The sequence below is a fragment of the Notolepis coatsorum genome (assembly GCF_963971535.1).
Source record: "Notolepis coatsorum genome assembly, chromosome: 2".
In the NCBI taxonomy this organism is placed as follows: domain Eukaryota; kingdom Metazoa; phylum Chordata; class Actinopteri; order Aulopiformes; family Paralepididae; genus Notolepis; species Notolepis coatsorum.
Genome location: NC_140166.1, coordinates 220,817,833 through 220,882,733, shown reverse-complemented (window position 1 = coordinate 220,882,733; position 64,901 = coordinate 220,817,833). Strand labels below are relative to the sequence as shown.

The 64,901-nt window shown below is 44.8% G+C and overlaps 3 protein-coding genes across 3 annotated transcripts; 2 read left to right on the top strand and 1 right to left on the bottom strand.

Moving 5' to 3' along the window:
* Positions 1–4,483: 4,483 nt before the first annotated feature.
* LOC311223784 (uncharacterized protein) lies at positions 4,484–31,716 on the top strand (the record flags this gene model as incomplete). The annotated part of the gene is made up of 3 exons (XM_084308551.1): positions 4,484–4,676; positions 6,904–7,089; positions 29,193–31,716. The coding sequence occupies 3 exons, from the start codon at positions 4,484–4,486 to the stop codon at positions 30,362–30,364; spliced, it is 1,551 nt and encodes a 516-aa protein (XP_084164677.1). The 3' UTR covers positions 30,365–31,716.
* Positions 31,717–32,114: 398 nt separating this feature from the next.
* Positions 32,115–37,339, bottom strand: LOC311223783 (centrosomal protein of 55 kDa-like; the record flags this gene model as incomplete). The annotated part of the gene is made up of 3 exons (XM_084308550.1): positions 32,115–32,258; positions 34,191–34,480; positions 37,267–37,339. The coding sequence occupies 3 exons, from the start codon at positions 37,337–37,339 to the stop codon at positions 32,115–32,117; spliced, it is 507 nt and encodes a 168-aa protein (XP_084164676.1).
* Positions 37,340–37,465: 126 nt separating this feature from the next.
* Positions 37,466–53,797, top strand: LOC311223782 (uncharacterized protein; the record flags this gene model as incomplete). Its single annotated transcript, XM_084308549.1, has 3 exons — positions 37,466–37,655; positions 42,927–43,112; positions 52,626–53,797. 3 exons carry the CDS (start codon positions 37,466–37,468, stop codon positions 53,795–53,797), a joined length of 1,548 nt encoding a protein of 515 aa, XP_084164675.1.
* Between the last annotated feature and the right edge of the window lie 11,104 nt (positions 53,798–64,901).

Below are 64,901 nucleotides of genomic sequence, written 5' to 3'. Positions count from 1 at the left end.
CTCCCCTTCTCTCCGCTTCTCTCTCCCCTTATCTCCCCCTATCTCCCTTTCTCTCCCCTTCTCTCCCCTTCTCTCTCTCCCCTTCTCTCCCCCTCTCTCCCCTTCTCTCCCCCTCTCACCCATTCTCTCTCCCCCTCTCACCCATTCTCTCTCCTTCTCTCCCCTCCTCTCCCCTTCTCTCCCCCTCTCTCCCCTTCTCTCTCTCCCCTTCTCTCTCTCCCCTCCTCTCCCCTTCTCTCCCCTTCTCGCCCCTACTCTCCCCTTCTCTCATCTTCTCGCCCCTACTCTCCCCTACTCTCCCCTACTCTCCCCTACTCTCCCCTTCTCTCCCCTTCTCTCCCTTCTCTCCCCTTCTCTCCCCTTCTCTCCCCTTCTCTCCCCTTCTCTCCCCTTCTATCCCCTTCGCTCCCCTTCTCTCCCCTTCTCTCCCCTTCTCTTTTCTCTCTCCCCTTCTCCCCCCCTCTCTCCCCTTCTCTCCTCCTCTATCCCCTTCTCTCCCCCTCTCTCCCCTTCTCTCCCCTCTCTCCCTTCGCTCCCCTTCTCTCCCCTTCTCTTTTCTTCTATCCCCCTCTCTCCCCTTCGCTCCCCTTCTCTCCCCTTCTCTTTTCTTCTATCCCCCTCTCTCCCCTTCGCTCCCCTTCTCTCCCCTTCTCTTTTCTTCTCTCCCCTTCTCTCCCCCTCTCTCCCCTTCTCTCCTCCTCTCTCCCCTTCTCTCTCCCCTTCTCTCCCCCTCTCTCCCCTTCTCTCCCCTCTCTCTCCTTCGCTCCCCTTCTCTCCCCTTCTCTTTTCTTCTATCCCCCTCTCTCCCCTTCTCTCCCCCCCTCTCCCCCTCTCTCCCCTCCAGCTGCAGAGACACACCAGGCTTGGGTAGAGTGTTCTGTTCAGCAACGGGCCGGGCTGGCCGCTCGCCTGAGTTCTTTATCGCCTGGGGGGGGGGGGGGGGGGGGGGGGGGGGGGGGCTGTAGTCTCGGATCAATACTTCCAATCTAGGAGGTTATTCAGCCTGACGAAGGGATGGGATGAAGTCAGGTGCTTACAGAAGGGATGGGATGAGAATAATCAAATCAAATTTATTTGTAAGGCCCGACAACACACGTTAATGTCCCCCATGGGGCCGGACACGTCTTCTTTAAACAAGTCAAGAAGAAACATCACAATAAGTCAAGAACAAAACAAGAACACCATAAACTCCAATTTTCTTTTTAATAAATGCTAAATGAATGCAACACTCCCAGACGTACCCCACGTGAAGGTTAGGAATAACTCACTAAAACCTAGCAATAGGAAGAAATGCACCACAGGCAGTGTGGAGGAGAGAAACCTTAGAAGGGCCGTTCAAGGGGGATCTCCCTTCTTAGATGTCGGTGACAGTAGTGTTGCAGTAAAACAGGCGAACAGGTGCTTACATGATGGGATGAAGATAGGTGCTTACAGAAGGGATGAGGATGAAGATAGGTGTTTACAGAAGGGATGGGATGAAGATAGGTGTTTACAGAAGGGATGAGGATGAAGATAGGTGTTTACAGAAGGGATGGGATGAAGATAGGTGTTTACAGAAGGGATGAGGATGAAGATAGGTGTTTACAGAAGGGATGAGGATGAAGATAGGTGCTTACAGAAGGGATGAAGATGAAGATAGGTGTTTACAGAAGGGATGAAGATAGGTGCTTACAGAAGGTATGGGATGAAGATAGGTGTTTACAGGAGGGGTGAGGATGAAGATAGGTGTTTACAGGAGGGGTGAGGATGAAGATAGGTGTTTACAGGAGGGGTGAGGATGAAGATAGGTGTTTACAGAAGGGATGAGGATGAAGATAGGTGCTTACAGAAGGGATGAGGATGAAGATAGGTGCTTACAGAAGGGATGAGGATGAAGATAGGTGTTTACAGAAGGGATGAAGATGAAGATAGGTGCTTACAGAAGGGATGGGGATGAAGATAGGTGTTTACAGGAGGGGTGAGGGTGAAGATAGGTGCTTACAGAAGGGATGAAGATAGGTGTTTACAGAAGGGATGAAGATAGGTGTTTACAGAAGGGATGAGGATGAAGATAGGTGTTTACAGAAGGGATGAGGATGAAGATAGGTGCTTACAGAAGGTATGGGGTGAGGATAGGTGCTTACAGAAGGGATGAGGGTGAAGATAGGTGTTTACAGAAGGGATGGGGATGAAGATAGGTGCTTACAGAAGGGATGAAGATAGGTGCTTACAGAAGGGATGAGGGTGAAGATAGGTGTTTACAGAAGGGATGGGGATGAAGATAGGTGTTTACAGAAGGGATGAGGATGAAGATAGGTGTTTACAGAAGGGATGAAGATAGGTGCTTACAGAAGGGATGAGGGTGAAGATAGGTGTTTACAGGAGGGGTGAGGATGAAGATAGGTGCTTACAGAAGGGATGAGGATGAAGATAGGTGTTTACAGAAGGGATGAAGATGAAGATAGGTGCTTACAGAAGGGATGGGGATGAAGATAGGTGTTTACAGGAGGGGTGAGGGTGAAGATAGGTGCTTACAGAAGGGATGAAGATAGGTGTTTACAGAAGGGATGAAGATAGGTGTTTACAGAAGGGATGAGGATGAAGATAGGTGTTTACAGAAGGGATGAAGATAGGTGCTTACAGAAGGGATGAGGGTGAAGATAGGTGTTTACAGGAGGGGTGAGGGTGAAGATAGGTGTTTACAGAAGGGGTGAGGATGAAGATAGGTGCTTACAGAAGGGGTGAGGATGAAGATAGGTGTTTACAGAAGGGATGAGGATGAAGATAGGTGTTTACAGAAGGGATGAGGATGAAGATAGGTGCTTACAGAAGGGATGAAGATAGGTGCTTACAGAAGGGATGAGGATGAAGATAGGTGTTTACAGAAGGGATGAAGATAGGTGCTTACAGAAGGGATGATGATGAAGATAGGTGCTTACAGAAGGGGTGAGGGTGAAGATAGGTGCTTACAGAAGGGGTGAGGATGAAGATAGGTGCTTACAGAAGGGGTGAGGATGAAGATAGGTGCTTACAGAAGGAGTTTAGGCTTCACATAGGGCCCCGGCACCTCGTTCAGTTAACCTTTAACCTCTTTAGCTTGAGCGGTCCGAGGTTTTAGAGCAATTAGGATTATCAATAAGGTAGGATATCTGGAACACACAAACACACTGTTATTAAAATCACATGCCATGAAACTCAGGGACCGGGCTGAGTTTAAGAATGCACAAATCATGTTTAGAGCACGAATCAATTCACCCCCGGGTAACATCCAAAGATTTTTTATGTGATAGAGAGGGGGGTTACAATTTAAGAGAGTCTAACTTCAAGAAACAGGCTGTTCATTCAACAATGAAGAGTATGTGTACGTAGTTCAGTTTGTGGAGTGAATCTGTGGAATGGTTTTGAGTGTGGAATTAAAACAAGGCACAAATATTAAAAAAATAAATTAAAACATATAAAAGGATTATATCTCAGAGGTGTATGTATGAGGAGGCGTTGTGTTGGCCGCTTGAGCCCTGGCGTCCCTGTCCGGGGGCTATAGTGCTCAGCGGGATTATCATTAGTATTATTACTGATATTTTCTTTTCATAATATCTTCTTTTCATAGTGTGGAAATGTGTTATAGGTGGTTGCTATCATTAATATGAGTTGCATAATATAATAGAGTGTGTGAAGGGGGTAGGAATACATACGTTTACACTTCATCCTACTCCTTTTTCGAACATTACTGTTTTGCCTTTTTTTTTTTTTTTATCTGTTTATTACTTTATTGTTTTATTATATATATATTTTTTATACATTTTAATTTAAATAAATAAACTTGTTCATTAATTCATTCATTATATAATCCTCCTTGCCTATATTACTACCTACTACAGTATGCTGCTAATATGTCTTCTATACGACTATGCACTCAAGACTATAGCACCCAAGTTCACACTGTTTGACGAACAATGTATAATTAATAACACATGGTTCAGGTTTTCAAGAAAGAAATTGAGCCAGACATTAATACAATAACTTCAACAACAAACTAAAAAGCTATGAAGACTGTGGAACTATGCTCCCAATTTAATGTTTTCATATAATCTATTTTCGTTTTATCTTGACTCCTGGCATGTTTGTGTTTCTTTTTTCTTTTATGTGTAGATTTCTTTGTATACATTTTTTTACTGTTACTGTATTGTCCTGTTAAAATAATAATACAAAAAAAGTTTTTGAATTACTAACTGAATGCACAACATTTTTTCTGTATCCATGTTGGTGCTTTTATTTAGTTGGTCATCTAAACGGTTAGTGTTTTACTCCAGACCAGCAGGCGGCGAGAGCGGCTCCTTCGACACACAGACCCACAGACCAGCACGTGACCAGAGACCATCTTTGACTTGGCTCTCGTTGGTTCGACAACAAAGAGGCTTGACGAGTTCAAGCAAAGGAACCGTCGTGTGGCTAAACTACAGTCAACAATCATTCATGTGATATATATTATATACATGAACTGATCATGTCTAAAACTCGGCTCGCGTTATTGACGACACTTGTCACAGAGCGACTCTCCGCGGCTGTAGAGCTCATTTTAACTTCTGCAGAAAGAACCACGTTAGACTTCAACAACAGGGACGTTTCCCCCAAGGAGCCCAAAGTGCAGACTGCCGTCGAACGGAGACCGCTGAACACGCTGCAGTCTGGCGGAGCAGGTGAGGCATTTACATGTGTTTTAGTTTTATTACACTTCTTTTGTAGATATTACAGCCCGTGAAGCGGGAGTATGATGCCAAACAACCCAGCCAGGGCCATTACCTACAATTACACTTTATGTTAGCAACGTAGGCCTAGCTCATCTTTTGCTCGACATTACATTAGATTCAAATGTATTGTCATCATACAGCACAAGTACAGTAGCATACCTGTACAGTACATAATAATCCTTTTACATATCTGTAGATATTAGTATGCCTGGTTGCTATGTGTTACCAATGCCATAAGGCCTAATACATTTGGTTGATTATATGCGTTACCTAATGCCATAAGGCCTAACAAAATAAATTGTTTGGTTCCTGTTGGTTGTCAGTTATGGGTAGGTAGGGAATTTATTTAATTTTTTATTTTATTTTTTCCCACGGCGACTATGTATAGGGAATTCTTTATTTAATTAAAATGTTCACGACAACATGGATGCATGTACTCTGCCAGCATGTTTAATATCCATAATACTAAAGGTTTGACTAAGATTTTTATGAAACTTTATTGTAAAAAAGGGAAAGAATAAAATTAAATAAATTCCCTACCTACCCATGGCCTTAACCCTTTTTCCGCCAATAACGTCATACGACGGGTTTCAAGTTCATGCTAATTCTGCCAATAACGGTGTACGACGTGTTTCAAGTTCATATTTCATATTTTCGCCATGGTATTCATATTTCACCCACGGAGTCTTGGCTTAAGGACTCAGCACAACTCTGCAACACTTCAATACTGCCACCTGGTGGCTGATCGGCAAGTTGCCAAACCGGAAATGCCCGTTGCAGCTCGGTCCGTCCCCTAATTCCGTCCGGCCACTCGTTTATCGTCCCGGGACTCAAGACACACACTGTGGATATAGATTGTTGCCATAACTCAATAATCCACATCATTTGGGCGTATATTAGTATTATACAAACCGGAACTGGATCGCCTCGATCCACATCACATAACTGGGATCTGTTTGCTCCACTCTCATCGCCCAACGCTACGAGGAAGCTGCCGTGAGTTTCAGCGGTTTTGTTTATCATTTTCGATACAAACTGTTCTGATCTATATATCACCCATACTACATAAATCATTTAACGTCGGTCACGGAATTATAAACGACCCCCCCCCCCCCCCCCTCGTTCACCCGTGCATGATCAGTCATAACGTTTAGGACCATGTACAGTTGAAATTTTTAATATAGCGTTGATCGGTATCAAACGCCATTTGATAATCTAATAATATGCATTTATGTCTATATCTCACGTTCTAGGAAATACTGCAGAAAACGATAAACATATTTATACTCTAGACGGTATTTTCGTATGAATGTGTGAATGAAAAAGTAAAACGTTCCTACATCCTGAACGATAGATAATCGATGTTGAATGAGCCATAGTAATGTCAATTTAGCAATACAATTTAAAAAGTTATAGCCCTGCAAAGAAGGTGAACATCTCCATAGACTTACAGTACTGGCAGAGAATGGTATAAGATGATCAAAGTGGTGGCAGGGAATGGGTTAACTAACAACCAACAGGAAACAAACAATATTTTCTTTTATGCCCTAGTGCCATAAGGCCTAATGCCTATACATGTGGTTGCTATTTGTTACCTAGTGCCATAAGGCCTAATGCCTATACGTTTGGTTGCTATTTGTTACCTAGTGCCATAAGGCCTAATGCCTATACGTTTGGTTGCTATTTGTTACCTAGTGCCATAAGGCCTAATGCCTATACGTTTGGTTGCTATTTGTTACCTAGTGCCATAAGGCCTAATGCCTATACGTTTGGTTGCTATTTGTTACCTAGTGCCATAAGGCCTAATGTCTATACGTTTGGTTGCTATTTGTTACCTAGTGCCATAAGGCCTAATGCCTATACGTTTGGTTGCTATTTGTTACCTAGTGCCATAAGGCCTAATGCCTATACGTTTGGTTGCTATTTGTTACCTAGTGCCATAAGGCCTAATATGCCTGGCTCTGTTCCATCGCTGTGAGTCTCCAGAGCACATCCAGCAAGAGTCATTCTTAGGCAGGCCCAAAATGTTTTACAACAGGGACGGGTTTATTACGGCTTCTATGGGTGATTTAATGTAAAAGGCTTAATGAAAAAATGCAACACTCAATAATCGGACCGCTATCCTGAATAAAGTATAATGTGCTAATGATTTCAATGACAACGTTCCTTTTTCCAGAAGTGCCGCTGCAGAGGGCGGTGGTGACGGAGCAGCTGAGGGCGGCGGCGGAGGAGATCATGGTGCTGGTGGAGAGAGTGATGGCAGAGGTCCAGGAGGAAGCCGTACGGTCAAAGCAGGAGGTCGACCGCCAGCGCAAGCTGCTGGATATCATTCTGCAACCACAGATCAAGTTACACAGAGCAGGTATGTGAATCGGAAGGTTATAGTATGCACCTAGCGGATAGTGGGGCGTAAAGATAAAAGTAAAAATGAGTAAAATAATAGCAAGGGTAAAATGAGCAGACATATAAAATCACAGTTTTTCACATTAGGATCCAGCATCCCAACAGGCCACTGCCGCTTTTATTCATTTGAATTGTGAACGAGAACCTGCATGCTCAGATTTTCCAAAATAGTCTGGCAGTTTTTAATGCATTCAAATAAATATTTGATAGAATTAGAAACTTTGACCCAGATCCTTGGTGTCTTTGGGCTTCTGCCTGAAATGGGAACACCCAGGGAGATGTGAACTGTAGTGTCTTCTCCTCACTCCTAGCTAGATGTTTAATATTGAACTGTAGGGTCTTCTCCTCACTCTTAGCTAGATGTTTAATATTGAACTGTAGTGTCTTCTCCTCACTCTTAGCTAGATGTTTAATATTGAACTCTAGTGGCTTCTCTTCACTCCTAGCAGGCATTAAAGCGTTCCGTCTTGACTCGAGACGGATTTCCGTCAATTTGATTCGGAGTTCCGTCAATTTGATTCGGAGTCGTGACGGATTTTCCGTCAATTGGCTACCTGGTATAATATGATTTGTAGATGCATACAGATTGAAACTAAATTGGGCCAATCAGAGGCGTAAATATCATGAAAAAGGGCACTCAAAGCGCTTATGGGCGGAGCTCAGCCCAAAATAGCTTGAAATGTTGAAGTGGAAAAATGCTGCCTTACAGTACTTGATTTGAAATACAAAACAATGATTTTTTTTTTTTTACTTTACAGATGTGTTCTATAGACTCACAGGAATTGTGTAAAGTTGCCCAAATAGTGAAAGGAATAGCAAGACATGTCCCCTTTAAGGTCCTTCTCCTTACATACAAAGCTCTAAATGGACAGGGACCTAGCTACATCGCCAACACTCTAATAAATTACAGGCCAGCAAGAACACTGCGATCATCAGCTGCTGGACTACTAGAGGCTCCCAGAAACAGTCAAAAGAGGATTGGTAATGCAGCCTTTATCAACTATGCCCCAAAACTATGGAACAAACTACCCCAAAACATCAGGGAAGCCAACTCGCTAGACATCTTCAAAAGACAGCTTAAAGGGGACCTGCATTGCTATTCCTAGCACTATTTGGGCAACTTTACACAATTCCTGTGAGTCTATGGAAGACACCTGTAAGGTTTATTTAAAAGAAAATCATTGTTTTATATTTCTAATGGAGTACTCAAAAGCATCATTTTCCAGCCTCAAGATTTCAGCCTGTTATTGGCTTGGCTCCGCCCATACTAGCAGAATGCTTTGAGTGACAACCACCCACCAAATAGTTCTGGCCATACTACTCTACTAACACCAAAGTGAACCTAATACACAAACAAATAGGGCTCAAGCATACGTTTTCGATACAATACAATCCACAAAGGGATGACACCGAAGCAGGTACCCATGCCATACGATTTGGGGAAAACAAATGCCTGGAAGAATAAGATTGCTCTCCCAATCTGTCTAACACACACACACACACACACACACACACACACACACACACACACACACACAGCACTTGTACTAACGACGTTAGCTAGGAACATAATCATTCATTCACACTACACACAAGTAGGTCTACATATATACAACGAAGCGCAGAGCTAAGAACGTTAGCTAAGCTAGCTTGCTCACTCAGTCCATCTAACAAACACACACACACGGCACTTGTACTAACGACGTTAGTTAGGAACATAGTCATTCATTCGCAATACACACAAGTAGGTCTACATATATACAACGAAGCACAGAGCTAAGAACGTTAGCTAAGCTAGCTTGCTCTCTCAGTCCGTCTAACAATCACACACACACGCGCGCACACACACACACACCGTGCTTGCACTAACGTTAGACTGTCTTGGCGTACACACATGGAAGAGTACCGTAATACACAAACGGATGAATGAACGAGGTCCTACTGCTAATTAACTAACTCCGGATCCCCCCCGAAAGGATGGGTGAGCCGCGGCCGGGGAAGACCGGCGAGCCCGACTTAACGAGAACCATAAAACCTGAGCGCGGTGTGGCTCCAGCCCCTTGCGCGCCGCCGCGGTTCCCAACTCCCCTCTCCCTTGGGGAGAGGCGGGGGGGATTCGAAGTCTCCCCTCTGGTCGTGCGCCGTTCACTCGGTGTCGCGGGCAGGGGTGGTAGCGCCCGGCGGTTACCCCCCCCCACCCTTTCTTCTTATTATTATTATAAAAACAGCAGTGATGCGGTATTCAGCTTAACTCTGCGGTGGGCGTGATGTAACAGCGATACCGCGGTAACCGCGGCAGCTCTATGCTGGACACTGAAAAAAGACATTTATAATGCATGTCACCTTTAAAACCTTAAAACCTCTTTGCTCAGGCATTTCAATGAAACATCAGGGATATCCTGACACAAATTGTACTTCACCTACACTAATCTTACTGTTCTGAAGGGCCAGATTAACTCTGAGAATCTACGTTTATTATTTTGTATAACTTGTATATTGTTTATATATATAAGCTATATACCTTTAAGCTTCCGTTTGAATCATAGTATTATTCGCTCGCCCCATTGGGCACCGCCCTTGACATTGGAGGCGCCAGCAGACACGCCCCTCAGACAAGTTCAAAGACGTGTCCGGGCAAGTTCAGACATGCCCTTAGCGGGCGCATTGATTCCGGACAAGTAATTCGGTTGCGTTCTAGAAATCACTCTGAGTATATATATTGTAGAAGGCGCAAGCAGCCGCAGGTGAATTGTGAAGTGAAAGCAGAGAAACGAGAAGTAACCTAACCTAACAGCAGAACGAGTGAACATGTGAGCAGTGGAAGCCTACCCGCGGTGTATCGTTACGGATAGCTAGTAGCTACTTAGATACGACCCTAATATTGTAGAGCCATTATTGACGCAGTATAGTGCCTTGTGTAAGCGAAGTAACATGGAGAAGCGTATAGTTAAGACCATCTGCGTTTGGATCTAACTACTCCCTGAAGACCGTCATCGGGCTAGCTTCTAGTACAAACGAAGCTAGCTAGCTACCATCACTGCCATCGGGCTTTGGATTAAGAGCTATTAACCCTGCCATCGGGCACTTCAAGTTCTTTAATAGTTGTCATACAGAAGTACAGAATACTTTCATACAAAATGCTTCTTACTGTTACGCTCCAGAGACTGTGCTAGACAAGATAGTATCAAATAACATAATAACATAATATAGCATGAATTTAGAAGAAGAAAATGAGGTCACAGTGTTCGGTATAGACATATGTACAATGTTCTGAGTTACCATATAATATACAATACACAATACTATGCAGTGTACTAATGTACAGTACTATCTAGTGCAAAGCAGAAATGGGATGAGGTACAATTTTAGGTACAATTTACAGTAAGGTGTACGAGTTGTAGTGCAATCCTTCATCCATAAATATAAAGTGTGGGGAGTGGGTGCTACAGTGTGTTTGTTTAAAGTGGGTGTGTGCTATAAGTGTGTGGAGTGGGTGCTACAGTGTGTTTGTTTAAAGTGAGTGTGTGCGTGTGGATGTGTGTGCTATGTGCGTTTGGTGGTTGTTGTTGTGTAGTGTTCATTCATTGTTCGTTTAGCAGCCTGATGGCCTGGGGATAGAAGCTTCTTCTGAGTCTTTCTGTGCTCGCCTTGAGACTCCTGTATCGCTTGCCTGACGGCAGCAGTTCAAAGAGGCAGTTGTTCGGGTGACTGGAGTCTTTAATGATTCTCTTAGCCTTGCCCTTGCAACGCTTGTAGTAAATGTTCTGGAGGGTGGGGAGCCCCCCTCCAATTGTGCGTTCGGCTGAACGTGTCACTCTTTGTAGTCTGCTTTGGTCTTGTGCAGTGCTATTCCCAAACCAGGAGGTGATGTTGCCGGTCAAGATGCTCTCTATTGTACATGAGTAGAAGTTCTTAAGGATCTTCTGGCTGACTTGGAACTTCCTTAGGCGCCTGAGGAAGTAGAGGCGTTGTCGTGCCTTCTTCACAACACTGTTAATGTGTGTGGTCCATGTCAAGTCCTCGGATATGTAGGCTCCGAGGTACTTAAAGCTGTTGACTCTCTCAACCGGTGCCCCGTCGATGCTGAGGGGGCTGTAGTCCTTGACCCCCGACCTCCTGAAGTCCACAATCATCTCCTTTGTTTTGCTGACGTTCAGGGAGAGGCTGTTTTCCTGGCACCATCCCGCCAGGACCTTGACCTCTTCCAGGTAGGCCCTCTCGTCGTTGGCAGAGATCAGGCCCACCACCACTGTGTCGTCAGCAAATTTGACGATTGTATTGCTACTCCGCTGAGCCACACAGTCGTGTGTGTACAGGGAGTAGAGGAGGGGACTCAGAACACAGCCCTGGGGGGCCCCTATGTTGAGGGTGATGGATGAGGAGGTGCAGTTGCCTGCTCTCACCACCTGGGGTCTGCCAGTCAGGAAGTCCAAGACCCACTGGCAGAGGTCATAGCCCAAGCCCAGGTCCCTGAGCTTGGCTATGAGTATGGAGGGGACTATGGTATTGAATGCCGAGCTGTAGTCGATGAATAGCATTCTCACATAGTTCCCCTGCCTCTTGTCCAGGTGTGATGCTGCTGTGTGCAGCACATGGGATATGGCGTCCTCCGTGGACCTGTTGGGGCGGTATGCAAATTGCAGGGGGTCCATGTTGATGGGGAGGGAGGAGCAGATGTAGCCCTTTACTAGCTTCTCGAAGCACTTCATGGCTATGGAGGTGAGAGCTACAGGGCGGTAGTCGTTGAGGCAAGCAGGCTTGGATTTTTTGGGTACAGGGATAATAGTGGACTTCTTCAGGCAGGTGGGGATGACAGCCTGTTCTAAGGACAGGTTAAATATGTCAGTGAATACTGGGGCCAGTTGGTCGGCACAGACTTTTAGGACGCGGCCGGGGATGCCGTCTGGACCTGCTGCCTTCCTGATATTCACTTTTTTAAAGGTCCGCCTCACCTCATGCTCTGTTACCCTGAACACTGCGCCTCCATCAGCAGCCGACCCCCCCCCCCCCCCCCATTGCCGAGGCTTGTGAGCTGGTGTTGTTATTACCAGCATCAAACCTCGCATAGAAGGTATTGAGGTCATTTGCTAAGGAGATGTCACTGTTCAGTTTGAGGGAGGCGCCTTTGTAGTCTGTCATCGTTTTGAGCCCCTGCCACATAGCTCTAGAGTCAGCTTGTTCAAACTGGAGTTCAATTTTATCCCTGTAGCGTCGTTTGGCCTCTGACACAGTCCTCCTTACGTTGTATCGCGCCACCTTGTGGTCATTCATGTTGCCTGCCTCTAGGCCGTCGTTGTATGCTTTGGTGCGCTCTCTCAGAGCTTCACGGACGGATTTGTCTACCCAGGGTTTTTGATTTGGGTAAACTTTCATTTTGGTAGTGGGGATTGTTTCTTTCACCCTAGTACAAACATAGTCCAGCACTGTCTCCGTGTAGGCATTAATGTTATCTGTGTCGCGGAACACATTCCAGTCTGTGTTGTGAAACACTGACCGGATCGTATCCTCTGACGTCACATCCCATTTCTGCACCTCTCGCGAGACTACGGGAAAAGTACGAGAGTACTTTTAATTTTCTGTCTGTACTTCGGTGTAAGAAAAATTGATGCGTGATTGGATTACAAGGACTTACAAGGATTACAAGGACTGGATCCGTACGAGACCCCCTTTTCTTCAGTGACCGCAGGAGTATCCGACTATTCTTCAATTCCTCTTGAGCTTACAACTCCATGGGGGAAATCATCGTCTCCAGCTATCCCCCTCGCTTTGCCCTGTATCGCCTTCTCCCACTCCATGCAGAGCTCCGGTCGAGTATTCTTAACCTAGGAATTATTCATTCCCCTTGACTTTGATACTCTGACATTCTACTATCATTCTACTATTAAAGAGCAACGTAATAATTCAGTTGTATATTGATATTACTATTAAAATACTGTAAACTTGATATCCTTGTCCCCGTGCCGTCAATTGAGTGTCTGCCATATTTACCTAACTGTACTGTCTGGCAAGTAATAATATTTAGTAGTGGTTTAATCTAAACAATCTTTAATACAGTCCGGGTTTTGTAGCCCCTCAGCTACAATTGGTCCTTCGAGCCGGAGGGTATCAGTAATAATAATAATATGGCCAGCGGCGGACACTATCCAATCGGCTCTCCCCCACTAGAGCGCCCTAGGCGCCAGCGTCAGCCCCCTCCACACTTGGAGAACTACGCTGTAGATCTACTTCCTAGCTTATCTAAAAAGACGTTAAGCAAGGATAAAATTAGTAGCTTAAGTATGCCCAACCTTATCGACCCGTCAGCCCCACCGGTAGAGACCCAAGCTGGTTTAAGTGAAACTGACTTAGCTCACGGGGGGGGGACAATCGGGACATGACTTGACTATGCCCATAGACCACCGCGCCCCCGAGATGGACCTCGGAGCGCAAGAAGATAAAGACTGCGCCTCCGAGATGGACCTCGGCGCGCAAGAAGGTACAGAACGCGCCCCCGAGATGGACCTCGGAGCGCAAGAGGATAAAGAATGCGCCCCCGAGATGGACCTCGGCGCGCACCGGAGAAAAGAGCACCGCGCCCCCGAGATGGACCTCGGAGCGCGGGAGAAGATAAAGTACAGCACCCCCGAGATGGACCTCGGAGCGCGTAAAGAGACCAGGTCACTGCCAAGCCCTGCCAACTCCAGATCACCATCATCAGCGTCATCCCCAAGCGAGGCCGACCAGAGGCTAGCGCAAGTCCTGATCGCCACGCTGACAGCTTCAACCGAAAGAGACCGCCTCCAGGGTGAGCGTGACCGCCTCCAGGCGCAACAAGAAAGTGAACGTGAACACTCCAGAGTGGAAGAGAGACGTCTCCAGGCGCAACGAGAGAGTGAGCGCGAACATCTCAGACTGGAAGAGAGGCGCCTCCAGGCTCAAGAAACCATGGAGCGAGACCGCGCCAATGCACAGCGTGACGCAGCCAATGCACAGCGCGAGGCGGAACGAGACCATCTACAAGCACAAATGATGGAGCAAGCGCTCCAGAGGGTGACTCCCCACTCCTCCACCGGAGCTCCCGGAGATCATCACGACACGGGTCGAGGGCACCTTCCCCTCCCCGACCAAGCTACACGGGACCCAGCCTACGGGAATAACCTGCTTACGTTGCAGAGCAGCTAACCGAGCGACTACAAAGCCTAGCGGAGGACGAAGGAGGACAGAAAGCCCACCCGCACGCACCCATCTCAGACCAGGAGGAACAGTGCAGCCCCGGTCTCAGTCCCGACGCGCGGCGTTATGAACCCCCAACACGTCCCAGTGGGGAGTTCGAGCAACAGACGGCACCGAGGAATAGTGCCTGGGGGCCCAATCTCTGGTTCCCGCCCAGCACGAACCAACGACCCCACGTACGGGGAGACTCGCCAAGGAGGCCTCTCCCCCTACGCGCATCAGTGTCACAGCCATCCATGGCATCCTACATTGGGACACCCACATTCCCAGACTTCACAAGAGAAGACAGAGCGCAGTATACCGAACTGCGCATGTACCTAGAGACAATTATGTCCGGAGTACAGGACGAGTGCTACAAGTATGCCATCCTCCTTAAGCACCTCAAGGTAACCAGAGCGCACAACATAGCGCTGGCATACTCCAATTCACAGACCCCCTATTCTGATGCCCTGGTGGCCCTCGACGCACGTTACGGCCGTACATGGGACTATGTCATTCAGGAGATACGTTAGATTGAACGGGTCTCCCCCCAGCTAAAGACAATCGAGCCCTGGACGACCTATCCGTCAAAGTACAATCCCTGGTAAGGATGCTCGGGTCACAACGAGAGAAGGGGATGTACGAGTTGTACGCCAACTCCAACGTGGAGCGTATATTGGAGAAGCTCCCCCCATTCCGCCAGGAACGTTTTCGGCGGCAAAGAAATCACCGTGACCCCAATGGCCCAGAACAATCACTCCTGGACCTTGCTGACTTCCTAGCCAGGGAGGTCAGCAGCCTAAGGATCGACACCTTCGCATGGGGTGGCTCGAACATTAAAGAGGGACCGAGAAGGTTTAAAGACCAAAGCACGCCCATCACCGTGATGCACCAGACCGAGTCAGTGCCACGACAGAAGAGTCATAACCCCCCCGCTAAGGGAAAATGGAAGATCGCATGCCAATATTGCGACAACGAACACTGGCTGTCACAGTGCGACGCATTTAAGAAACTGACCGCCGACGACGTAAGTCAGTGGATTAAAGCAAACCACCGTTGTTTAGGGATGGGAATCGAAAACCGGTTCCCGTTGGGAACCGGTTCCTAATTGGCCGATGCCTGGAACCGTGTGGCTCCCGTGACTTTCGATTCCCTTATCGCTGCCTACAGTTGCGCAATAATGTTAGCCGTTAGCATGTAGCCATGGCAGACTATTTGATTCCTTAATGGCTCGAAATTGCCTGGGTTTTGGTAATATGCTCCCGAAATGCTCCTGCTGTTTGGCTACTTCTATGTGCAGTGAAAACTACTTGAATGCTTTAGAACCTAGTCATTGATTTAGATCAGGCTGAGCTAAAATTAGCCGCGGAGCTAACGTGAGCTAACGCTATTTAATCAAGCTCACAAAGAGAGATAAACAGCTGACAGCGGATAGTACAGGTACAAATACAATAAAACAGCAGGTGGGGGCTGTTGTGTAAACCTTGTACTCTTTAGTTCACATATAATGAGAGACGGAATGTTTGTTTACAAGACTGTAAGCCAGGAAGTACAGTGGTGCAACATACAAATGTGTCCGTGTAGCAACACAAGCCAATACCTTATAGGACAGGGGCCCGGGGAGCTCTCTCTCTGTGTGTGTGTGTGTGTGTGTGTGTGTGTGTGAGAGAGAGAGTGTGTGAGTGAGAGACAGAAGTCAGAGGAATAACAACCTGTTATTCAATAGATTAAATTAGTTTAAGAATAAAAAAATAAATACATTTTAAGAGAATCTCAAATACATTATTTTATTTAAGTGTAGGCTATAGTTAATGTTTTATTTTTTACAGTTTTTGTATTTTTCTGACATGGGGGCTCAACAATAAATGACAATCAGAAATGTCAAGTTGCATGTTATTCTAACCAGCTTAGACCCCTACGCTCTGCATCTTCTGGCCGCCTCAGACCTACTCCTATCCGAGCTCCGGGAGGGTCATCAAAGAGAAGTCGCCTATTCTCAGTCCTTGCCCCACAATGGTGGAATGAACTACCCACCCCAGTTAGGACAGCCGAAACCCATCCAATCTTTCGCCGTCGACTAAAGACGCACTTCTTCAACCATTATCTGAATAAAAAAAAATATATCTAACCCTAACTAACCGTACTGTCATGCACTTGTCCTAATAAACTAACCTACACTTTAGCACTCAACACTTTGATGAACATTGTTGCTCAGCTGATAGAGTTGTGCCCTTCCTGATGGCTTGTCGTACAGAACTTGTAAGTCGCTTTGGATAAAAGCGTCAGCTAAATGACTAAATGTAGTTCTGTTGCATTTTCAATTTATTTATTTAAATTATAAATTGATCAGGTATCGATAAGGGAATCGATAAAGAATCGAATCGATAAGCAGAATCGATAATGGAATCGTATCGATAAAATCCTATCAATTCCCATCCCTACCGTTGTTTCCGCTGCGCGCGCAGCCACATGGCAGCCGAGTGCCGCCTTAAGAAGAAGTGTGGCAAGTGTGACGGCGCCCACCTCGAAGCACTGCACGAGAGCAACAAGCGGAAACCCGCCCCACAGAGCAGCTCGAGAGCAGAAGTACTCTACATTGATCCCGCGAAGAGTGGGAGCTCCCGGGTGCTCCTCAAGGTGGTACGAGTACTCCTCAGTCACAGGGACAAGGTACTCGACACCTACGCCGTCCTCGACGACGGGTCGGAGAAGACTCCTCCTCGCCTCCGCCGCGACCCAGTTGGGCCTGCGGGGTCCAGAGGAGACCATGACAATCCGTACCATTCGTCGAGACTTAAAGACAATAAAGGGTGAAAACGTCTCGTTCACCATAGCAGCGATCGATCAGCCCGAGAAGCGGTACAGCATCAACAAGGCGTTCACAAGCCACGACATAGGTCTGTCACGCTATGACTACCCCATCCCACAGCTGAGGGAGAAGTATGAACACCTACGCCGACTGCCCATACCGCTCATCGACGGCGCTACACCGACCCTGCTCATAGGCTCCGACCACGCAGACCTTATCGTCCCAACGGACGCGGTCCACATCGGACCCAGAGGATGCCCAGCCGCGGTTAAGACCCGACTGGGCTGGACGCTCCAAGGCCCTCTCTCCGGGCCTTCCAACCGACCAACGTCCACACGCTGCCTTTACACCAAGGTGAGCGACCAAGACACTACCCTCTTGCAGCACGTTGAGAGGCTATGGACACTAGACTCGCTGCCATTCAAGAACGAACGCAAAATGGTTCGGTCAAAGGAGGACAAGTATGCCATAGTTCTACTCGAGCAGAAGACTATGAGGGTCGAGGTCGACGGAGTGCTAAGATACGCGACCCCACTCTTGAGACGGGAAGGGATGCCCACTCTGCACGAGCCGAAGGAAGTGACACAACGCTATCTACAGAGCACTGAGCGGCGTCTCGCCAAAGACCCCCCCCCAAGCAACGATATATCGCGCCGAGATCGAAAAGCTGATCACGGCTGGCCATATAAAGAAAATCGATGACCACGAGGCAGAAAAGACGACAGTCATGGTACGTGCCCCACCACAAGGTCACCCACAACGGAAAGAACCGCATCGTGTTCAATTGCAGTTATCAGATTGGACAACAGAATCTGAATAACCTGCTCCTGCCCGGCCCGACACTCGGCCCCTCCCTCCTCGGCATACTGCTACGTTTTCGTCAGGACAAAGTGGCCATCAGCGGCGACATCAAAGGAATGTTCCTACAAGTCCGACTGATGGAGGAAGACAAGCCTCTGCTGAGGTTCCTGTGGAGAGAGAGGCTCGACGACGAACAACCCTCGATATACCAATGGGAGGTACTCCCATTCGGCACCACCTGCAGCCCGTGCTGCGCCACGTTCGCGTTACAGAAGCACATGGCCGAAGACCCCGGAGCCGACGAGGAGGTCCGACACAGCGTGGAAAGAAGTTTCTACGTGGACAACTGCCTACAGAGTGTATCTACGCCAGAAGAAGCCGAGAGCATCCAGCGACTTCGGGTTATTGAGAAGCGCTATATAAATTAAATGAATTATTATTATTATTATTACTGAAGCTACGAGCTTCACTGGCCAAAGGTGGATTCGACCTCAGACAATGGGCCAGCAGTGACTCTCAAGTCCTCCGAAGCCTCCCCCCAGAGACCAAGGCTGCGAGCAGCGAGACCTGGATGGCGCACACCCCAGGCGAAGCGCAAGAAATGACACTGGGCCTCGTCTGCTGTTTCAAGACGGACTCGCTTCACTACAGACACACCCCTGACCACGGATCAGGAAAAGTCCAAGACTCGACTGACCACTCGGCGGAGTGTGTACCGAACACTCGCCAGCCAGTACGACCCAATGGGATGTATCCTCCCTTACACCACTCGGGCGAAGATGCTGGTGAGAGAACTGTGGGACAAGGAGCAGGGCTGGGACGACCCCATACCCGAGCACCTGGCTTCCACATGGAGAGAATGGGAGGATGAACTCGACTCACTCCGAGATGTGACCATCCAACGGAGTTACTTCCCCCCTACAGTACGGCTGGAGACGTGTCAGATAGACCTGCACGTCTTCAGCGACGCTTCTGAAGTGGCGTACGGATCGGTGGCTTACCTGAGAGCCCGAGAAGAGGGAGGAGAAGTCCACGTAGCCTTCGTCCTGGCCCGCTCGAGGATAGCTCCCCGCAAGCAGCAGTCGATCCCGCGACTAGAGCTCTGCGCAGCTCTGGTAGGCGCGCAACTCGCAACGATGATACAAAGTGAACTCACCATACCGGTGCGTGAGATCTTCCTATGGTCAGACTCTATGACCGTGCTCACCTGGATCCAGTCCGACTCCTGTCGGTACAAGGTTTTCGTCGGAGTCCGAGTCACCGAGATCCAAGACCTGGTAGGAGCAGCATGTTGGAGATACGTTGACACCAAACAGAACCCGGCGGATGTCATCACACAGGGGATGTCCCTAAACGACCTCACACGTCCTAACCCTTACAGTGATGGTCCTGAGTTCCTCAAGCTCCCGGAGGAGAAGTGGCCTATCCCCACACCACGGGAGGCGAACCAAGATGAGTCAGAGATCAAGAAGTCTATGTTCTGCGGGCTGACGCAAGCCCCGGCTCCAACGGACCCGGACCTAGACGACTGTTTAACCTTAGAGTGCTCAGAAAAGGACATTCTTATGGCACCACCCGGAGCTCCCCCCCACCACAGACCTCGACGCATCGAACTACAAAGAAGCCAAACTTCTTCTGCTGAAGAGAGCCCAAAGAGACTCATTCCCAGAAGAACTAGATTGCCTGACGGGGAAAAGGCCAGTCCCCTCAGACAGTCGACTCCTCACCTTGGCCCCAGAGCTCGACGCCCAGCACCTCATCAGGGTGGGTGGTCGATTGAGACGGGCCCCGGACGTGACCGAAGATGTTAAGCATCCCATCGGCCTCAACAGCCGACACAAGATAACCGAGCTGATCATCCAGAAGTACGACGCGGTGGTGCACCACGCGGGGGCCGAGAGAGTCTTTGCGGAGATCCGACGGATCTGGATACTCCAAGGGAGAGAAGCTGTACGCCGATTCCAACGGACTTGCCCAACCTGTCGCAAGTGGAGGGCAGAGCCTAGTATTCCGATGATGGCCGACCTGCCTCCCTGCCGCCTCCGACTCGGCGAGCGGGCCTTCCACTCCACGGGAGTGGACTGCTTCGGCCCATTCAACGTCAAGAAAGGAAGAGGGACAGAGAAGAGGTGGGGCATCGTGTACAAGTGCATGACCACCCGAGCTGTTCACATTGAAATCCTCCAGACCATGAGTACGGACTCATTCCTCATGTCCTTCCGGAGATTCCAAGCAAGGAGAGGAACCCCATCAGTGCTGTTGTCCGACCAAGGGACAAACTTCAGAGGAGGAGATACAGAACTGAGAGAGAGCTTCCTGGCTATGGGTGAAGAACTCAAGATCCGTCTCGCTCCTGCTCAGGTCACCTTCCAGTTCAACCCCCTCGAACGCCCCCCATTTCGGGGGAACGTGGGAGAGAGGTCCGATCCATAAAGACTGCTATGTACACTGTACTTGGGGCCCAGACCGTGGGCGAGGAAGTCCTGACTACGGTCCTCACAGAGATCGAGGGCGTCTTGAACTCTAAGCCCCTCGGTTACGTTTCAAGCGACGTAGCGGACATCGACCAGTCACCCCAAACTACATCTTGATGGTGCGGCTGGACCCTGCCCTTCCTCAGGCGGTGTACAGACAGGACGAGATTAACGGCCGGAGAATGTGGAGACACAGCCAAGTACTGGCCGACCAGTTTTGGGCCCGCTTCCTCCTACACTATCTACCATCCCTTCAAGCCCGTCAGAAGTGGGTAAAAGACAGGGACAACCTGACAGTGAATACCGTCGTAATGATAATAGACCAGTCACTACCCCGAGCTACGTGGCCGGCCGGCCGTGTGAGCAGAGTGATTACTGGTTCCGATGGGAAGGTCAGAGCGGCAGAAGTCATCGTCCAAGGGCGGACCTACACCAGACCTGTAGCCAAGTTGATAGAGCTGCCGGAGATCCCAAAATCCCCTGACGACAACTATGACCCACTGACTTTGTAGATTGTTTTTCCAATTCCCCATAGCACAGTATGGAGAAGTTGACTTGACTTTAATATTAATCTGTGCCCCCATTTATTTACTAATTAGGTGCGGAATAATTAGGAGGCGGCTGTTCTGAAGGGCCAGATTAACTCTGAGAATCTACGTTTATTATTTTGTATAACTTGTATATTGTTTATATATATAAGCTATATACCTTTAAGCTTCCGTTTGAATCATAGTATTATTCGCTCGCCCCATTGGGCACCGCCCTTGACATTGGAGGCGCCAGCAGACGCGCCCCTCAGACAAGTTCAAAGATATGCCCTTAGCGGGCGCATTGATTCCGGACAAGTAATTCGGTTGCGCTCTAGAAATCACTCTGAGTATATATATTGTAGAAGGCGCAAGCAGCCGTAGGTGAATTGTGAAGTGAAAGCAGAGAAACGAGAAGTAACCTAACCTAACCGCAGAACGAGTGAACATGTGAGCAGTGGAAGCCTACCCGCGGTGTATCGTTACGGATAGCTAGTAGCTACTTAGATACGACCCTAATATTGTAGAGCCATTATTGGCGCAGTATAGTGCCTTGTGTAAGCGAAGTAACGTGGAGAAGCGTATAGTTAAGACCATCGCCGTTTGGATCTAACTACTCCCTGAAGACCGTCATCAGGCTAGCTTCTAGTACAAACGAAGCTAGCTAGCTACCATCACTGCCATCGGGCTTTGGATTAAGAGCTATTAACCCTGCCATCGGGCACTTGGATTACAAGGACTGGATCCGTACGAGACCCCCTTTTCTTCAGTGACCGCAGGAGTATCCGACTATTCCGACAGACAGACTACAAAGGCGCCTCCCTCAAACTGAACAGTGACATCTCCTTAGCAAATGACCTCAATACCTTCTATGCGAGGTTTGATGCTGGTAATAACAACACCAGCTCACAAGCCTCGGCAATGGGGGGGGGGGGGGGGGGTCGGCTGCTGATGGAGGCGCAGTGTTCAGGGTAACAGAGCATGAGGTGAGGCGGACCTTTAAAAAAGTGAATATCAGGAAGGCAGCAGGTCCAGACGGCATCCCCGGCCGCGTCCTAAAAGTCTGTGCCGACCAACTGGCCCCAGTATTCACTGACATATTTAACCTGTCCTTAGAACAGGCTGTCATCCCCACCTGCCTGAAGAAGTCCACTATTATCCCTGTACCCAAAAAATCCAAGCCTGCTTGCCTCAACGACTACCGCCCTGTAGCTCTCACCTCCATAGCCATGAAGTGCTTCGAGAAGCTAGTAAAGGGCTACATCTGCTCCTCCCTCCCCATCAACATGGACCCCCTGCAATTTGCATACCGCCCCAACAGGTCCACGGAGGACGCCATATCCCATGTGCTGCACACAGCAGCATCACACCTGGACAAGAGGCAGGGGAACTATGTGAGAATGCTATTCATCGACTACAGCTCGGCATTCAATACCATAGTCCCCTCCATACTCATAGCCAAGCTCAGGGACCTGGGCTTGGGCTATGACCTCTGCCAGTGGGTCTTGGACTTCCTGACTGGCAGACCCCAGGTGGTGAGAGCAGGCAACTGCACCTCCTCATCCATCACCCTCAACATAGGGGCCCCCCAGGGCTGTGTTCTGAGTCCCCTCCTCTACTCCCTGTACACACACGACTGTGTGGCTCAGCGGAGTAGCAATACAATCGTCAAATTTGCTGACGACACAGTGGTGGTGGGCCTGATCTCTGCCAACGACGAGAGGGCCTACCTGGAAGAGGTCAAGGTCCTGGCGGGATGGTGCCAGGAAAACAGCCTCTCCCTGAACGTCAGCAAAACAAAGGAGATGATTGTGGACTTCAGGAGGTCGGGGGTCAAGGACTACAGCCCCCTCAGCATCGACGGGGCACCGGTTGAGAGAGTCAACAGCTTTAAGTACCTCGGAGCCTACATATCCGAGGACTTGACATGGACCACACACATTAACAGTGTTGTGAAGAAGGCACGACAACGCCTCTACTTCCTCAGGCGCCTAAGGAAGTTCCAAGTCAGCCAGAAGATCCTTAAGAACTTCTACTCATGTACAATAGAGAGCATCTTGACCGGCAACATCACCTCCTGGTTTGGGAATAGCACTGCACAAGACCAAAGCAGACTACAAAGAGTGACACGTTCAGCCGAACGCACAATTGGAGGGGGGCTCCCCACCCTCCAGAACATTTACTACAAGCGTTGCAAGGGCAAGGCTAAGAGAATCATTAAAGACTCCAGTCACCCGAACAACTGCCTCTTTGAACTGCTGCGGTCAGGCAAGCGATACAGGAGTCTCAAGGCGAGCACAGAAAGACTCAGAAGAAGCTTCTATCCCCAGGCCATCAGGCTGCTAAACGAACAATGAATGAACACTACACAACAACAACCACCAAACGCACATAGCACACACATCCACACGCACACACTCACTTTAAACAAACACACTGTAGCACCCACTCCACACACTTATAGCACACACCCACTTTAAACAAACACACTGTAGCACCCACTCCCCACACTTTATATTTATGGATGAAGGATTGCACTACAACTCGTACACCTTACTGTAAATTGTACCTAAAATTGTACCTCATCCCATTTCTGCTTTGCACTAGATAGTACTGTACATTAGTACACTGCATAGTATTGTGTATTGTATATTATATGGTAACTCAGAACATTGTACATATGTCTATACCGAACACTGTGACCTCATTTTCTTCTTCTAAATTCATGCTATATTATGTTATTATGTTATTTGATACTATCTTGTCTAGCACAGTCTCTGGAGCGTAACAGTAAGAAGCATTTTGTATGAAAGTATTCTGTACTTCTGTATGACAACTATTAAAGAACTTGAACTTCTTCAATTCCTCTGGAGCTTACAACTCCATGGGGGAAATCATCGTCTCCAGCTATCCCCCTCGCTTTGCCCTGTATCGCCTTCTCCCACTCCATGCAGAGCTCCGGTCGAGTATTCTTAACCTAGGAATTATTCATTCCCCTTGACTTTGATACTCTGACATTCTACTATCATTCTACTATTAAAGAGCAACGTAATAATTCAGTTGTATATTACTATTAAAATACTGTAAACTTGATATCCTTGTCCCCGTGCCGTCAATTGAGTGTCTGCCATATTTACCTAACTGTACTGTCTGGCAAGTAATAATATTTAGTAGTGGTTTAATCTAAACAATCTTTAATACAGTCCGGGTTTTGTAGCCCCTCAGCTACACTTACCCTACATACTTTTATACACTTTCTATCAAATTCATGTGTCGGTTCTATGCAAATTTGATCTCACTACCTCCTATGCACTGTAATTTTAAGAGCACTGCTCTGTTGTAATTCAAAACTGAACTTTGTAAAGAAAGAAAGTTAAGAGCGATGCACTGCTCTGTTGTTGAGTTGTGAGCGACGCACTGCTCTGTTAAATTATAAGGTCATTTAGAACTGTACTTTGTAAAGAAACTCAAAGTGTTAAGAGCGATGCACTGCTCTGTAGGGGTGGGAATCACCAGTTTCATCACGATACGATACGATATAGATTCTTTGGACAACGATACGATATTATATGCCCATTTAACACAATCAGTCACATTTAGATCAACTCAAAAAAGGCAACGGAAATATCAATTGTCGTTTTTATTTTTGAGCTCTTCCAGACATTTAAATGAAAAACAATCTATTGTTTTTAATACAAATAGACCTCCTGTTCACTGTAAAGTGCCACGTTTTTATATATTGAGCTTTAAACTAAGTAAACATTTTTGGAACTCACAACACACAACCTAAAACCCCTCCCTCTCCCAAACTGTTCCTACAATTGTTTTATGTTGCATGATGATCATGAATACATTTATTATGTATTGTATTTTTTATGTTTAAATATCAACATGATCTGTCCATCCTCAGTAAATACTAGTATCAATATAATAATACTCCTCACTTCATCTGGTCTTTTCAAACGCACACACACACAGAATGCCCCTCCCCCAGTCCGCAGACACAGAAGAGTGCCCCCCCCCTCCTCCTTCCCCAGTCCCCTCTCCTCTCTCCTGTTCTCTCTCAGGGTTAGCTGCTTAGCTTAGTTAGCGTAAGTAAGCAGCTAACGTAACTAGTGATGCACCGATGTGAAAATTGTGGCCGATACGATAAACGATATTAATATTGCTGTTCTGGCCGATACCGATATTTACCGATGTCGATATCTCTGTATAGAAAACACCTTTTTATGATAATCAAATAAAGAGCTATTTTACAAAACGCATAATTTTTTTACTTTTGTAACTTATTTTCAGAAATGACTGATATTTTGAAACTATTTAAGGCCAAAATATGTAAAAAAAATTAAAATAAAAAAATATTTAAATTTATTAATTTTTTTAATATCGGCCCATATCGGCCCTATCTTGATTTCGGACCGATACCGATGTGTAAAAAAACGGCCATATCGGCCGATATTATATCGGCGGCCGATATATCGTGCATCACTAGACGTAACATTAATTTAAGTCTTTAACGCGACGTGGGCATAAAGGAATGGCGACGATGCAAAGCATGTTAGATGCAATTGACCCTTTGCGGGGGGAAAAACTGCACAGACTTATATCTGGTCGCAAAATAGGCGCTCTGTAGCCCTGCTCTGCTGTACAGAGCTACACAGCGTTTCATACTGGGCGGGATACGACTCGCCGGATTTTCAAAATAAGAGTATCGCAATATGAATCGATCTTTTTACGTTGCATCGATCCTATTTGATTATTGATAATAGATCGATATCGATCTGGATCGATGTATCGTCCCACCCCTACTGCTTTGTTGTATGTTAGAGCTATGCTCTGTTGTAGTGAGCGACGCACTGCTCTGTTGTTCTATAAGGTCATTTAGAACTGTACTTTGTAGGGGTGGATAGGGATGGGAATTGATAGGATTTTATCGATACGATTCCATTATCGATTTTGCTTATCAATTCGATTCTTTATCGATTCCCTTATCGATACCTGATCAATTTATAATTTAAATAAATAAATTGGAAATGCAACAGAACTACATTTAGTCATTTAGCTGACGCTTTTATCCAAAGCGACTTACAAGTTCTGTACGACAAGCCATCAGGAAGGGCACAACTCTATCAGCTGAGCAACAATGTTCATCAAAGTGTTGAGTGCTACAGTGTAGGTTAGTTTATTAGGACAAGTGCATGACAGTACGGTTAGTTAGGGTTAGATATATTTTCTTTTATTCAGATAATGGTTGAAGAAGTGCGTCTTTAGTCGACGGCGAAAGATTGTACGTGATTCGGCTGTCCTAACTGGGGTGGGTAGTTCATTCCACCATTGTGGGGCAAGGACTGAGAATAGGCGACTTCTCTTTGATGACCCTCCCGGAGCTCGGATAGGAGTAGGTCTGAGGCGGCCAGAAGATGCAGAGCGTCGGGGTCTAAGCTGGTTAGAATAACAACATGCAACTTGACATTTCTGATTGTCATTTATTGTTGAGCCCCCATGTCAGAAAAATACAAAAACTGTAAAAAATAAAACATTAACTATAGCCTACACTTAAATAAAATAATGTATTTGAGATTGTCTTAAAATGTATTTATTTTTTTATTATTATTATTATTACGAATTTAATCTATTGAATAACAGGTTGTTATTCCTCTGACTTCTGTCTCTCACTCACACTCTCTCTCACACACACACACACACACACACACACACACACACACACACACACACACACACACACACACACACACACACACACACGAACACACACACACGAACACACACACACGAACACACACACGAACACACACACACACACACACACACACACACACACACACACACACACACACACACACACACACACACACACAGAGAGAGAGAGAGCTCCCTCCCCGGGCCCCTGTCCTTTAAAGTATTGGCTTGTGTTGCTACACGGACACATTTGTATGTTGCACCACTCTTCCTGGCTTACAGAGACTAGTAAACAAGCACTCACGTCTCTCATTATATGTGAACTAAAGAATACAAGGTTTACACAACAGCCCCCACCTGCTGTTTTATTGTATTTGTACCTGTACTATCCGCTGTCAGCTGTTTATCTCTCTTTGTGAGCTTGATTAAATAGCGTTAGCTCATGTTAGCTCCGCGGCTAATTTTAGCTCACCCTGATCTAAATCAATGACTAGATTCTAAAGCATTCAAGTAGTTTTCACTGCACATAGAAGTAGCCAAACAGCGGGAGCATTTCGGGAGCATATTACCAAAACCCAGGCAATTTCGAGCCCTTAAGGAATCAAATAGAGTCTGCCATGGCTACATGCTAACGTAACGTTATTGCGCAACTGTAGGCAGCGATAAGGGAATCGAAAGTCACAGGAGCCACACGGTTCCAGGCATCGGCCAATTAGGAACCGGTTCCCAACGGGAACCGGTTTTCGATTCCCATCCCTAGGGGTGGACTGTATGGTCTAAAATGTATATCACTGTATAATTTGAAGCATAGACGGTAACGGTATATATTACGGTATCAGTGTTTCCGTTAGAATAATTTTTTTTGCCTGATAGGCAGGCTATATAAAGAATGACATCCTCAAGGCATGTAGATTTATAATATTTTAACTTAAAACTAGGCTACTTTTGCGTATAAAGTCATTATATTCCAAATAAAATAAGTCCCGAGTCGAGACTCCGTGCTGCTCCCATTGCAAACAGCGAGGCTGGATGCTGGATTTAGCTAGAAGCATATGTAGCTGCAGAGCCGCAGAACCATGGGCGCTTTCAGGAGCCATTGGCAATTCAGCCGTTGGGTGGGGGGGGCGCTGTTGAGCGGGCCTGTGGCCAAACCTAAAAGCGCCCATGGTTCTGCAGCTACATGCTATTCGCAACTCCACTGCTGCAGCCGTCCTCCCGCTGCAGCCGTCGTTATCATAACACTACACACATATCATAATGTTTACAGCAAACTGTAGTTGATCACCAGGTATGTTTTATTAACGTAGAATAATTCATATAAGAAAAACGATAGGGAAATCCCTTACCTTTCTCCACTGGTTAAAAATGCCAGGAACTGAAATTGAAACTTGCTGTGCGCCGCGGTGATATGTGTTTATTATGAAATGACAATTGCGTGTTGACACGCCCACTCCGCGAAGCCTCCTAAATAACTTTTTCCAGTTTGCACATATCTATTATCTATGACTAATTCTATCTATTTTTAGGGGCAAATGCGATTGAAATAGTCGAGCTGTGGTTACATGACGTCATTGCTCTTTTAGAGCTGCTCTACCGGTTACACGGTATAGTCAAAATCCATACCGTAGAGCAAATTCATACCGTTTATACCGTATACCGTTTATACCGTCCACCCCTAGTACTTTGTAAAGAATCTCAAAGTGTTAAGAGCGATGCACTGCTCTGTTGTTCTATAAGGTCATTTAGAACTGTACTTTGTAAAGAATCTCAGTGTTAAGAGCGATGCACTGCTCTGTTGTATGTTAGAGCGATGGACTGCTCTGTTGTATGTTAGAGCGATGCTCTGTTGTATGTTAGAACTTTGTAAAGAAACTCAAAGTATTAAGAGCGATACACTGAACTGTAGTGTCTTCTCCTCACTCTTAGCTAGACATTTAATATTGTCTACAGTATTATTTATTTGTAATTCTTTCCTGCTCAATATTGTTTTCTCTTCATGTTTTGGGGAGGTGGTGTGAATGAATGTGGCCGATCAAAGCCATAATAACTTACTCAGTCGGTGGATCCGGTTAATACAATTTATTAACTCGGAATGAAAGTATCAAATATAAATAACTCTGAGATATATGGCTTGATGAATGGCTCTTACCAAATAACTAGCTGTTGGAATCTGGAAGAAGAGACAGATTTTCATGAGGGAATCCCCTTTATACACAAGAGAGGGGGGGGGGGGGAGAGAATACAACCGGGGGGAGTTTGGGTGAAATAGCTCATAGGGAGGAGACCAATGTCTTCATCCTCCACAGGGAGGGTCCTGGGATTGGGTGGGGAGGGTAGTTGAGCTGGGCAGTGGGGGAGGGTGGGATGGGGGGGGGGGCACGAGTGTTGTGGGTTTATGTTTAATTTTCTGTACATTTTCGGTGAAATGTTTAAATTGAAAAATCGTATAATAATAATTAAATATAATAATAATAATAATAATAATATTAATTAAAAAAATTAAACTTCCAAGTCAAGTTTCAAGATGATTTATTGTTCCTCTTTTCATCCCTGCATCCAGACTCTCTACGGGACAATGTCTCTGTTTGTGTTGTCCCCGGGCTGTGGTGGAGCCCCAGTCCGAGCCAGGAGAAGGGTCCAGACTCCCTTCAGACCGGAGAAGAACTCTGTAGCCGTGACCTCCAGCCCCTCTCTTCAGACTGTTCCATCGCCGACGGTGAAGAGAACCACGGTGAGGAGAGAGAAGGCGGTGGCAGCGATGACGAGTGGAGGGAACAAGGACAAGACAGCCTGACCGATCACCTGAGAATCCACACGGAGGAGAAACCCTACGTTTGCACTCACTGTGGCAAAGGATTCTCCCGCAAAAACAACCTGACCATGCACCTGAGAATCCACACGAAGGAGAAACCCTACGTTTGCACTGACTGTGGCAAAGGATTCTCCTGCAAAAAAAACCTGACCATGCACCTGAGAATCCACACGGAGGAGAAACCCTACGTTTGCCCTCACTGCGGCAAAGGATTCTCCCGCAAAGAAAACCTGACCAATCACATGAGAATCCACACGAAGGAGAAACCCTACGTTTGCACTCACTGCGGCAAAGGATTCCCCCGCAGAGGCGCCCTGACCAATCACATGAGAATCCACACAAAGGAGAAACCCTACGTTTGCACTCACTGTGGCAGGATGTTCAACACGAACAGAATCCTCGAAGCGCACAAGAGAGTGCACTCGGGAGAGAGACCGTACGTCTGCACCGTCTGCGGGAAGGCGTTCGTTCGCGGCAGCAGTCTGGTGGGCCATGCGAGGGTTCACACGCGGGAGAGACCCTACGGCTGCGACGTGTGCGGCAAGAGGTTCTCCCAGAATTTCTCCCTGAAGATCCACACGATGATCCACACGGGGGAGAGGCCGCACGGCTGCGGCGTCTGCGGGAAGACCTTTAACAAGGGCGGAGCTCTGAAGGACCACCTCAGGACGCACACGGGGGAGAAGCCCCACCTCTGCAACGAGTGCGGCTGCGCCTTCAGCGCCCGCAGCGCCTTAAATCATCACATGACCGTTCACACGCGGAAGCCAGTCTACGGCTGCACGGTCTGTGACAAGAGTTACCCACGAGAAGGCCACCTGAGGAATCACATGAAGAAGAAACACACGGGGGACATAATACCGGTAGATCCGTTAATACCGGTAGATCCATTAATAGTGGTAGATCCATTAACACTTTGAGTGCCGGAGGTCGGGTGCCCCAGAACCACGCTGCGTGCCAACACCCACTTCAATGATAGAGCTCTCATATTTGCGAACGCATAAACTACATCTTAAATTATGGCTATGTGTATAATATGGCCGTCGCTTATCAATGACTTGTTTGCAGTCAACATTGTCGAAACGGATTGTTTTTTAATCTGTTCATTTCCGTTTTATACCATTTTGAAAAACACTCTTTTTTGAACGTTTCAGGAAAATATAAAGATTCTGTGATAAACGCCCTTTACTGGAATATTCTGGAATACACAAAAAACGTTGTAATTTTTCTGCCTATTTATGAATCGTTTTCAAATAAGCGCTAGATTATCGATAGTATATGTGTACTTATGCACGTTATAGAAGCGGGCTGAAAAATTGAGTATCCATTTCCTGATCAGCACATGCACACACACACATAGGGCACACGTTGATATCTCTGTGAAAAAAGCTCTGATTATCCTAAGACTGGTAAGATAGATTCCTTACCTCAGATCAGATGTTTTCCAAAAAGATTATTCCAATTCCTGATCGCCATTCCAAATATCGATTGCGTTTATTGATCCAACGCTGGGTGGTCGAAACACCGATTCCACGCTGTTCTGAGATCTCTCGTCGTTGGCACTCAATGCAGGGCACGAAATTGGAGCCTGCCACCCGCCATCGGCGGGCAGAATTTCGGTTTGGCGAGTGACACTGAGAGGTCTGCCCGCCACCTGGCGTGTAGTTCATATCGATACTTTTATTTTGAAAATCCTGTGCGGGTCTCATTTCCGCCCCAAGCGCAGCTCCAGTCATAATATCGATGGCTCCGGCAGCTAGCATCTAGCCGGCTAGCAGTAGCTACAGATGGCTCCTGATATCAATGTCTTATAACATTGATTCGATGCGTATTCGAGCTGAGGGCATGCTGAATGTGATTTGACCAAAGCACAGTATACCAATAGGTCCAGCTGCAGCGCCGGAGAATCCTGTCTGCATCTGGAGGCTACTAAGAATACACACAGACAGTGGAGCTGTTTGCAGATAGCGAGAAGTCACTTCAGAGAGAGAGATAGTACAAATTTAACTCTGGCCTCTTTAAGTGTCTATTCTTCAACGTAATAGCTTATCTACTTGAAATGTACTGACATTTTTTATTATGTGACACAAAAATGCGTTTTTTTTGGCCGGTAAGAAATATGCTTGGCGGGTAGAATTTTCCCATCTACCCGCCACTGGCCGGTGAGTCAAAAAGTTAATTTCGTGCCCTGTGTGTGTGTGTACCTCTCCTCTCTTAGCTGACTGTGTGTGTGTGTGTGTATGTGTACTAGGGGTGGGAATCGCCAGAGACCTCGCGATACGATACTATCGCGATACTTCGATACTCGATATATTGCGATATTACTTTTTTTTTTATCAATTTTTTTTTTACTGCAAAGTAAAACTGTCAACATAAAATAAAGTTCAGTCTGTTCATCTCACTTCAATCATTTTTATTGCAGAACATGGTATTTTCTCAAGCAGACAGATACTGTAATCTGTGTTGCATGTACCTGACAAACTGAACTGTTTGTATTACAGTCATATTCCAACTTAACTGAATGCACATGTGTGTGTGTGGACTACTGTACTATTACAGGTATTGAAATGAACAATGCAACTTCCTTATTTTTTTTTATGAATAATTAAATATCGATACTTGGCGTCCCTGTATCGATACAGTATCGCCACGCAAAGTATCGCGATACTACTACGTATAGATTTTCCCCGCACCCCTAGTGTGTACCTCTCCTGCCTTGGCAGACAGCTGTTTTCTCAGGGTCTCCAGCTCATGTTCCTTCACCAGCAGTTGCTGGTTGTTCTTTTCTCTGAGCGTCTCCAGAGACAGGATCCTCTGGGGCCGACAAACACACATCATCAGCTGTTAGACTGGACGACTTCATAGTCGCATTTAGGGATTTTGGGGGCAGCAGTGGCTCAGGAGGTAGAGGGGTCATCTGGTAATCTGAAGGTCCCCGGTTCAATTCCAGCGCTTCCCATCAGAAGTGTCCTTGAGCAAGACACTGAACCCCTAATTGAACAAGCTGGCAGTCCATTTACTATCCATCTAGGGATGTTAAGAAATCAACATTTTCTCTAAATAGATTACACGTTCCATTCCTTAACGAGTACTTGAGAAATTATTTTCCAATGATTGATATCTACTGTAATTTCTGTATTTTATGTCCGAGTTCCAGATAAATTATATGAACGGAGATCATATGGAATATATATATATATATATATATATATATATATATATATATATATATATATATATATAGAGAGACACAGACAGAAATAATGCTCTACCTTTGCCCAATGGCAGCAGGAGTCCTTTCAAGCAAATAAGCAAACCCCCAACTGCTCTAGTGGAGTTGCTCGGCAGCCAAAAGTGTCAAGACTGGTGGCACTGGGAAGCTCCCAGGTGGGAATGGGTACCAGGGTTCCCACGGACATTGCAAAATAAAATTCAAGGACTTTCAAGTACTTTTCCAAGTACTATTTTTCATTTTAAAAGCCAATTTCAAATTATACAATTAACTGTTAAATGCTGTTTTTTATAGAGAAAAAAATCGGATCCAATATTTATGGCTTAAAACAAATTTCCGACAATTTCAGGAGATCCACAGAAAGATGGGGAAGCATTTCATTTCACCATTTCATTCATTACAAGTTAGTCCAATGAAAGAATATAGGGAGGTGTAGTCTGACGTCACTTTAGTTTCCCGCGCGGTCCACCCGTATAGGGATTTATCATTGGGAAAATGTATTATCGGCGGCTATTGTAATAATTCTGCCTCATGAACATTGGCAAGCTTTCCATTTTTGCACAAAATGAGTTCCCTTCTATCACTAACATTATTGTTTAAGCATTTTTGGTTGAGGTGCGGCCGGGTAGCGCAGCGGACTAAGCATCTGTCTACCACCGCAGAGACAGTGGGATCGAATCCAACTGCCAGCGGTACCTCCGGCTTGGTAGGTCGTCCATACTGACACAATTGGCAGTGTCAGCGGGAGGTGAAGCCGGTGGTGTGGGTCCTGGTCGTTGTAAACAGCGACTCCTACAGGTCGGTCAGGGCGCCTGCACAGCGAGGGAGGGAACTGGGGAGGGTTGTGTGATCCTCCCACACGTTACACCTCCCCAGTGAGAGTCCTCGCTGTCGGGTGAAAAGAAGCGGCTGGCTGCCTCCACATGTGTCGGAGGAAGCATGTGATAGACTTCAGGGCTCCCTAGACCGGCAAGTGGGGGGCAAATGGGCGCAACGACCAGGGAGGGGGGAATAATTTAAATCAAATTATACGTAATTATTTTACGATTAATTGCGAATTGTTTCATGTTGAGCTATAGATTGTTGATGAATACACACAGAAAGGTACACCATGCCAATGTTCATGCTTTATTTGTTTTAAACTAGACGATTTAGAAATGTGTCCATTGGAAATACATTGCAATTTCAAGCGAGGTGGACCGGCCGGAAACAACAATGACGTAACCACTACACCTCCCTATATAATGAATTATCTTTATTGTCATTGTCACAATGGTACAACGAAAAAAGAGTAAGAGTGACTAATAATCATAGATTTCACTCTCTCCAACGTCATCTCCCCACCTACAGTATAGAATAGAAAGACAGTTATGGAACTCAGGACTAAGTCATATCCAACAATAAATATTTTTGCAGATGGGGGAATATCTAGTAATAATACCTCCCGTACCTCCTCCCCCTAATGTGTGTCCCTCAACACTGAAGCCAAGCCCAGCTCCCCCGCCATAGTTTACCTCCAGCAGTTTGCTGCTGTCAGAGTCGGGAGGCCTGACATGTCGTTTGGCCAGTTCGTCCATTTTCCTACGGAGGTGGGCGTTCTCCTTCCTGAGCTCTGCGTTCTCCTTCCTGAGCTCTGCGTTCTCCTTCCTGAGCTCTGCGTTCTCCTTCCTGAGCTCTGCGTTCTCCTTCCTGAGCTCTGCGTTCTCCTTCCTGAGCTCTGCCTTCTCCTTCCTGAGCTCTGCCTCGGCCTTAGAGGAGCTGCTGGATTTGAACCCCAGCTTGGAGACGATGGTTTCCTTTTCCCCTTTTCATGCCATGGTCACTGTAGGAGGGACAGAACATTAAAGAAGCCAGCTCTACAGTGGCTTTGGAGATAGTGTTTTGACACTTTGATGACACTATTCCAATTATGCCACCGTCATCCATTTGGCGTGCCTGTAGTGTTCGTATGGTCCATATGGGTCGCTCCGAGGTCCCTCTGACTTACTGTCAAATTACTGTGTACTGTTACGTGTTAGTTGTTGTCATTTGGTAATTAATGGTGTAGTTTTTTCACAATATGACACTTTTATGACACTATGCAGTTTCAGAAGACACAAGTGTCAGAGTAACAGCTCAGTTGGTTAACTAGTATCTACAGCAGACCTGGGCATTGTACGGCCCGCGGCGCGGGATGATTCTGACCGGCCCGCGAAAGATTACATGATAATTAAAATATATATATATATATTATTTAAATATATATATTTTTTTTCTTTTCATGTCAACGTTCACACGCACAATATACGCTTACCTAGGATTTTACTTGATTCAACAACAAAGCAGTCAGGGCAATGGCAAGCCGAAAACTGTCGAGTGTGGTTTTTTTTCACAACTCAGGTAGGTAGATTACATTTTTTTTATTTGCAATTAATTTCACGGCAACTATGCAGCAACGATCTCGAACACATGAAAAACCTGAAAGAAGTCAAACCATCAGCTGATCACCGGCACAGGTACTCATCCATGTTAGGAGCACTGCATGATGAATTTTCAAGATTTCAAAAAGGTTGAGGATGAAATGCAGCTGGTTTCCTCTCCCTTTACCTGCAGTGTTGATAGTTGTTCAGCTTGAACTCATTGATCTGCAGTCTGATTCACTACTGAAAGCACTTTAAGTCAGCATCACTGCTAGAGTTCTACTCTGCTCTCAAGGAGGAGAACTTTCCAAACATGAGGAGACATGCTCAGAAGATGTTGGTTCTCTTTGGATCCACCTATATTATGTGAACAGACATTCTCAGTCATGACGTTTACCAAGTCCAGGTACAGATCCTCTCTCACTGATGAACATCTGGCAGCTGTGCTTCGCATCTCCACCTCAGACATGCAACCTGACTTTGATGGACTAGTTAAAGCTCAACAGAGACTGGATTTATCACACTGAATGAAAAAAAGAACGGAAGAACACAAATGTTGAAATATAACAAGTGAAATGGGACACTTGATCTTTTTTTTTCTTCTTTTTTTTTGCACAGTTCTGAAAACATTAAATGTTTAATATAGGCATGTAAAGTAAAAAAGGCTACAAAACTGGGACACTTTTCTTTACACAGTTCAGTGACATGTCTTGTTTATTTTAGCTATAAGATGATGTGATGTCTTTAGAAAGCTAAGAAAATCCATGCTCCATCCTCCATGCCCTTTGTTATTAATGTTTCACATTTTGTTTATCATTTTGGAAATAAATTCTATTTGAATAAATGATATTTTTGAAAGCTAACCTCACCTTTTAATTGCCAAATAATAACATACACTCTTACCAGGGGTCAAAACAATGCCATTTACTGCTTTTTATATAGAAATAAAATGTATATTATGCATAATTGAGTTTGTAATTTTGGCCCGGCCCTCCAACATATTTTCAGTTGCTCATTCGGCCCCCCAGGAAAAATAATTGCCCACCCCTGATCTACAGTCTGATACATCCCACTCTGCTATTCATTTTGTTCTGCGCTGCCCGTCTGCAGCACCTGAGGAGGAAGAGGATCTCCGTGCCTGGAGTGGGACACCGTCTTCGCTCTCTAATTCTCTACGGGAGGTTTTCCAGTGTTCCCACTCCAGACGTCAAGCCGGCGCGTCATCGCTCCCTATTTCCATGGGAGGATGGCGCCTCTTCCCCCCGGCCTCCGCTGTCGGGCCCCTGTCTCCGTACCAGGCCCCCGCTGTCGGGCCCCTGTCCCCGTGCCAGGCCTCCGCCGTCGGGCCCCTGTCCCCGTACCAGGCCCCCGCTGTCGGGCCCCTGTCCCCGTGCCAGGCCTCCGCCATCGGGCCCCTGTCCCCGTGCCAGGCCTCCGCCGTCGGGCCCCTGTTCCCGTGCCAGGCCTCCGCCGTCGGAACCCTGTCCTCATCCCTGTAAGCAGCTCTGGCCCTCGCCCTGTCCAAGGCCTTAACCCTGTTCTCTGTCCCTGTCTCCAGCCCGCCTCTCCGGGCCTCTGTCCCTGTCCCCCTCTCCAGTGCCCCTGGTCCTGGTCCTTGACATTTAGCCCTGGCCCTGTCCCTTAGCCTTAGTCCCTTAGCCTGTTCACCTCTTAAAGGCACAGTGCCGCATTTTCCATATTTCTTTGACTCTAGTGTTTTTGTGTTCTCCCTTAAAGGGACTGTGCCGCTTCTTGTTATGTAATAAATAAATGCCCTGTTTTGGCTTACTCTCATACCTGTCTTGTGTTGTGCGATTGGGGTCGGTTACAAACCATAACAATACCTAATTTATGTAAATTAAAACCAAATTTTCAGGTTTTCAAGAAAGAAATTGAGCTATACATTAATACAATAACTTCAACAACAAACTAAAAAGCTATGAAGACTGTGGAACTATGCTCCCAATTTAATGTTTTCATATAATCTATTTTCGTTTTATCTTGACTCCTGGCATGTTTGTGTTTCTTTTTTCTTTTATGTGTAGATTTCTTTTTATACATTTTTTACTGATACTGTATTGTCCTGTTAAAATAATAATAAAAAAAAAACGTTTTTGAATTACTAACGCACAACATTTTCTGTATCCATGTTGGTGCTTTTAGTTGGTCATCTAAACGGTTAGTGTTTTACTCCAGACCAGCAGGCGGCGAGAGCGGCTCCTTCGACACACAGACCCACAGACCAGCACGTGACCAGAGACCATCTTTGACTTGGCTCTCGTTGGTTCGACAGCAAAGAGGCTGGACGAGTTCAAGCAAAGGAACCGTCACGCGGCTAAACTACAGTCAACAATCATTCATGTGATATATATTATATACATGAACTGATCATGTCTAAAACTCGGCTCGCGTTATTGACGACACTTGTCACAGAGCGACTCTCCGCGGCTGTAGAGCTCATTTTAACTTGTGCAGAAAGAACCACGTTAGACTTCAACGGGGACGTTTCCCCCAAGGAGCCCAAACTGCAGACTGCTGTCGAACGGAGACCAGTGAACACGCTGCAGTCTGGCGGAGCAGGTGAGGCATTTACATGTGTTTTAGTTTTATTACACTTCTTTTGTAGATATTACAGCCTGTGAAGCGGGAGTGTGATGCCAAACAACCCAGCCAGGGCCATTACCTACATTACACTTTATGTTAGCAACGTAGGCGTAGCGCATCTTTTGCTCGACATTACATTAGATTCAAATGTATTGTCATCATACAGCACAAGTACAGTAGATTGATTGATTGATTGAAAACTTTATTAACAGATTGCAGAATGGGTACAGTACAGTACAGCTCAATACACACAATTGTTAAGGGGATGCAGACCAGAGAAAGACTTTCGTCTTGTTTACATCAGGGTTTTGATAGTCTATCAGTGAGCTGGATGCAATCCTACCTTGAGGGGAGGGAACAGATGGTGGAGGTAAACGGTACCCTATCCCCCTCCCCTCACAGTGAGCTGTGGTGTTCCACAAGGAAGCATACTAGGACCGCTACTGTTCCTAATTTATGCAAATGACATGTCGTCAGCTTGTGACTGCAACTTGTTCCTGTTTGCGGACGACTCAGCCCTGCTGGTCTCTGACAAGAACAAGTTGCAGGTTGAAAAAACCCCTCAGCACGGAACTAGGCAAAATCTGCATATGGCTCGCTGATAACAAACTATCATTACACATGGGCAAAACAAGTTCAAGTTCAAGTTCTTTAATAGTTGTCATACAGAAGTACAGAATACTTTCATACAAAATGCTTCTTACTGTTACGCTCCAGAGACTGTGCTAGACAAGATAGTATCAAATAACATAATAACATAATATAGCATGAATTTAGAAGAAGAAAATGAGGTCACAGTGTTCGGTATAGACATATGTACAATGTTCTGAGTTACCATATAATATACAATACACAATACTATGCAGTGTACTAATGTACAGTACTATCTAGTGCAAAGCAGAAATGGGATGAGGTACAATTTTAGGTACAATTTACAGTAAGGTGTACGAGTTGTAGTGCAATCCTTCATCCATAAATATAAAGTGTGGGGAGTGGGTGCTACAGTGTGTTTGTTTAAAGTGGGTGTGTGCTATAAAGTGTGTGGAGTGGGTGCTACAGTGTGTTTGTTTAAAGTGAGTGTGTGCGTGTGGATGTGTGTGCTATGTGTGTTTGGTGGTTGTTGTTGTGTAGTGTTCATTCATTGTTCGTTTAGCAGCCTGATGGCCTGGGGATAGAAGCTACTTCTGAGTCTTTCTGTGCTCGCCTTGAGACTCCTGTATCGCTTGCCTGACGGCAGCAGTTCAAAGAGGCAGTTGTTCGGGTGGCTCGAGTCCTTAATAATTCTCTTAGCCTTCCCCTTGCAACGCTTGTAGTAAATGTTCTGGAGGGTGGGGAGCCCCCCTCCAATTGTGCGTTCGGCTGAACGTGTCACTCTTTGTAGTCTGCTTTGGTCTTTTGCAGTGCTATTCCCAAACCAGGAGGTGATGTTGCCGGTCAAGATGCTCTCTATTGTACATGAGTAGAAGTTCTTAAGGATCTTCTGGCTGACTTGGAACTTCCTTCCAAGAGTCCATTCTCTTCGGTTCAAATAACAAACTCAGCAAGACCGACGACTTCTCAGTTACAGTGGGTGACAATATTGTCACAAGGAAAGATGAAATTACCTACCTGGGTTCCATCCTAGAGGCTAATCTCTCCTGTGACAAAATGGCATCCAGTGTAATAAAAAAAGTCAACCAACGAACTCGATTCTTGTACCGGATCTCCTCTCTGGTAAACAAGAATACCCTGAAGACTCTGGCAGGAGCACTCATTCAAGGGTACTACGACTATGCTTGCACCTCATGGTACCAAAGCACCTCAAAGGCGCTAAAAACAAATTTACAAACATCTCAAAACAAACTGGTCAGACTACTGCTTGACCTTACTCCTAGAACCCGCCTCACCCCTGCCCACTTTGACAACCTAGGATGGCTTAGAGTAGACGACAGAGTACTGCAACTTGCAATGGGCCTGGTCTACAAGATACACTACACGACCAAGGTACCCATGGTACATGTCGAAATACTTCCCAAAGGTCAGTGAATACCACGATCACAACACCAGAGGGAGCGCCACAAATCATGTTAAACCCAGATTCGGCTCAAATAAGGGACTAAACACGTTTTGCAATTATGCCACATCAATGCGGATCGCCCTACCCAAAGCTGTAAAGGAATGTGGATCACTACCCACTTTCAAAACCACTCTCAAAGGACACCTACGGGAGACTGCAATTCAAAACTGGCCCCTGTAAATGTCCTAACCCAACCCCCCTCCAATGTACAGTCATTTACCTAGGCCTAATACATTTGGTTGATTATATGCGTTACCTAATGCCATAAGGCCTAACAAAATAAATTGTTTGGTTCCTGTTGGTTGTCAGTTATGGGTAGGTAGGGAATTTATTTTATTTTTAATTTAATTTTTTCCCACGGCGACTATGGATAGGGAATTTCTTTATTTAATTAAAATGTTCACAACAACATGGATGCATGTACTCTGCCAGCATGTTTAATATCCATAATACTAAAGGTTTGACTAAGATCTTTATGAAACTTTATTGTAAAAAAAGGGAAAGAATAAAATAAAATAAATTCCCTACCTACCCATGGCCTTAACCCTTTTTCCGCCAATAACGTCATACGACGGGTTTCAAGTTCATGCGAATTCTGCCAATAACGGCGTACAACGTGTTTCAAGTTCATATTTCATATTTTCGCCATGGTATTCATATTTCACCCACGGAGTCTTGGCTGATGCTGTAGGACGCAGCACAACTCTGCAACGCTTCAATACTGCCACCTGGTGGCTGATCGGCGAGTTGCCAAACCGGAAATGCCCGTTGCAGCTCGGTCCGTCCCCTAATTCCATCCGGCCACTCGTTTATCGTCCCGGGACTCAAGACACACACTGTGGATTTAGATCGTTGCCATAACTCAATAATCCACATGATTTGGGCGTATATTAGTATTATACAAACCGGAACTGGATCGCCTCGATCCACATCACATAACTGGGATCTGTTTGCTCCACTCTCATCGCCCAACGCTACGAGGAAGCTGCCGTGAGTTTCAGCATTTTTGTTTATCATTTTCGATACAAACTGCTCTGATCTATATATCACCCATACTACATAAATCATTTAACGTCGGTCACGGAATTATAAACGACACCCCCCCCCCCCCCCCCCCTCGTTCACCCGTGCATGATCAGTCATAACATTTAGGACCATGTACAGTTGAAATTTTTAATATAGCGTTGATCGGTATCAAGCGGCATTTGATAATCTAATATGCATTTATGTCTATATCTCACGTTCTAGGAAATACTGCAGAAAACGATGAAAACATATTTATACTCTAGACGGTATTTTCGTATGAATGTGTGAATGAAAAAGTAAAACGTTCCTACATCCTGAACGATAGATAATGGATGTTGAATGAGCCATAGTAATGTCAATTTAGCAATACAATTTAAAAAGTTATAGCCCTGCAAAGAAGGTGAACATCTCCATAGACTTACAGTACTGGCAGAGAATGGTATAAGATGATCAAAGTGGTGGCAGGGAATGGGTTAACTAACAACCAACAGGAAACAAACAATATTTTCTTTTATGCCCTAGTGCCATAAGGCCTAATGCCTATACATGTGGTTGCTATTTGTTACCTAGTGCCATAACCATAAGGCCTAATGCCTATGTTTGGTTGCTATTGTTACCTAGTGCCATAAGGCCTAATGCCTATGTTTGGTTGCTATTGTTACCTAGTGCCATAAGGCCTAATGCCTATACATTTGGTTGCTATTTGTTACCTAGTGCCATAAGGCCTAATGTCTATACGTTTGGTTGCTATTTGTTACCTAGTGCCATAAGGCCTAATGCCTATACATTTGGTTGCTATTTGTTACCTAGTGCCATAAGGTCTAATGCCTATACGTTTGGTTGCTATTTGTTACCTAGTGCCATAAGGCCTAATGCCTATACATTTGGTTGCTATTTGTTACCTAGTGCCATAAGGCCTAATGTCTATACGTTTGGTTGCTATTTGTTACCTAGTGCCATAAGGCCTAATGCCTATACATTTGGTTGCTATTTGTTACCTAGTGCCATAAGGCCTAATGTCTATACGTTTGGTTGCTATTTGTTACCTAGTGCCATAAGGCCTAATGCCTAATATGCCTGGCTCTGTTCCATCGCTGTGAGTCTCCAGAGCACATGGGCACATCCAGCAAGATTTTCTATGAACATTTATTATTATTTATTATTTGATGCTAAATCATTTAAAGAACATTTCCATGAGTCATTCTTAGGCAGGCCCAAAATGTTTTACAACAGGGACGGGTTTATTACGGCTTCTATGGGTGATTTAATGTAAAAGGCTTAGGCCTAACAAAATTAAGAGTTGGTTTCCGGTTGCCGACCGACCCTGCCGATTTAGGTGCGACCCAATATATTTTATGAGTTTTTAAACAAAATTATATAAAAAAAAGTAAATCAGTTTTTTTTTCTTTTTTTTTTCTTTTACGAATAAAGTTTCATAGAAATCTTAGTCAAACATTTAGTATTATGGATATTAAACATGCTGGCAGAGTACATGCATCCATTTTGTTGTGAACATTTTAATTAAATAAAGAAATTCCCTATCCATAGTCGCCGTTAGGGATGGGTACCTTTCACATTTGAACCGATACCGGTACCTGTGAATCGATACCGGTACCCAACAGTACCTTTTTTCGGTACTTTAGTCTCAAGAAATGTAATTTACCTACCTACCTCAGTCGTAAAAAAAAAATCCAAACTTCAAATAACTACAATTTCGACAGTTTTCGGCTTGTCATTGCTCCGACTGCTTTGTTATTGAATCAAGTCAAATCCTAGGTAAGCATATATTGTGCGTGTGAACGTTGACATGAAAAGAAAAAAGTAAAAAAAAAAAAAACAATTTTCTTTAAATTTTTTTTTATTTTTTTTCCGGTTTCTCACTTGATTCGATACTCGGTAGTACCGACGTGTTTCGGTTCGGTGCCTCAAAAGTACCGAATTCGGTACCCATCCCTAGTCGCCGTGGGAAAGAATAAAATAAAAAAATAAAATAAATTCCCTACCTACCCATGGCCAAACTGACAACCAACAGGAAACCAACAATATATTTTACTTTGCCTTAATGAAAAAATGCAGATTTAATGAACAACACTCAATAATCGGACCGCTATCCTGAATAAAGTATAATGTGCTAATGATTTCAATGACAACGTTCCTTTTTCCAGAAGTGCCGCTGCAGAGGGCGGTGGTGACGGAGCAGCTGAGGGCGGCGGCGGAGGAGATCATGGTGCTGGTGGAGAGAGTGGTGGCAGAGGTCCAGGAGGAAGCCGTACGGTCAAAGCAGGAGGTCGACCGCCAGCGCAAGCTGCTGGATATCATTCTGCAACCACAGATCAAGTTACACAGAGCAGGTATGTGAATCGGAAGGTTATAGTATGCACCTAGCGGATAGTGGGGCGTAAAGATAAAAGTAAAAATGAGTAAAATAATAGCAAGGGTAAAATGAGCAGACATATAAAATCACAGTTTTTCACATTAGGATCTAACATCCCAACAGGAACAGCACATGTCCTGCGTGTTTTGCTCATCGTGGACGTTAGGCAAGTTACTGCACTTCTTTCCTGCGGTCTGCCTGCTGTATGTTGAGGGCTGCCCAGGTAGATTGTGGGCAGGCATTGGCTCCAACCACAGAGCCAATCGGATCATTATCCGCTTCCCCAGCGCCACGTGACGTCACCATGCGTGTCAAATCAGAACGACCTGATTTAAAATGGACCAGGAAATGAATGACCTGAATGACGGCAATCCGCCAATATGGTATTTAGAGACACAAACACATTGATACTAACTCCTATTACTATAATACAATGCTGGACTAGGGCTGCCGCGGTATTGATTTTTTCCTTACCGCACAAATTTGCGAAGCTATTGAAACCGCCGCGGTAACCAAAAAAATTTTAAAATAAATTTGAATGCATTTTTAATTTTTTTATATTATTTATAGCATATAGCCTGCCTCTAGTCTAAATGTCTATATTTAGAGGATGACTTTGCAGCATGAATATTGTTTGGGATTCGGCAAGCGCGCATTCGTTTTTGAAAGTGAAACACAGACAACATAGGCTACTGAACAGTGAACAGTGTTTATTGACGCTTGACGGGTCTGTTGAGGAGCTGAGGCGCGCGCCTCTCTCCCCTTCCCGTCGACCAAGAGTGAATACCTGTAGTCCCCAGTAGGGCTGTCTTAAATGCTTCGAAGCTTCGAACGTTCGATTCGATGGCACAAGCTTCGAACATTAAAAAAAAAGTTACCCTTCTTGCTGTCTTGTCGTACAGAACTTGTAAGTCGCTTTGGATAAAAGCGTCAGCTAAATGACTAAATGTAAGTGTGTGTGTGTGTGTGTGTGTGTGTGTGTAGGTGTGTGTGTGTGTGTGCGCGCACCTTGTAGAATTCCACACATAAGAAAGAAAGATACTGGGATGAATAAACAAAATAGGAAATAAAATGTAGAAATGCATGCAATACATAAATAAATATGAATCTCCATATATGAAATATAACATTTAGATAAGGTGCTACTGAGATGTTTTGGTGAGTTCTTTGTTTTTTTGTGGAAGTTGCCCTTCTTAAAAATGCATGAACATTCACTGATAATTGGTCTGTAGTGGAGTCTACAAGGTCTACATTGCCGGACCATGTAGAATCCGGACCTTGTAGACTGACATAATTCTGTGCATAGTTTAGTCTACACAGGCCATATTTCAAATAATCAAAATCTTACTTCATTCATCTTAAACATTCTTGATTCGGGGGATTGGTAGTTCCCATGAAATCTGAAGTTGTTCAAACGACAACAGCGATCCACCTTGAATTAAATCACACAGCCGAGTGAAACCTTGTTGGATGCGTCAGTCACGAAAGGGGCTACTTAATTAATTAATCCAACCCACTTTATTTATAGAGCACATTTAAAAACAACAACGTTTACGAAAGTGCTGTACAAGTCCCACAACATAAGATAAAAAAAATAAAATAAAAAAAAAAATTTTTTTTTTCGAAGCTTCGAATTAAAATCGAAGCTCGGCCCCGAAGCTTCGATTGCCAAAAAAAGCTTTGAAGGTCAGCCCTAGTCCCCAGGGCTCTGTCCCGACCGGTGTCCCGACTCCGGATCCCCCCCGAAAGGATGGGTGAGCCGCGGCCGGGGAAGACCGGGCGAGCCCGACTTAACGAGAACCATAAAACCTGAGCGCGGTGTGGCTCCAGCCCCTTGCGCGCCGCCGCGGTTCCCAACTCCCCTCTCCCTTGGAGAGAGGCGGGGGGGATTCGAAGTCTTCCCTCTGGTCGTGCGCCGTTCACTCGGTGTCGCGGGCAGGGGTGGTAGCTAGAGCTGCCGCGATAACCGCATTACCGCGGTATCGCTGTTGCATCACGCCCACCGCAGAGTTGGGCTGAATACCGCATCACCGCTGATTTTTTTTAATAATAATAAAGTAGCGCCCAGACGTTGGACTTGCGGCTCTGCAGATATGCCCTACTCGGTTCCAAGCGACCCTATTGGGTAGAAGTGGTACCAGAAAAGTCATGTGAAACATTGCAGACCACTGATTGGTCAGAAGAGAGACGCGTCACACATTGGGGTCTCTGAACAAAAACAGAAAGCCGCCATCTTTACTGCCTCGCTAAGGATGTATTTCATTCAGGATTTGTTTGCGACAGCACCAAGTGTAATAAACAGAAAAGGATGGATTCACTGTGTATTCTGCCTCATTTATTGATGAAACAAAACCGACATCAACCCAATTTACCACAGAGCGGAAAGTTTAGTGTCACAACAAGATCGCTGATGTGTTAAGTTTGTTGTTATTAGCCTAATACTAACGTCAGCAGATATACACGAGAGGTAACGTTAAACCCGGGTTGCTTGGTAGAATAGACACAATGAGGTAACGTTAGCTTTAGCACAATAGACACAACGAGAGTCTGGTTAATGTTGTTATTGATTGATTGAAACTGTGTTAAACTCTGGCTTGCTGCAAGCCCTCGGACATGCCCACGGAGCTTTCAGTGTACACAAGCGGCCCCGCCTGCATCCCCACACGGAGACAAACGGAGTTTTTTTTTTTTGTGTGCGCACTGTGCGGTAATAACCGCGGCGGTAGGAAATATTTCGCAAATTTGTGCGGTAAGGAAATTATCAATACCGCGGCAGCTCTAGTGGTAGCGCCCGGCGGTTACCCCCCCCGACCCTTTCTTATTATTATTATTATTATTATTATTATTATTATTATTATTATTATTATTATTATTATAAAAACAGCCGTGATGCGGTATTCAGCTTAACTCTGCGGTGGGCGTGATGTAACAGCGATACCGCGGTAATGCGGTAACCGCGGCAGCTCTATGCTGGACACTGAAAAAAGACATTTATAATGCATGTCACCTTTAAAACCTTAAAACCTCTTTGCTCAGGCATTTCAATGAAACATCAGGGATATCCTGATCCTGACACAAATTGTACTTCACCTGCACTAATCTTACCCTACATACTTTTATACACTTTCTATCAAATTCATGTGTCGGTTCTATGCAAATTTGATCTCACTACCTCCTATGCACTGTAATTTTAAGAGCACTGCTCTGTTGTAATTCAAAACTGAACTTTGTAAAGAAAGAAAGTTAAGAGCGATGCACTGCTCTGTTGTTGAGTTGTGAGCGACGCACTGCTCTGTTAAATTATAAGGTCATTTAGAACTGTACTTTGTAAAGAAACTCAAAGTGTTAAGAGCGATGCACTGCTCTGTAGGGGTGGGAATCACCAGTTTCATCACGATACGATACGATATAGATTCTTTGGACAACGATACGATATTATATGCCCATTTAACACAATCAGTCACATTTAGATCAACTCAAAAAAGGCAACGGAAATATCAATTGTCGTTTTTATTTTTGAGCTCTTCCAGACATTTAAATGAAAAACAATCTATTGTTTTTAATACAAATTGACCTCCTTTTCACTGTAAAGTGCCACGTTTTTATATATTGAGCTTTAAACTAAGTAAACATTTTTGGAACTCACAACACACAACCTAAAACCCCTCCCTCTCCCAAACTGTTCCTACAATTGTTTTATGTTGCATGATGATCATGAATACATTTATTATGTATTGTATTTTTTATGTTTAAATATCAACATGATCTGTCCATCCTCAGTAAATACTAGTATCAATATAATAATACTCCTCACTTCATCTGGTCTTTTCAAACGCACACACACACAGAATGCCCCTCCCCCAGTCCGCAGACACAGAAGAGTGCCCCCCCCCCTCCTCCTTCCCCAGTCCCCTCTCCTCTCTCCTGTTCTCTCTCAGGGTTAGCTGCTTAGCTTAGTTAGCGTAAGTAAGCAGCTAACGTAACTAGTGATGCACCGATGTGAAAATTGTGGCCGATACCGATAAACGATATTAATATTGCTGTTCTGGCCGATACCGATATTTACCGATGTCGATATCTCTGTATAGAAAACACTTTTTTATGATAATCAAATAAAGAGCTATTTTCCAAAACGCATTATTCTTTTACTTTTGTAACTTATTTTCAGAAATTACTGATATTTTGAAACTATTTAAGGCCAAAACATGTAAAAAAAATAAAAAATAAAAAAGATTTAAATGTATTTATTTTTTTAATATCGGCCCATATCGGCCCTATCTTGATTTCGGACCGATACCGATGTGTAAAAAAACTGCCATATCGGCAGCCGATATATCGTGCATCACTAGACGTAACATTAATTTAAGTCTTTAACGCGACGTGGGCATAAAGGAATGGCGACGATGCAAAGCATGTTAGATGCAATTGACCCTTTGCGGGGGGAAAACTGCACAGACTTATATCTGGTCGCAAAATAGGCGCTCTGTAGCCCTGCTCTGCTGTACAGAGCTACACAGCGTTTCATACTGGGCGGGATACGACTCGCCGGATTTTCAAAATAAGAGTATCGCAATATGAATCGATCTTTTTACGTTGCATCGATCCTATTTGATTATTGATAATAGATCGATATCGATCTGGATCGATGTATCGTCCCACCCCTACTGCTTTGTTGTATGAGAATACAACTGGGGGGAGTTTGGATGAAATAGCTCATAGGGAGGAGACCAATGTCTTCATCCTCCACAGTGGGTGTCCTGGGATTGGGTGGGGAGGGTAGTTGAGATGGGCAGTGGGGGAGGGTGGGATGGGGGGGGGGGGGCACGAGTGTTGTGGGTTTATGTTTAATTTTTTATTTTTATTTTTAACACACATATAAACAAACATGACAACACATACACAGTGTATATCCAACGAAATTACCATTTATACCAATGTCTTATACAGGATATACCCCTAATACCTGTTATCTAAAAACCTACACACATATGCTCCAGCTCGAACCCCCCCCTCCCGGACCCCTCTTTGGATAGTACCTCCATTATCCCTCGCTCCTAACCAGCCACTACCATTATAAGCTAGCTTTTATTCTCTCCACCACTTCTAACCTACTACAAGCGTTGCAAGGGCAAGGCTAAGAGAATCATTAAAGACTCCAGTCACCCGAACAACTGCCTCTTTGAACTGCTGCGGTCAGGCAAGCGATACAGGAGTCTCAAGGCGAGCACAGAAAGACTCAGAAGAAGCTTCTATCCCCAGGCCATCAGGCTGCTAAACGAACAATGAATGAACACTACACAACAACAACCACCAAACGCACATAGCACACACATCCACACGCACACACTCACTTTAAACAAACACACTGTAGCACCCACTCCACACACTTATAGCACACACCCACTTTAAACAAACACACTGTAGCACCCACTCCCCACACTTTATATTTATGGATGAAGGATTGCACTACAACTCGTACACCTTACTGTAAATTGTACCTAAAATTGTACCTCATCCCATTTCTGCTTTGCACTAGATAGTACTGTACATTAGTACACTGCATAGTATTGTGTATTGTATATTATATGGTAACTCAGAACATTGTACATATGTCTATACCGAACACTGTGACCTCATTTTCTTCTTCTAAATTCATGCTATATTATGTTATTATGTTATTTGATACTATCTTGTCTAGCACAGTCTCTGGAGCGTAACAGTAAGAAGCATTTTGTATGAAAGTATTCTGTACTTCTGTATGACAACTATTAAAGAACTTGAACTTGAACTTGAACCACATTGTCATTTTGGATTCATTGAGACCCAGAATTCTTGCTGTAGATATTTCTTGATAAATCACATCGAGATATGTAAGAAACCAAACTTTCCGGCACATTTTTTCCGGTTGAAACCAGTGTGATGCTATCAGCTTTTTAGCTACTGTGATACCCGATAAAACCAATCTCTTTAGCTGTGGATGTACTGCAAACTCAAAAACATCATTCAATAGTAATACAGAGGGGTGTACAGGTATATTCCAAGATACGAGTTTTGATAATTGTTGGGTCACATCTTTCCAGAATATCTTAACTGGTGGGCAGTCCCAATACATGTGCATAAATGTCCCTTCGTCCCCATTTGTACATTGGGAGCATTTGGAGTCTTGTTTAAGACCCATTCTGTTCAGTCTTATAGGAGTCAAGTATGTCCTGTGAATATAGTTAAGATTGATTTGTTGATGGTCTGGGTTCCTTGATGTAAGTCGGACATTTGCCCAGGCTCCTTGCCAATCAAAGTCACTTTCCAGGTCTGGTATATCCCTCCTCCAGACAGAGTCTAGTTGGAGGGTTTCATACGAGGGCGTTAGTAATTGATGATACAAATCTGAAACAAAACCTCTCGATGTCTCTCTTTCATAGAAGAATTTGTGGTATCTGTGGTGTTCAATTGGTATGTCTAATGGAACACCGTGAGACTTCAAACATAGCCGTAACTGTATGTAAAAAAGCCATGTGGACTTGGTGAGATAATTTTTTTTGCATATTTCTCCATAACTACAAAAACCCTGTTTGTTAAAAACATCCCCTAATGCATTATAATGCATTACGAACCATATTATACACCTTGTGCCTTGGTGTTGCCGGCATGCATATCATCTGCTACTTTTGTTGAGTCGTGGTAAAGTCATTCTAATAAAATTACTGAAATACAAAGAGAAAGAGAGAGATGAATAGGCTTATCTGGTGCGAGACAGTGTTGCGTTCTGCCCTGGGGGACCTGCTCCATGTAGATTCAAGTATTCCTCGGCGTCTTTAGGCGTGCATATTCCTTCCCTCCGGCCGTCTTTTCCCACGATCGATAATAGTGCCGGGTATATTAGCCTTGGCCTGAAGCCACTCTTGAACAATTTCTGCATCACCTCCTTGTAGGGGAACCGCTGAGCGATGGCCTCTTTGCAAAGATCTTCGTAGATAAATATTGAATTTTCACCATATTTCAGTTTCCCCCTTTGGTTGCGTGCAACTCTGATGATGTCATCTCTTATTACCGTCTTGCGCAGAGTAACAATGATGACTCTTGGACCGTTGCCTCTTTGTTCTCGAGTACCGATTCTGTAACATTGGTCCACTATCGGCTCTGTGGTTAGAATGTTGTTACCCAAAATCTCTGTTAACACTGTTGGAAACTTGTCGTCTGTGCAATTGACTGATTCATCAAGTCCCACTATGCGGATATTATTTCGCCTGTAGTAACGTTGGGTCTCGAGCAGCCTCTCCATCGCTTCATCTTTGACTTCTTGTATTTTTCTCCGACATGCTTCTTCCACCTTTTTTATCTCATTCGTTAACTCTATCAATCCATCGTTGACGTTCTTCTCATTCTCTTTGACTACACGTGTAATTTCTGTCACCGTATTCTCCACTGTCGTGATTCGCACGGACTGTACAGTAGGGCTGCAACGATTAGTCGACATAATCGACGACGTCGATTATAAAAAATCGTCGACGAGAAATTGTTGCGTCGATTAGTCATTAAAAAAAAAAAAAAAAAAAAACTTTATTTAATTTTTTTTTTTTTTTTTTTTTTTTTTTTTTTTTGTGCACTACCTATCTTTGTGAGAGTGGCTTCTCAGGGTTCCAGACAACATCATAACATGATGATCCCATAGCAAATTTTGGACATTGAAAACATTGTTCCCCTGCAGGAGATGATGATCAGACTAGACACACAATACATTACACACGTACTCCTCTCACTCACACACAGCGATCAGAGTAAGACACACACACATACACACTCCTCTCACTCACACACAGCGATCAGAGTAAGACACACACATTCACACTCCTCTCTCTCACACACAGCGATCAGAGTAAGACACACACACATTCACACTCCTCTCACTCACACACAGCGATCAGAGTAAGACACACACACATACACAAATTACACAGTACACACCTCTCACTCACACAGCGATCAGAGTAAGACACACACACAAATTACACAGTACACACACTCCTCTCACTCACACAGCGATCAGAGTAAGACACACACACATACACACACACACGGACTCCTCTCACACACAGCAAACAAAAGTTATTTAAAGTACACTTCCACTTTAATTTGTATTATTTAATTTATTTATCTTGTTATGAGTGATTGCTGTATTGTTCTTCAAATACATTTTCATTTAAAGTGGCTTAAAGATCCAAATTCAAATGTTTCATGAGTCATTATTTTAATTTGCTATGGGATCATCATGTTATGATGTTGTTGTTTGGTCCTGACAAGAGTCTCAAAGTCTGGGGTGATGGTAGACAAGCAACTCTGAGGTCATGCTCAATGTCCAATCTGTTCCTCTGCTCTGTCTTCAGCTGGACCAGAGCTGAGAAGCCACTTTCACAAAGATAGGTAATTATATAAAAAAAAAAAAACATTGTTTTTTTTGTTGTTGTTTACATTGGTTTTCGATTAGTCGACTAATCGAAAAAATAATCGGCAGATTAGTCGACTACCAAATTAGTCATTAGTTGCAGCCCTACTGTACAGTGACCGCTTTCATAACCTCTTCGAATTTAGCATCGATGTGTGCGACGTGTAATTTGAAAGCGACCATCTGTTCCTTAATCAGGCTAGTCAGAGAGTTGAAGTCGGGTTGTGTAATGGACCTGTCTCAAAACCCTGCCCTCTTTTCTTGATCCTCCAATCACAGCTGTCGCTTACCTCTGACTTCCTCGTACAAACAAATTTTGTACGAGGAAGTCAGAGGTAAGCGACAGCTGTGATTGGAGGATCAAGAAAAGGGGCAGGGTTTGAGACGGGTCTATTGCACTGCCTGTGTCAGTTGATATTGTAGGTGCAGTGATGGGACCGATGGATTTGTTGGCTATTATCTTCTCAAAATCCTCTGCTTTGTCCTTCACGGTACTTTTTCCTGTCGTTCCCGTTATGTTGTCCTCTATTGTCTCCCTCTCGGAGCCCGTCGCCGATGGTCCCGGTATATTCTCCGTTATATTCCCCCCATCGGGGATTGTCAACAACGGATCTGCCGCCGCGTCGCCTGTTATTTTCTTTGAACGTGTCTCAATCGTCGCCGTTGGATTTACTGCTTCGTGTTTCTTTCCACCCTTTTTCTTATCCTTACCATCCATGTTGAGTTTTTATGTCTTTTGATATAGTTAGTAGAAGTTCCTATTAATACATACGATGTGGTTTAATCGCATTGGTATTTGTTAAAATAATGTTTTTGAACGAAATTAACGGTGACGGGAGCGGAGCTGTTACCAAACGCGTGCGCTACATATTGTAGTCAAACCGGAACCTTATGTTTAATTTTCTGTACATTTTCGGTGAAATGTTTAAATTGAAAAATCGTATAATAATAATTAAATATAATAATAATAATAATATTAATTAAAAAAATAAAACTTCCAAGTCAAGTTTCAAGATGATTTATTGTTCCTCTTTTCATCCCTGCATCCAGACTCTCTACGGGACAATGTCTCCGTTTGTGTTGTCCCCGGGCTGTGTTGGAGCCCCAGTCCGAGCCACGAGGAGGAGGGTCCAGACTCCCTTCAGACCGGAGAAGAACTCTGCAGCCGTGACCTCCAGCCCCTCTCTTCAGACTGTTCCATCGCCGACGGTGAAGAGAACCACGGTGAGGAGAGAGAAGGCGGTGGCAGCGATGACGAGTGGAGGGAACAAGGACAAGACAGCCTGACCGATCACCTGAGAATCCACACGGAGGAGAAACCCTACGTTTGCACTCACTGTGGCAAAGGATTCTCCCGCAAAAACAACCTGACCATTCACCTGAGAATCCACACGAAGGAGAAACCCTACGTTTGCACTCACTGTGGCAAAGGATTCTCCCACAAAACCAACCTGACCATGCACCTGAGAATCCACACGGAGGAGAAACCCTACGTTTGCACTCACTGTGGCAAAGGATTCTCCCGCAAAGAAAACCTGACCAATCACCTGAGAATCCACACGAAGGAGAAACCCTACGTTTGCACTCACTGTGGCAAAGGATTCTCCTGCAAAAAAAACCTGACCGATCACCTGAGAATCCACGTGGGGAATCTCCTCTGTTGCAGAGACTGCGGCATGATGTTCAACACGAACAGAAGCCTCAAAGCGCACATGAGAGTGCACTCGGGAGAGAGACCGTACGTCTGCACCGTCTGCGGGAAGGCGTTCGTTCGCGGCAGCAGTCTGGTGGGCCACGCGAGGGTTCACACGCGGGAGAGACCCTACGGCTGCGACGTGTGCGGCAAGAGGTTCTCCCAGAATTTCTCCCTGAAGATCCACACAATGATCCACACGGGGGAGAGGCCGCACGGCTGCGCCGTCTGCGGGAAGACCTTTAACAAGGGCGGAGCGCTGAAGGACCACCTCCGGACGCACACGGGGGAGAAGCCCCACGTCTGCAGCGAGTGCGGCTGCGCCTTCAGCGCCCGCAGCGCCTTAAATCATCACATGACCGTTCACACGCGGAAGCCAGTCTACGGCTGCACGGTCTGTGACAAGAGTTACCCACGAGAAGGCCACCTGAGGAATCACATGAAGAAGAAACACACGGGGGACATAATACCGGTAGATCCATTAATACCGGTAGATCCATTAATAGTGGTAGATCCATTAACACTTTGAGTGCCGGAGGTCGGGTGCCCCAGAACCACGCTGCGTGCCAACACCCACTTCAATGATAGAGCTCTCATATTTGCGAACGCATAAACTACATCTTAAATTATGGCTATGTGTATAATATGGCCGTCGCTTATCAATGACTTGTTTGCAGTCAACATTGTCGAAACGGATTGTTTTTTAATCTGTTCATTTCCGTTTTATACCATTTTGAAAAACACTCTTTTTTGAACGTTTCAGGAAAATATAAAGATTCTGTGATAAACGCCCTTTACTGGAATATTCTGGAATACACAAAAAACATTGTAATTTTTCTGCCTATTTATGAATCGTTTTCAAATAAGCGCTAGATTATCGATAGTATATGTGTACTTATGCACGTTATAGAAGCGGGCTGAAAAATTGAGTATCCATTTCCTGATCAGCACATGCACACACACACATAGGGCACACGTTGATATCTCTGTGAAAAAAGCTCTAATTATCCTAAGACTGGTAAGATAGATTCCTTACCTCAGATCAGATGTTTTCCAAAAAGATTATTCCAATTCCTGATCGCCATTCCAAATATCGATCGCGTTTATTGATCCAACGCTGGGTGGTCGAAACACTGATTCCACGCTGTTCTGAGATCTCTCGTCGTTGGCACTCAATGTGTGTGTGTACCTCTCCTCTCTTAGCTGACTGTGTGTGTGTGTGTGTATGTGTACTAGGGGTGGGAATCGCCAGAGACCTCGCGATACGATACTATCGCGATACTCGATATATTGCGATTTTTTTTAAATTTTTTTTATCAATTTTTTTTATTTTTTTTTACTGCAAAGTAAAACTGCCAACATAAAATAAAGTTCAGTCTGTTCATCTCACTTCAATCATTTTTATTGCAGAACATGGTATTTTCTCAAGCAGACAGATACTGTAATCTGTGTTGCATGTACCTGACAAACTGAACTGTTTGTATTACAGTCATATTCCAACTTAACTGAATGCACATGTGTGTGTGTGGACTACTGTACTATTACAGGTATTGAAATGAACAATGCAACTTCCTTATTTTTTTTATGAATAATTAAATATCGATACTTGGCGTCCCTGTATCGATACAGTATCGCCACGCAAAGTATCGCGATACTACTACGTATAGATTTTCCCCGCACCCCTAGTGTGTACCTCTCCTGCCTTGGCAGACAGCTGTTTTCTCAGAGTCTCCAGCTCATGTTCCTTCACCAGCAGTTGCTGGTTGTTCTTTTCTCTGAGCGTCTCCAGAGACACGATCCTCTGGAGCCGACAAACACACATCATCAGCTGTTAGACTGGACGACTTCATAGTCGCATTTAGGGATTTTGGGGGCAGCAGTGGCTCAGGAGGTAGAGGGGTCATCTGGTAATCTGAAGGTCCCCGGTTCAATTCCAGCGCTTCCCGACAGAAGTGTCCTTGAGCAAGACACTGAACCCCTAATTGAACAAGCTGGCAGTCCATTTACTATCCATCTAGGGATGTTAAGAAATCAACATTTTCTCTAAATAGATTACACGTTCCATTCCTTAACGAGTACTTGAGAAATTATTTTCCAATGATTGATATCTACTGTAATTTCTGTATTTTATGTCCGAGTTCCAGATAAATTATATGAACGGAGATCATATGGAATATATATATATATATATATATATATATATATATATATATATATAGAGAGAGAGAGACGCAGACAGAAATAATGCTCTACCTTTGCCCAATGGCAGCAGGAGTCCTTTCAAGCAAATAAGCAAACCACCAACTGCTCTAGTGGAGCTGCTCGGCAGCCAAAAGTGTCAAGACTGGTGGCACTGGGAAGCTCCCAGGTGGGAATGGGTACCAGGGTTCCCACGGACATTGCAAAATAAAATTCAAGGACTTTCAAGTACTTTTCCAAGTACTATTTTTCATTTTAAAAGCCAATTTCAAATTATACAATTAACTGTTAAATGCTGTTTTTTATAGAGAAAAAAATCGGATCCAATATTTATGGCTTAAAACAAATTTCCGACAATTTCATGAGATCCACAGAAAGATGGGGAAGCATTTCATTTCACCATTTCATTCATTACAAGTTAGTCCAATGAAAGAATATAGGGAGGTGTAGTCTGACGTCACTTTAGTTTCCCGCGCGGTCCACCCGTATAGGGATTTATCATTGGGGAAATGTATTATCGTCGGCTATTGTAATAATTCTGCCTCATGAACATTGGCAAGCTTTCCATTTTTGCACAAAATGAGTTCCCTTCTATCACTAACATTATTGTTTAAGCATTTTTGGTTGAGGGGCGGCCGGGTAGCGCAGCGGACTAAGCATCTGTCTACCACCGCAGAGACAGTGGGATCGAATCCAACTGCCAGCGGTACCTCCGGCTTGGTAGGTCGTCCATACTGACACAATTGGCAGTGTCAGCGGGAGGTGAAGCCGGTGGTGTGGGTCCTGGTCGTTGTAAACAGCGACTCCTACAGGTCGGTCAGGGCGCCTGCACAGCGAGGGAGGGAACTGGGGAGGGTCGTGTGATCCTCCCACACGTTACACCTCCCCAGTGAGAGTCCTCGCGGTCGGGTGAAAAGAAGCGGCTGGCTGCCTCCACATGTGTCGGAGGAAGCATGTGATAGACTTCAGGGCTCCCTAGACCGGCAAGTGGGGGGCAAATGGGCGCAACGACCAGGAAGGGGAGGGGGGAATTGGCATAACGACTAAATTGGGATGGGAGAAAAATACAGAAAAGGGGAGAAAAAGTAGATGATAAAAAAAAAAGCATTTTTGGTTGAAATCAAATTATACGTAATTATTTTACGATTAATTGCGAATTGTTTCATGTTGAGCTATAGATTGTTGATGAATACACACAGAAAGGTACACCATGCCAATGTTCATGCTTTATTTGTTTTAAACTAGACGATTTATAAATGTGTCCATTGGAAATACATTGCAATTTCAAGCGAGGTGGACCGGCCGGAAACAACAAGGACGTATAACCACTACACCTCCCTATATAATGAATGATCTTTATTGTCATTGTCACAATGGTACAACGAAAAAAGAGTAAGAGTAGATTTCACTCTCCAACGTCATCTCCCCACCTACAGTATAGAATAGAAAGACGGTTATGGAACTCAGGACTAAGTCATATCCAACAATAAATATCTTTGCAGATGGGGGAATATCTAGTAATAATACCTCCCGTACCTCCTCCCCCTAATCTGTGTCCCTCAACACTGAAGCCAAGCCCAGCTCCCCCGCCATAGTTTACCTCCAGCAGTTTGCTGCTGTCAGAGTCGGGAGGCCTGACATGTCGTTTGGCCAGTTCGTCCATTTTCCTACGGAGGTGGGCGTTCTCCTTCCTGAGCTCTGCGTTCTCCTTCCTGAGCTCTGCGTTCTCCTTCCTGAGCTCTGCGTTCTCCTTCCTGAGCTCTGCGTTCTCCTTCCTGAGCTCTGCGTTCTCCTTCCTGAGCTCTGCCTCGGCCTTAGAGGAGCTGCTGGATTTGAACCCCAGCTTGGAGACGATGGTTTCCTTTTCCCCTTTTCATGCCATGGTCACTGTAGGAGGGACAGAACATTAAAGAAGCCAGCTCTACAGTGGCTTTGGAGATAGTGTTTTGACACTTTGATGACACTATTCCAATTATGCCACCGTCATCCATTTGGCGTGCCTGTAGTGTTCGTATGGTCCATATGGGTCGCTCCGAGGTCCCTCTGACTTACTGTCAAATTACTGTGTACTGTTACGTGTTAGTTGTTGTCATTTGGTAATTAATGGTGTAGTTTTTTCACAATATGACACTTTTATGACACTATGCAGTTTCAGAAGACACACAAGTGTCAGAGTAACAGCTCAGTTGGTTAACTAGTATCTACAGCAGACCTGGGCATTGTACGGCCCGCGGCGCGGGATGATTCTGACCGGCCCGCGAAAGATTACATGATAATTAAAATATATATATATATATTATTTAAATATATATATTTTTTTTCTTTTCATGTCAACGTTCAGACGCACAATATACGCTTACCTAGGATTTTACTTGATTCAACAACAAAGCAGTCAGTCCAATGGCAAGCCGAAAACTTGTCGAGTGTGGTTTTTTTTCACAACTCAGGTAGGTAGATTAAATTTTTTTTATTTGCAATTAATTTCAAGGCAACTATGCAGCAACGATCTCGAACACATGAAAAACCTGAAAGAAGTCAAACCATCAGCTGATCACCGGCACAGGTACTCATCCATGTTAGGAGCACTGCATGATGAATTTTCAAGGCGTTTTCAAGATTTCAAAAAGGTTGAGGATGAAATGCAGCTGGTTTCCTCTCCCTTTACCTGCAGTGTTGATAGTTGTTCAGCTTGAACTCATTGATCTGCAGTCTGATTCACTACTGAAAGAGCACTTTAAGTCAGCATCACTGCTAGAGTTCTACTCTGCTCTCAAGGAGGAGAACTTTCCAAACATGAGGAGACATGCTTAGAAGATGTTGGTTCTCTTTGGATCCACCTATATTATGTGAACAGACATTCTCAGTCATGACGTTTACCAAGTCCAGGTACAGATCCTCTCTCACTGATGAACATCTGGCAGCTGTGCTTCGCATCTCCACCTCAGACATGCAACCTGACTTTGATGGACTAGTTAAAGCTCAACAGAGACTGGATTTATCACACTGAATGAAAAAAAGAACGGAAGAACACAAATGTTGAAATATAACAAGTGAAATGGGACACTTGATATTTTTTTTTCTTCTTTTTTTTGCACAGTTCTGAAAACATTAAATGTTTAATATAGGCATGTAAAGTAAAAAAGGCTACAAAACTGGGACACTTTTCTTTACACAGTTCAGTGACATGTCTTGTTTATTTTGGCTATAAGATGATGTGATGTCTTTAGAAAGCTAAGAAAATCCATGCTCCATCCTCCATGCCCTTTGTTATTAATGTTTCACATTTTGTTTATCATTTTGGAAATAAATTCTATTTGAATAAATGATATTTTTGAAAGCTAACCTCACCTTTTAATTGCCAAATAATAACATACACTCTTACCAGGGGTCAAAACAATGCCATTTACTGCTTTTTATATAGAAATAAAATGTATATTATGCATAATTGAGTTTGGAATTTTGGCCCGGCCCTCCAACATATTTTCAGTTGCTCATTCGGCCCCCCAGGAAAAATAATTGCCCACCCCTGATCTACAGTCTGATACATCCCACTCTGCTATTCATTTTGTTCTGCGCTGCCCGTCTGCAGCACCTGAGGAGGAAGAGGATCTCCGTGCCTGGAGTGGGACACCGTCTTCGCTCTCTAATTCTCTACGGGAGGTTTTCCAGTGTTCCCACTCCAGACGTCAAGCCGGCGCGTCATCGCTCCCTATTTCCATGGGAGGATGGTGCCTCTTCCCCCCGGCCTCCGCTGTCGGGCCCCTGTCCCCGTGCCAGGCCTCCGCCGTCGGGCCCCTGTCCCCGTGCCAGGCCTCCGCCGTCGGGCCCCTGTCCCCGTGCCAGGCCTCCGCCGTCGGGCCCCTGTCCCCGTGCCAGGCCTCCGCCGTCGGGCCCCTGTTCCCGTGCCAGGCCTCCGCCGTCGGGCCCCTGTCCCCGTGCCAGACCTCCGCCGTCTGGCCCCTGTCCCCGTGCCAGGCCTCCGCCGTCGGGCCCCTGTCCCCGTGCCAGGCCTCCGCCGTCGGGCCCCTGTCCCCGTGCCAGGCCTCCGCCGTCGGGCCCCTGTCCCCGTGCCAGGCCTCCACCGTCGGGCCCCTGTCCCCGTGCCAGGCCTCCGCCGTCGGAACCCTGTCCTCATCCCTGTAAGCAGCTCTGGCCCTCGCCCTGTCCAAGGCCTTAACCCTGTTCTCTGTCCCTGTCTCCAGCCCGCCTCTCCGGGCCTCTGTCCCTGTCCCCCTCTCCAGTGCCCCTGGTCCTGGTCCTTGACATTTAGCCCTGGCCCTGTCCCTTAGCCTTAGTCCCTTAGCCTGTTCGCCTCTTAAAGGCACAGTGCCGCATTTTCCATATTTCTTTGACTCTAGTGTTTTTGTGTTCTCCCTTAAAGGGACTGTGCCGCTTCTTGTTATGTAATAAATAAATGCCCTGTTTTGGCTTACTCTCATACCGGTCTTGTGTTGTGCGATTGAGGTCGGTTACAAACCATAACAATACCTAATTTATGTAAATTAAAACCAAATTTTCAGGTTTTCAAGAAAGAAATTGAGCTATACATTAATACAATAACTTCAACAACAAACTAAAAAGCTATGAAGACTGTGGAACTATGCTCCCAATTTAATGTTTTCATATAATCTATTTTCGTTTTATCTTGACTCCTGGCATGTTTGTGTTTCTTTTTTCTTTTATGTGTAGATTTCTTTTTATAAATTTTTTACTGATACTGTATTGTCCTGTTAAAATAATAATACAAAAATGTTGAATTACTAACTGAACGCACAACATTTTCTGTATCCATGTTGGTGCTTTTATTTAGTTGGTAATCTAAAACTGTTAGTGTTTTACTCCAGACCAGCAGGCGGCGAGAGCGGCTCCTTCGACACACAGACCCACAGACCAGCACGTGACCAGAGACCATCTTTGACTTGGCTCTCGTTGGTTCGACAGCAAAGAGGCTGGACGAGTTCAAGCAAAGGAACCGTCACGCGGCTAAACTACAGTCAACAATCATTCATGTGATATATATTATATACATGAACTGATCATGTCTAAAACTCGGCTCGCGTTATTGACGACACTTGTCACAGAGCGACTCTCCGCGGCTGTAGAGCTCATTTTAACTTCTGCAGAAAGAACCACGTTAGACTTCAACAGGGACGTTTCCCCCAAGGAGCCCAAACTGCAGACTGCTGTCGAACGGAGACCGCTGAACACGCTGCAGTCTGGCGGAGCAGGTGAGGCATTTACATGTGTTTTAGTTTTATTACACTTCTTTTGTAGATATTACAGCCTGTGAAGCGGGAGTATGATGCCAAACAACCCAGCCAGGGCCATACGTTACCTACAATTACACTTTATGTTAGCAACGTAGGCCTAGCTCATCTTTTGCTCGACATTACATTAGATTCAAATGTATTGTCATCATACAGCACAAGTACAGTAGCATACCTGTACAGTACATAATAATCTTTTTACATATCTGTAGATATTAGTATGCCTGGTTGCTATGTGTTACCAATGCCATAAGGCCTAATACATTTGGTTGATTATATGCGTTACCTAAAGCTGTAAAGGAATGTGAATCACTACCCACCTTCAAAAACACTCTCAAAAAACACCTACGTGAGACTGCAAATTTTCGAAACTGGCCCCTACAAATGTCCTAACCTAGTTGTACAGTAAATGACCAAGTAAGGCTTTGTCAATATTCCAATGTACAGTGTAAAATGTGTGTGTCCCCTTCCCAACCCCCCCCCCCCACCTCCAATGTACAGCCCTCACCCAACCCACCCAACCCCACCCCACCCAACCAACCTCCTCCAATGTACAGTTTCTATGCCAAATGTATATACACTCCTTTTCTGGACACTTTTGTATCAAAAACAGTACTGTATTTGCAAATCTGATATGTCATAAATGTATAGATGTAGCAGTACTGTCTATCTGTATGTCATGTATGTCATATATGTTATGATGAATTGAAAATGGGGGACCCTGATGTAAACAAGACGAAAGTCTTTCTCTGGTCTGCATCCCCTTAACAATTGTATGTATTGAGCTGTACTGTACTGTACCCATTCTGCAATCTGTTAATAAACTTTTCAATCAATCAATCAATGCCATAAGGCCTAACAAAATAAATTGTTTGGTTCCTGTTGGTTGTCAGTTATGGGTAGGTAGGGAATTTATTTTATTTTTTATTTTATTTTTTCCCACGGCGACTATGTATAGGGAATTCTTTATTTAATTAAAATGTTCACGACAACATGGATGCATGTACTCTGCCAGCATGTTTAATATCCATAATACTAAAGGTTTGACTACGATTTTTATGAAACTTTATTGTAAAAAAGGGAAAGAATAAAATTAAATAAATTCCCTACCTACCCATGGCCTTAACCCTTTTTCCGCCAATAACGTCATACGACGGGTTTCAAGTTCATGCTAATTCTGCCAATAACGGTGTACGACGTGTTTCAAGTTCATATTTCATATTTTCGCCATGGTATTCATATTTCACCCACGGAGTCTTGGCTTAAGGACTCAGCACAACTCTGCAACACTTCAATACTGCCACCTGGTGGCTGATCGGCGAGTTGCCAAACCGGAAATGCCCGTTGCAGCTCGGTCCGTCCCCTAATTCCGTCCGGCCACTCGTTTATCGTCCCGGGACTCAAGACACACACTGTGGATATAGATTGTTGCCATAACTCAATAATCCACATCATTTGGGCGTATATTAGTATTATACAAACCGGAACTGGATCGCCTCGATCCACATCACATAACTGGGATCTGTTTGCTCCACTCTCATCGCCCAACGCTACGAGGAAGCTGCCGTGAGTTTCAGCGGTTTTGTTTATCATTTTCGATACAAACTGCTCTGATCTATATATCACCCATACTACATAAATCATTTAACGTCGGTCACGGAATTATAAACGACCCCCCCCCCCCTCGTTCACCCGTGCATGATCAGTCATAACGTTTAGGACCATGTACAGTTGAAATTTTTAATATAGCGTTGATCGGTATCAAACGGCATTTGATAATCTAATAATATGCATTTATGTCTATATCTCACGTTCTAGGAAATACTGCAGAAAACGATAAACATATTTATACTCTAGACGGTATTTTCGTATGAATGTGTGAATGAAAAAGTAAAACGTTCCTACATCCTGAACGATAGATAATCGATGTTGAATGAGCCATAGTAATGTCAATTTAGCAATACAATTTAAAAAGTTATAGCCCTGCAAAGAAGGTGAACATCTCCATAGACTTACAGTACTGGCAGAGAATGGTATAAGATGATCAAAGTGGTGGCAGGGAATGGGTTAACTAACAACCAACAGGAAACAAACAATATTTTCTTTTATGCCCTAGTGCCATAAGGCCTAATGCCTATACATGTGGTTGCTATTTGTTACCTAGTGCCATAAGGCCTAATGCCTATATGTTTGGTTGCTATTTGTTACCTAGTGCCATAAGGCCTAATGCCTATACCTTTTGTTGCTATTTGTTACCTAGTGCCATAAGGCCTAATGCCTATATGTTTGGTTGCTATTTGTTACCTAGTGCATAAGGCCTAATGCCTATACGTTTGGTTGCTATTTGTTACCTAGTGCCATAAGGCCTAATGCCTATACGTTTGGTTGCTATTTGTTACCTAGTGCCATAAGGCCTAATATGCCTGGCTCTGTTCCATCGCTGTGAGTCTCCAGAGCACATCCAGCAAGAGTCATTCTTAGGCAGGCCCAAAATGTTTTACAACAGGGACGGGTTTATTACGGCTTCTATGGGTGATTTAATGTAAAAGGCTTAATGAAAAAATGCAGATTTAATGAACAACACTCAATAATCGGACCGCTATCCTGAATAAAGTATAATGTGCTAATGATTTCAATGACAACGTTCCTTTTTCCAGAAGTGCCGCTGCAGAGGGCGGTGGTGACGGAGCAGCTGAGGGCGGCGGCGGAGGAGATCATGGTGCTGGTGGAGAGAGTGGTGGCAGAGGTCCAGGAGGAAGCCGTACGGTCAAAGCAGGAGGTCGACCGCCAGCGCAAGCTGCTGGATATCATTCTGCAACCACAGATCAAGTTACACAGAGCAGGTATGTGAATCGGAAGGTTATAGTATGCACCTAGCGGATAGTGGGGCGTAAAGATAAAAATAAAAATGAGTAAAATAATAGCAAGGGTAAAATGAGCAGACATATAAAATCACAGTTTTTCACATTAGGATCCAGCATCCCAACAGGCCACTGCCGCTTTTATTTATTTGAATTGTGAACGAGAACCTGCATGCTCAGATTTTCCAAAATAGTCTGGCAGTTTTTAATGCATTCAAATAAATATTTGATAGAATTAGAAACTTTGACCCAGATCCTTGGTGTCTTTGGGCTTCTGCCTGAAATGGGAACACCCAGGGAGATGTGAACTGTAGTGTCTTCTCCTCACTCCTAGCTAGATGTTTAATATTGAACTGTAGTGTCTTCTCCTCACTCTTAGCTAGATGTTTAATATTGAACTGTAGTGTCTTCTCCTCACTCTTAGCTAGATGTTTAATATTGAACTGTAGTGTCTTCTCCTCACTCTTAGCTAGATGTTTAATATTGAACTGTAGTGTCTTCTCCTCACTCTTAGCTAGATGTTTAATATTGAACTGTAGTGTCTTCTCCTCACTCTTAGCTAGATGTTTAATATTGAACTCTAGTGGCTTCTCTTCACTCCTAGCAGGCATTAAAGCGTTCCGTCTTGACTCGAGACGGATTTCCGTCAATTTGATTCGGAGTTCCGTCAATTTGATTCGGAGTCGTGACGGATTTTCCGTCAATTGGCTACCTGGTATAATATGATTTGTAGATGCATACAGATTGAAACTAAATTGGGCCAATCAGAGGCGTAAATATCATGAAAAAGGGCACTCAAAGCGCTTATGGGCGGAGCTCAGCCCAAAATAGCTTGAAATGTTGAAGTGGAAACATGCTGCCTTACAGTACTTGATTTGAAATACAAAACAATGATTTTTTATTTTTTTACTTTACAGATGTGTTCTATAGACTCACAGGAATTGTGTAAAGTTGCCCAAATAGTGAAAGGAATAGCAAGACATGTCCCCTTTAAGGTCCTTCTCCTTACATACAAAGCTCTAAATGGACAGGGACCTAGCTACATCGCCAACACTCTAATAAATTACAGGCCAGCAAGAACACTGCGATCATCAGCTGCTGGACTACTAGAGGCTCCCAGAAACAGTCAAAAGAGGATTGGTAATGCAGCCTTTATCAACTATGCCCCAAAACTATGGAACAAACTACCCCAAAACATCAGGGAAGCCAACTCGCTAGACATCTTCAAAAGACAGCTTAAAGGGGACCTGCATTGCTATTCCTAGCACTATTTGGGCAACTTTACACAATTCCTGTGAGTCTATGG